General features: G+C 47.6%; 4 protein-coding genes across 5 annotated transcripts; 3 read left to right on the top strand and 1 right to left on the bottom strand.

The window, feature by feature from the left end:
* Nucleotides 1-16,783: 16,783 nt before the first annotated feature.
* Nucleotides 16,784-19,843, top strand: LOC134022776 (zinc-binding protein A33-like). Its single transcript, XM_062464525.1, has 6 exons — nucleotides 16,784-17,140; nucleotides 17,423-17,515; nucleotides 17,809-18,036; nucleotides 18,161-18,183; nucleotides 18,279-18,397; nucleotides 19,073-19,843. The coding sequence occupies exons 1-6, from the start codon at nucleotides 16,784-16,786 to the stop codon at nucleotides 19,660-19,662; spliced, it is 1,410 nt and encodes a 469-aa protein (XP_062320509.1). The 3' UTR covers nucleotides 19,663-19,843.
* Nucleotides 19,844-19,964: 121 nt separating this feature from the next.
* On the top strand, nucleotides 19,965-23,128 carry LOC134022369 (zinc-binding protein A33-like). Its single transcript, XM_062463842.1, has 6 exons — nucleotides 19,965-20,530; nucleotides 21,428-21,523; nucleotides 21,660-21,890; nucleotides 21,980-22,002; nucleotides 22,090-22,208; nucleotides 22,326-23,128. Exons 1-6 carry the CDS (start codon nucleotides 20,027-20,029, stop codon nucleotides 22,901-22,903), a joined length of 1,551 nt encoding a protein of 516 aa, XP_062319826.1. The 5' UTR covers nucleotides 19,965-20,026; the 3' UTR covers nucleotides 22,904-23,128.
* A 129-nt stretch (nucleotides 23,129-23,257) lies between these two features.
* wu:fj16a03 (uncharacterized protein LOC335475 homolog) lies at nucleotides 23,258-24,045 on the top strand. 2 transcript variants are annotated; one of them, XM_062463845.1, is made up of 3 exons: nucleotides 23,258-23,416; nucleotides 23,576-23,677; nucleotides 23,832-24,045. In XM_062463845.1, exons 1-3 carry the CDS (start codon nucleotides 23,368-23,370, stop codon nucleotides 23,915-23,917), a joined length of 237 nt encoding a protein of 78 aa, XP_062319829.1. In that variant the 5' UTR covers nucleotides 23,258-23,367; the 3' UTR covers nucleotides 23,918-24,045. The 2 variants fall into 2 exon arrangements, with proteins under 2 accessions (XP_062319829.1, XP_062319827.1); XM_062463843.1 differs by having other exon boundaries at nucleotides 23,301-23,416; nucleotides 23,528-23,677.
* A 269-nt stretch (nucleotides 24,046-24,314) lies between these two features.
* Nucleotides 24,315-55,304, bottom strand: LOC134022371 (echinoderm microtubule-associated protein-like 4). The gene is given in 32 exon segments (XM_062463846.1): nucleotides 24,315-28,538; nucleotides 28,706-28,836; nucleotides 29,995-30,040; nucleotides 30,042-30,094; nucleotides 30,197-30,284; nucleotides 32,165-32,218; nucleotides 32,220-32,278; nucleotides 32,377-32,474; nucleotides 32,581-32,624; nucleotides 32,626-32,651; nucleotides 32,915-32,984; nucleotides 32,986-33,015; nucleotides 33,017-33,046; nucleotides 33,165-33,200; nucleotides 33,202-33,291; nucleotides 33,410-33,561; nucleotides 35,871-35,943; nucleotides 35,945-36,049; nucleotides 36,134-36,181; nucleotides 36,183-36,232; nucleotides 36,235-36,256; nucleotides 36,368-36,462; nucleotides 37,692-37,806; nucleotides 38,452-38,521; nucleotides 39,164-39,313; nucleotides 39,506-39,629; nucleotides 41,761-41,786; nucleotides 41,904-42,044; nucleotides 44,239-44,436; nucleotides 45,079-45,214; nucleotides 48,760-48,942; nucleotides 54,927-55,304. Coding segments are annotated over 32 exon segments (3,120 nt in total). The 5' UTR covers nucleotides 54,997-55,304; the 3' UTR covers nucleotides 24,315-28,031.
* Between the last annotated feature and the right edge of the window lie 15,239 nt (nucleotides 55,305-70,543).

The following is a 70,543-nucleotide window of genomic DNA, read 5'->3' as shown; positions in this document are numbered from 1 at the left end:
AGAGGCAAGAGGAAAGAAGTCAGGAGAACAAAAAAAAAGTGTGATCTGTAGGGTGAGATAGGAGAGGGAGAGAAAATAACAGGAAGTAATAGAAGGAGGAGGTGATATATACGGAAAGAGGGGGAGAGAGCGAGAGAGAGAGAGAGAGAGAGAGAGAGAGAGAGAGAGAGAGAGAGAGAGAGAGAGAGAGAGAGAGAGAGAGAGAGAGAGAGAGAAGAGAGAGAGAGAGAGAGCTAGAGCTAAAGAGCCAGGCCAAGGGTTGTGAGAGGTGTGTATCTCCAGCTGATCTGATCCTACATGTGCATCTTACCAAAGTAGGTGCTGTCACAAAGATAGGTGCAGTATATCCGCCTGACATTTACCCAAACAATGAAACTATCATCAGTGGGAGCTGTAGGTGCACAGCAGCCTCTAAAACAGTTGGCAACAAACCCAGAGGACCAATCAGGGCAGCAGACCCATTTCTCTATTGTCCTATTAAATGTCATCTTTTCACTATCTATCTGGCTGCACTCAAACAGAGCTGCAGCGTCTTATTTAACGGGGGCACAGTGGACAAGCGATAACTGCTGTACAGACACAGCATTTGCCTGGCAAATGTCAAACTCAAGCTCTTTTATCATGACTGCCCTGTAGCCAGAAATGCAATCACAACAAGATATAGTTGGTGGGTGGAGGACACAGCTGTGGTGTGTTGACATTTCTAAGTACTCGTAATTAACATTTCACAACATGCGGAATACAGTAAGTGACACTGAGCTGTCAATCAAATATCTAGCCAAAGGTTCACAATCAATTTGATATACATTTTAAATGCTCGTAGCCTATAATCAGACAAGCAAACATTCTGGCACACACTCACACACACACACACACACACACAGAGACAACACATCCCACCCCTCTTAGTGTCAAAATTATTCACCAAACCGACGCAGATGATGATGATGATGATGGCATGCATGGCTCAAGCAGTGAACAAACCCGAGAGTGAGAAAATGGAGATGAGAGGATTTGAGAGGTGCGGAAAAAAGACAGATGGATGGCGCAGAGCACACCTGTCATTCTCTCTCTCTCCGTCCCCGTGTACCTCTCTCTCCCATCTCTCACTCTCCGTCCCCGTGTACCTCTCTCTCCCATCTCTCACTCTCCGTCCCCGTGTACCTCTCTCTCCCATCTCTCACTCTCCGTCCCCATGTACCTCTCTCTCCCATCTCTCTCTCTCCGTCCCCGTGTACCTCTCTCTCCCATCTCTCACTCTCCGTCCCCGTGTACCTCTCTCTCCCATCTCTCACTCTCCGTCCCCATGTACCTCTCTCTCCCATCTCTCTCTCTCCGTCCCCGTGTACCTCTCTCTCCCATCTCTCACTCTCCGTCCCCGTGTACCTCTCTCTCCCATCTCTCTCTCTCCGTCCCCGTGTACCTCTCTCTCCCATCTCCCCCTGAACGTCAATGTGTGCTGCGTTCCTACTGGATGGATCAGAGACAGTGAAGCGCCATCGCTAGCCTAGCTTCTGCTTTGCACCGTTTCGACGGCCCCCTCCGTGTCCTGAGGGTCGTGACCTTGTTTCAGCCGCCACCGAAGGTGGATGGGAGGGGCTGTCACCTAAGAGAGGGTTGTCGCAGCTCTGGAGAATAGATTCCATCTGCAATCTGAACCTCACCGCGAAGTGTCAATACAGTTAGAAGATGATGGAGGATTGACAATGAACACATGGATGTAAGGCTGCCTCCATCTCGACAAAGGCTGAGGGAGGGAAACGTGGCTTTCACTGCGTGCGTTCTTCAAATGCTTCCACCATGGCCATGTACAAGCATTGACTTCACCAGTCTTTCTGGAACCACTTGAAAAAGAAGAAATATCAGGGCCACATTTTTTCCACTTCTTTTCATACAGGCTTATTTGTATTTCGGAAGGCGTTTTATTTAATAATGGCTTGGTTAGAGTTTCCGTCAAGAGTGGAGGAAAGATAGAGAGGCATCAGACAAAGAAAATGGATTATAATCAAATCCCACTCTAAGTCACTGTATATGAAAAGGCTGTGCTGAGAGAGAAACAAACAGACCAAGGTCATTTCTGTGTATAACAAGTGATCTTGAATCAAACAATGCAATGCAGACTGACTAGAGCACAATCAATTTCAATGCTGTGATTACTTCATTCAGCATAGCCAGTAGGTAATACGGTATGATGCTTTATTTTCATTCCCTTATCTGGGTCCAAAACATCAAAAACAACACAATTATGAATGAATCCGCAGGCTGGGATGGCAGTAGTGGGATCTCCTCATGCTTTTTCATGGCAGGGAGGTATGAATAATTGAGAGAATAATAAAGGACAATATTGACAGAGATCTAATCTGCCTATAGGGACTGAAAAGCAGCTCAACAGAAACAGAGTTCCAACTCTGAGGTGATGGTAACGGTCTTTCGTTGTTATGGAGTTTCTGTTTATCTCCTCATTGATGGTCTCCACCACTGGCTTCTGTTTTCTTCTCTCTAGTTTCTGTTTGTCTTCGTTATCTTTCTTGTCCCTTTCCTGTTCTACCCTGTCCTGGATTTGTGTCTCTTCCTTATCTGTATTGTTCTGAGTGTTGGCCGTTACCGTCAGACATTACCTTCCCACCCCCAATGATTTGCATACATTTTTAAGATTTCTGCGACACAAGAAGGTTCCAGATTACTTTAGAGGTGATGACTCTCCTGGGGTATACCTTAAATGAGGTCAACATGAGCCATGACCATTCCTCCCATCACCAGTATTAGTTTAGCACCGGAAAGCTGTTGTGTCACAGCAGAAACACACGCTCTGGTAAGAGGGGAATAACATCTGTGAAATGAACATAAATTCTCAAATTATTGTTTTCATCCGCTACGTTGCTGTGTGTGCTCGTTGCCATGGAAAAGGTCACTTCCCCCCATAGACTTGATAATGAACTCAATTGGTTAGCGCAATACAACCTTACACACACACACAGACCGCTCACACACATACACACGCAAATAGATTTCCTCTGACTCTCACTATGACAATTCAATTTAGAGTGCTCAGTTGGCATGACAAGCAAACCATAATAATAATAACAACACAATAATACCAGCAGCTTGTAAAAACACATACAGTACAGAAATGGGAAAACCTGCATTTAATGTTGTCCTTTCTTCTTACTTATTGTGTTTGGTCCCAAACCAGACCAATGTTCAGCAATTTACTTAAGGCAAAAAACAACAGGACATTTTTATTTCATCACCAATGACATTGATTGTTTTATTTAATTCTTTTTCTGCTCTAATTCACCACAATGTCCGCTGTTTACCATCTGAGAGCATCCTGTGCTCTGTGCATCTGTGTTTCACATTTTCCACAGAGCTACATCAGGGGTGGCCTGTGTATTAAACCATCCACTAACATACTATACATGCGTGGGCACACACACACACACACATGCACACACCCACATTGTACTCATCAATACCATTCAGGACACATCCTTTGAAAGAAGAATCAATAGGCAAGTCAAGCAAAGACAACTTGAAAAACACAATAGAATAAAGCAGTGCCTAAAAAACGTATGTGATTCAGAGTCATTGCCTGCATTCACTGGAGCAGATATCTCTGCTCAAACGGCACAACACAGTAGCACATTAAATTCAATACACTTTATTCATCCTGAAGGAAAATCAACTGCACAGCATACTGCATGTCAATGTGTCATCAGAAAACACTGATACTCAATGCAGAGCACCCATGTCACCCTTTGGCGGATGAACAGATGAATCCTGGTACAGACCCGTCAGTGGAAGGTCACATGTTTTCACACGGACAGCCCTCTTGGTGTTGGCCAGGTCGGAGGTCCTGGGACAATACATGAAGGAAAGGCCTTCTGGAGACCCTGGCCCTCTCAGCACAGCCATCTTTATCTTCCCAGCTCCATGTTGACATGCTGTATTACTGTATTCATAGGTTAACACTCAGTGATGTTTGGACTTGCACGGTGGTGTCACAGCTTGGACAGGCTGTTATATATGGAAGTACAGGTTTATAGGGACACAAGCTATACTCGATACTACTGCATACTGTTTAGGTATACTGGCTCACTGAAACTCAGGTGCAGTTGCATGTTCATTCATACATGAACATGCAAGGATAATAAGGGCATACCATGACAACCTGCACAGTTTTAGACCTGTGCTTTTTACAAATCTCACGAACATACACTTCATATGTGTACATATGTAATAGCCTATAAGCCTATTCCCTGGAGAACTCATTTGGAAGTTGAAAATGAGTGTTGTGGTTATGTTTGTCAAGTTGTACTACTGTTGTGATTGTTGTGTAGAGCCTGACAGAGAGGAGTTCCCTGCACATGTTAAAGGAGACTACATAATCTCCCTAGTTACACATACTCGCACATACACAGAAACGCACACATATTGCTCCATTCACTTAACGCTGCTAACTCCTTGGATAGCAGTGGCGTCTTATTTTTTTTCTTAATTGGGACTGAACACTTTACTCTCTGTGCAATCCAATTGAAAGCACTCAAATCCGCTTATACACGAGAACAGCATTCATACTTTGTGTTGTAATTCAGTTTCATGCTGCTCATTGACTTTTAGTAACGGAGGCATCGACAATGGCTCATTCTATAAATGAGACACTGTTTGCACTGAAGCTTTGCACATGACAGAGATTAGGGAATCAGATGAATATTTTAAGGGGGTTTGGTGTGTTGCCTCTGCTCTTCAAAGGCAGCCCTATACACTGAGGGTGTTGTGAAGTGTTGACTGTTTGCCATGTACATATTTAAAACAAACAATGCTGGCATGCTGAAAACAATTAGCCTACAAGTGCTGTTGCATTGTCAGTCAAATGTTGTAGACAATGTGAAAGTGTTTCCTGTGAGTGAATACTTTGTGATTTTATCAGAAGCACAGCCATTACGGAGCACACAAGGAAGATGCTTGGAGCAAACCACCAGGAAGCTGTATCATCACCATGGTGACAGATCCCACACCCTGTTTCAAGCGATGTAGGAAGAGGGAAAAAATTTAACCAGTGCTAGCCAATGAGGAACCCCATATGAGTGGCCTTTTAGGAAATAAGTCAGACTGTCTTTACACAAGCACATATGCAACGTTCCCACACATTCATATTACTTATTTGTGTAAATAATTGATGTTCTTCTAAACACTAAATCTTTAAAACTCATCATTCAAAATGTATATTTTAATGAAAGCGAACTATGGAAGAAAATCAGTGACATCATGTTTTGAATTTTAAAAGGCATTGAATACTTAATATTGAAATTTAAACACTACTGAATTTGTTGGGTTTGAATTCACCTTTGGAAAATTGAGATCCAAATATTAAAGGTTCAGAAATTGAGGTTGCCAAAAAAAAAACATTGAGCCGAAAAAATTTGAGCCGACTTTTTGGGATCCAAATTTCCCCATTCGAATTTTAGCAGCCTGAATTTAGTTCGATTTTAATATCTGACGCTTGAATTTTTCAATGTTTTGGGGGGCTCAAGCCCCTGCTCAAGTCCAGCTCAAGATGAAAGCAAAGGTTAGAAAACAGGAGAGGAGGTAAGAAAGGCTTTCTGCGGCGTGAAGAGAATAATTTATCTTAAACATTTCCATTTCTCTGCCCCCAGCATAAACATCTTTCTTTTTCTTCACCTCTTACTCAGAGATTTATTCATTTTAGCAGACGCTATTATCCAGAGCGAGAGATACAAAGAGAGGGTGGTTGGGGGGCGAGAGAGTGTACAAAGGAAAATAAACACAGAGGAAAAGAGAGACAGAGGGGGAGAGTTGTTTCAAAGAGCAGGAGCCATGCTGTCTAGGAGTGTGTTGAGATATCCCCTTCCAATCAAAAGTCTATCAGTGAAGGTCTCTGGGCATATGCTACTGAGTTCTAAAAATCAATATATGCTCTCAAACCAGCTCAGTGTCAGAAATTAAGCAGGGCACATGCCTCCTCAAGCACACACATACACACACTTTTCTCATTTCCTAGGAGCAAATGCATGTGTGGTAACTACATGTATGTGTGCTGGGCTGCACTTTTGTTGTGTACTTGTTTACAGAGAGCCTGACAGAGTGGGGTTCCCTTCACGTGGAAAAGGAGACTCCCTACACGTGGCAGCGCACTCCTCCTTTGAATCCTTAACCCCCTCCCTCCCTCCCGCCCTTCCACCCGCTCCCTGCACACTCTACACTTCTCAGCACAGATCACAGAGGGGGAATATCCCCTCTCCAACACCTACGCTCATCCATAATAGATCAGATACACAGCTGGGGACCTGGAATGAGGGAGGGAGAGGAGAGAGAGAGAGAGAGAGAGAGAGAGAGAGAGAGAGAGAGAGAGAGAGAGAGAGAGAGAGAGAGAGAGAGAGAGAGAGAGAGAGAGAGAGAGAGAGAGAGGGGGAGAGAGAGAGAGAGAGAGAGAGAGAGAGAGAGAGAGAGAGAGAGAGAGAGAGAGAGAGAGAGAGAGAGAGAGAGAGAGAGGCCTCGGCCTCCAGCCCCCAGGGCCTCCAGGCCCTCCAGCCTCCAGCCCCCAGGGCCTCCAGGCCCTCCAGCCTCCAGCCCCCAGGGCCTCCAGGACCTCCAGCCTCCAGCCCCCAGGGCCTCTGAAGTACTGAACCACAACAGCAAGACACTGGAAAAATCAGGAGGTGTGATCGATTCCCAGCCAATGTGTCTGAGTGCACCTGTGATTGTGGGGGACAGTTGAACACCCTCCATTAGGGTCTCCATGACGTGTTAAAATACACCTCGCAATACAACAGGGGGCATTATTAAAGCAAAACAGACTCATTTCAAAACGCCCTGCCATTTGTGGCTTTGTATGTTTGATAGAATGACTGTGACAACAATGAAGGAATCATTTGAAAATCCATTTAGTTGAGACATGGTGGGATAAATGTCTCTGTATATATAAGGACCCACAATTGATATTATACCAAACATGACATGCAAAAATAAAGTGAGGCGGACATTTTTGTATTTAACAACCCGTCAATTTCTGTCATTGAAGCACAGTAAAAGAATTCATACATTTTCTGTTTTGCTAAGTTTTCTGCTTTAGTATACTATGTAGACACATTTTTCAAATTGTTATGGTATAATAGAAAACAATGAAAAGCATTTCATGAGTTTTAAAGGCTGGCAACAACATTCAATAGTCCCTCCTTTTATAGAAATCAGTCTGCTCTTGTACTCTGATGAAGAACGATAGAATGACTTCACCTGACTTCTACTCACACTCCCATGTGCTGATGATATTAGTGAAACGTTAATGTGGGTTTTGAGATTTTGGCCAATGAAGCTTTTATTTAAAATGCATCTGACCCAACCTACAGTACTGGGCTTCCTGAAGAACACCTCCTAAAGACAATTCCTGTGCTCAGTTCTTCAAAACCGTCTCAATGACTACCTCTAAACTGTCATGCAATACATTTGGTATGGATGTTACAGCAACATTCAGACAACGTTAAACAACATTCAACATCAGAACCATTATCAATTACCTCCAGCCAACTGTGAAAAATAACATCTCTGCGCCATAATCAGTGCCAGTGTGGCATGAGGCAGGGCGAGAGGGGGCGTGGGGGGTCACATGGATTGGCCACCTCCCTGTTGTCACCACGGGAGCTTAGTTTACACTGATGTGTTTGTGTGGCGTGCCTTCATTAACCCTGATATGGATGAGTGTAGCGGGGAGTCTTAGTTGATAGCAGAGGGGTGAGAGACATCAGCAGAATCAGGAATAGTGTGGCTCTGTGGGAGTCTGAGTGGAGCGGACGCCCTCACACACTTCCTCTCCCCGGCTCTGATGGCCAGGGAGGTAGTCAGCTACTGATGGGATCATGCAATCAGCCTGCCTGAACCTCTGTTGTTGCTCCACATCTCTGGTGATGAAGTGAGGGTGGTGGTGGATGACTGCCATCGTCTGAGGATAGTCTGATAGGGCCTGAAGCCACTGTGGCAATCAGGAGAGGTGCAAGAGAATGTTGTTGGAATCGAAATGAGTGACGAATGAGCAACCATGTCATCGGCGGGTATTTACTGTAAATAATCTACCAACCGTCCCCACAGCAATCTACATAATCAATTTGCATCTCCCCACTCCGATCCCCTCGGAGATCACACAAGACTCACTTCTTAGTCTAACGTGGGCCAGGAAGAGTCCATGTATGAACATGGCTTTCCCAGCCCCATCTCCATCCATATCCTTTATGCACCCAAAGCCACCGACTCACAACAGATGGTCCCACGATGATGATGTCATTCTGTCCAGGCGACTCCCTGTGTGTTAGCCATCTTAATTAGCATGGATGGCCATTTCTAGATAGACAAGTAACTTGATGAGCCATTAGCTCGGGTTGTTAAGCTTGGGACAAGACCCAATCCTCTGGGGGATTCCCCCCTGCCAACCGGCGCCTGAGTTACATCATTGTGGGATTGGTATCCTTGGTGACAGGGGTTGGTTGGAGACTGGCATTGACCATTTTAGTGACAGCAGGGGTGGATTACAGCCCTTAGTCAGCCTAGTCTTTTAACCCTGCCATATACAGCATTGGAGTCAGCACTATCATATTTAACACACACACACACTGTTGCATCCCCACGCATGTCTATGTGCTTTTCCTCCTTCTGTGTTTTACGACTCCTCCTCGCATCCCTTCAATTAGGTGTCCATCTGCTATTGGTTCCCTGAACATCATTCACCATTCAAGTCCGTTCCAGCACCTTACCGGAAACAGAGCGATGATTCAAAAACCCTTCCTTTCTCGGTTGCAGCAGATGCCGATTATGACCAATTGTGGCCTTTGTGTTTTCCTATGTGTGGGTTTGAAACTGTATTGTTTCATGTACCCTAGCTGGACAAGATGTCAGCCTTCGGGACACGGCCAATCATTTGATACTATATCTGGACACAATGTCACTGCACCTTTTTCTTTCCTTTCCAAAAAAAGTTGAGAAGGAACAGGAGGGTTCAACTTGCAGTGGCCTCCTAAATTGAACCCTTCTGTTCCTCACTGTTTTTGTCTGGGGAGAACTGAACAGGTCGAAAACAGCTCACACACACACAGATCATTTTTTCATTATTTATAAGCCATGCGATTAAGCCTCTGTTGTGGACAGGATAGCTGATGTTTGAGCCAAAGCAGTTTATCAAATACATCCCGGCTAACTTTATTAGGAACATAAACAACAACCCTTCCAAACACCCTCCTATTCACTTGCACTAATATTCATACTCAATCAACTGCACGACAGACACAGCCTGATTTGCAGTTGTGCCTATTATGAATAAAAGATAATAAGCGTAAGAATTGAATTGCTTTGAAGTAAATGTCAACAGGCAGGCTGTGACTTTGGTAATTGAATATTGAGTCTGCAACCGGTCCCAGGCACCCAATCTCTCCTATCCAAACCTCTGGATCCAACATTTCAAATATAATAGATTCATATTTAATAAATGGTCTGGCTGTCTCACCCCTGTGTCTCCCTCTCCCACCCTCATGGTCACCCACTGGAACTTGGAGGTGCTGCTTGATGAGCAACTCTCTTTCTTATTCTTTGTACTATGGAGGGGTGGGAGGGTTTTGGTGGTGGGGGTTCCCTCCCTTTGCAATTACAGATGTTGTTTTCGTTCACAAGAGCTTCTCGACAGGGTGCACCCCCCCCCCCCCCCCCCGACCCAATTATGTTGTTGTGACCAGCTAATGAGGGCGTAGCAGGGTTTAACCCTCCATTTGCATAATGTGTGAAAACCACACAATTGGACGTGAATGAGACATGCATAATTTCCAACCTGTGTTGATAATGTGTAGGTTGTTATTGTGGAGTGGCAGCGATGGGGTCAGAGGATGAGAGCATGGGGATAGATGTTATTAGTGACAGAGACAGAGAGAAAAGATGGTAAAGAAAGTCAATATTCAGACGGACAAACTACTGTTCATCAACTGATACATTAACATATGGCCTTCTTCATATCAATAAAACATGATAAATTACTTATAAAATAATCTTTGTAAGCAGCAATGTAATGACAGACTTAATGAGCCCCCTTTCTGTATAAAATTAAAAACAGGCTTCAGGTTGCTTTCATGCAACCACTGTTAAACCCCTCATTCACATTATCAGCAGAAATCCCATCCCCTCAACCCATTCTGTCTCTGTAAATTGAAATGAGGTGTGGATAAAGTCATTGTGAAGCTGGTCACGTCCTGGCACAGGGTGTACCACAGCGATCAGCCATCCCACCAGGAGGACTCCCAGAGGCCCATCATGCTAACAGCTCCTTGAATACCACGTCGGACGGCTTCGTTCAGGCGACTATCGATTACCCATAATGCCACAGGTGCTTGGCCATGAGTCAACATCCTCCACCTCTGACTCCTTGTGAAATATTGCCTTGTCTAATGCGTTGACCTTGAACACCAGGTAAACACATAAATCCCAGTGTGTTTGGCTCCTGCATTATATCAGCCAGACTGGGTCCCCTGGTTTTAAGGTGAATGAGAATGCAATGCGGTTTTATGCTTTATTTATCTTTTTTCCCCCGCAGACCATCATCTGAAATTCCGCTAATATGATGAAATACAGTAATAGGCCTGGCAGTTTGAAAAGGCCAGCATCCCCGTGGAGTTGAAAGCACAGGACAGGATATGTTACAGTAATAGTTCTTGAAACCATGTGAACAGCAGTGGAGTTAGTACTGGATGACCTGCTGGGGGGGAGGCAGTGCAAGTGATTTCTCTGTGTTGATAATTGCCTAGTCCTTTACCTGTATTATATAAATTACGTGAGGGACCAAAATAGAAGGTTGGATCCCCTCCACCTCTGTGTGACAGCCAGGGTGATGACCTCCCAGGGACATGGTGTGGCGACATGGCCTGGAGGGTACACCGCAAAGAGACACATGGATGAGTCTAACAAGGATGAGTCTCGCAGGGATGAGTTTTGCCAGGTGATGGGATGAGCTTTCAGTGAGACTTAATGTCATCACAACACAGGGATGACTCTCTCAGGGATTAGTTTTAGCAGGTGATGGGATGAGCTTTCAGTGAGTCTTGATGTCATCACAACACAGGGATGACTCTCACAGGGATGAGTCTCACTATCTCTAAAAGAAAAAAGCTGTCTGGAACCATGTCTTGAACTGCATATTGCATATGGCCACCTAAATGTTCAAATGTAACTCTTATTGGAAAAAAGCATAATAAATACGTGCAATTTTTTTACAATGCATGTAGAGCTTTACTGAGCTAAAAGCCAAGTAAATGAATCGTTCAAAAAATAAACAAGTAACTTCCCACAGTATACTACACCTTAGTTAAGAAAGTGTTCTGTGGTGTTATGGGTTTGAAACACACACACACGCACACACACACACACACACACACACACACACACACACACACACACACACACAGTACACTGTTCTGACAAGCGTCCTCTGAACCAGAATCACAATGGATCAATAAGAGTGACTCAGGGAAGACGGACTTCAGAGGCTGAGAAAGAGAAGAGACAGGCTTCCAATCTAAATGCAAATCCCCTTTGTCCCGCGGTGCTGTCCTCTGGTTGGAGAGGTGAGGGGTCAACATACTGCTGGCAGTATGCATGAGCCAGGAGTCATCACCTGACCACACCCATTGTGCCCGCCAGGTCTCGTCACCCATCAACAGCCATGTGTAATGCATCATTCACAACAGTCTGGAAGAAGGGAGGGAGAGAGGAGAGAGTCAGGTAGGTGTAAGTGACAAAAGCATTTCCAGTCAAAAGTTTCTGAGAAGACGGAAGGCTTTTTTTTCTCAAATCCTAGGTTGGTTGATGGAATGAGGAAATTATGTTGAAAGAATATGGAAGCCTCTTAAAATTCCAAGGTACTCTCTCATGCAAATCTGCTTTGAATGACGGAATGAATAACCTCTTTTAATACAAATAAAGTTTGTATTAAAGTTTTCAACAACAAAACACAGCAGGGCAAGAATAGACACAGGAAAAATAGTCCTGTCATCCCACAACAAGCCCTTTTTCTACCATTTGTCTTTCTTCATTAACTATGGAACGTTTATTGTTTGACTATTTTCATTTAGTACTGCTCCAGCAGGAGAAAGTTAGGCTTGATAAGACATTCTGACTCCAATCAGATGTGGATGTCTCCTCTCTGCCTATTGGTCCTGAGATCACATGATCAAAATAAAGCAGCCTTATCCAAAACTCCAGACAACCCTCCAGTTTCCTCTACACAATCTCTAATACAAGTCAAAGCATGCTTTGGTGTGTCTGTGCAAGCTTTCCGCCTTACAGATTTCTATTTCTGTACTTTCTAACTTCTAAGTTAAATGAAAAAGTCACTGCAACACACTAGTATGTCCCTGTTTCTATTCAACGTCAAGAAGGGCAACTCATTTCCATTTCAGTATTTTACATCTGAGACAAGGGACTGGAAAAACAATTAACAGGCAGATTCTTATTCCTGTTCAAACCTCTTGCTCACCCCCCCTCCCTTTGTGTTTTTTTTCTCTCACTCCCTCTCTTTCTCTTTCTCTTTTTCTCTCTCACTCCCTCTCTTTCTCTCTCACTCCCTCTCTTTCTCTCTCACTCCCTCTCTCTCTCTCTCTCTCTCTCTCTCTCTCTCTCTCTCTCTCTCTCTCTCTCTCTCTCTCTCTCTCTTTCTCTCTCTCTCTCTCTCTCTCTCTCTCTCTCTCTCTCTCTCTCTCTCACAAACACACACAGTCCCCTTACACATGTGACCACTTTATTACCACAGGCAGCTCCCATTGAAACACAACAGCACAGCTTTATCCCACAGTATCAAAGAAGCTCGGCTCCATGTTCCAACTCTCTGTGGGTTGATACATAGCCTTTTCTAAACTTAAAGCTTTTTAATAAAATATGACCTCATATTCTATTATTAATTATTCATTGAACTGTCCTCATAAGATCTAGGGGCTTGCGGTTCTGACCAGGGCCAGCTATTTCTCTCCATTGTTTTCTCCCTCCGTCAGACCTGGAAATCTCCATCTGCTGGCCTCCAGCCAGCCCTACATTCACAGAATCTGAACATGTTAATTACGATGACATGGACACTGGGCTACGAGAAAGAAACCTCGCCTTACATAATGTCAGCACCATTACTTGCCTGCTGAGGTTCCAAATGAATTGCCACTGGGATCAGTATTTTACTGAAAAGCATATTAATCAAGAATCATGCTGAAGCACATTTTAGCAGTTGGCATCGGCCCAGATGGAAATGATGTTTTTACTGCTTGTGGATGTGCCGTTCTGTGTTTTGTGTGAGTCCTATGAAATGTATGTATGAAATGGTTAGTCAGTGGAGTGGCCAGAAACCCGAAAATGTGATCCAGAGAGTGTGAGACTATGACAGCAGTGTTGTGTGCTCGTTGGCCAATAGATATATGTGCTCCCGATGTGTACTCTGCTGCTTGGCTGCATCCTTTCCAACAGAGACGCTTCAGTTATTGAGAAGGTTGTCAAGGTGATTGTGCAGTGACACTAGGAACTCAGCCCCTCATCTCAAGGCACAGTGTGTGTACAGGTAAATGTGTTTGTGTATGCTAGGGTCCTCATCTTAAGGTATACAGTCCAGTAAGATTATGTTGTATTTGAAAAAGTAACTTCTAACAACTAACAAGGAACCAACACACATTGTTACAGAACTGTACATGTATATCATGACAATGCAAGACATAAGCATCCTATCAGGACCATTATGGTAGTACCATACTGTATTTATTAACACAGTTGTATTGCTCTTTCAAGTTATGATGAATAATGAATAATGTACTTTAAGTATTCAGACACACCCGACTAAAGAACATTTAATAAGTGTGTTAATGCAATGTCTACACAGCACCCCATTATTCTTTTGTTTACTCTCCCAGTATCCCAGACTTCAATTTCAAATGCAGACTGGATTATATTTCTTCTTGAAAGCTAAAACCACACTTCATTGAGAAACCCAGGGGAGTCTAAACACCAACACAAAACTAATAAAGAATCGTTGAGAAACAGATTGCTCTGAAAGAACTGGCCCTGCCACCCAGATGCTGCCACACTGCTGCAGGTAACCTCAAGGGGCCAGTCAGTTATGGATTTAGGGCAGTCGAAGACACATTAAATGTCCAGTTCAGTAGCTGCATCCTGCTACACTCTGTCCTAAACAGCATGAGCTAGCTTGATGACCTGGCAGTGAAGCCAACAGTAATGCCTCTCTCCCAGAGTTTGGTCGTGGTAGATATGGCTCACTGATTCAAAAGGGCCAACGGGTGATTCTGACAAGGCACAAACAAGCCGCGTCCCATCCGCCTCATTCTCGACATCCCTGTGTTCACGATTTTTGGGCCAGTCATTTCTGTGAGCGCCCATTGGTACTTTAGTCCCGCCCCCTTTCTGCCTTCTCTCTCATGAGTAATGTTTCTGTCTCCTGCCCTCAGCACATAAGAAATCACCACTCCATCATGCGACACTTGCTTTCATTTCCAAGCACATGCACACACAAATACACACACACACACACACACACAAAAACACAAAGACGGACAGACGTGCACACACACACACACACACACAAACTAAAACACTGAAGTCGTTTTACACATACACCGACACATCCCAATCCCCTTCCACGCCTCCACAGTTTTACTCTGCTGCTGTCATGTACCCCTCTCCAACAGTGACACAGAGCCTGTTTCAGATTTAGCATTGCGCCGGCGGCGCCCGCTGATTAGCTGGGCGGAGCCACGCAATCTAATGCTACCGTGTGCCTGCAGTGGAGCCCATCACTCAAATCATGCAGTGTCGGTTCTAACCTCACATCTGAGTGAGAGAGAAAGTAAAAAAAAAAATAAGGAACAGAGAGGGCAACATCCACTTAAAATGTTCCCCTGGTCAGATCTCTCACACTTAGCTACGCATATCCCGTATCACAGCTCCTCGTCATCCAATCGACTCCTATCGGTGACCATCAGGAAGTGGTAATGAAACGAGACCCCAGTTCAGGTGTTAACCACCACCTCCAATTATAATAAATAGCAGGAACACAGGCTACCATTCTCCAGTGAAACTCTGCTCAGAGCTGGGAGCTGGTATGAGTAATACGGTCATGATCACAGTAAGGAAGGAGAATGTGAGGAGATGTGTTTAAAACGCTGTCAGGTTCACATTGTGCTTCGGGGAAGAGAGAGACGTCTAACAGTGCTTGTAATACTCTATAAGAGGGGTTCTACATTAGCTGCTATGGCCCAATTGGTCTCCTTTCAATGCCTTATTAAGGCTGAGACACAGATGTTGGTTGCCCATATAAGGATTTACATTACCGTCTCCTGGGCTCAACATAAAGATGATGTCAGAATGAATACCCTCAATACACATAAACTTTACTCTAACAACTCTAGACAACAACACACGGCAACAACAATGCCAAATAAGGGTCCCTGGTCAATCAATGCGTTTCTCAAATGAACATGGAACCCCTTTCTCTTCAAGGAGCATTAACCCTCGTGCTGCCTTCGGGTCACATGACCCAAAGGTTCATAACGAACCATCGTTGTGTTTACCCAATTTTACCCAATACAAAAACAAATTAAAATAATTTTCTTTTAACCTTTGCAATGTGGGGGGTCTGAGACAGCCCAACGGTTAAAAGAAAATGCTTCACTTTGTCTTTGTATGCGGTAAATCTGTCGCAATACGACGGTGGGTCACAATGACTGATGGGTCAGAATGACCCGAAGATAACACAAGGGTTAAGAAGAAATGGCTACTTGAAAGGACTGGAGGAGGGAACATCTGACGTGAGAACAAGATAACAAGTTTGAATTACAGTTGAGTTACACAAAAAGAAGAAAGCAGGTGATAGAATTAATCAAAAACTTTGAAGAGCCTTGTTTAAAAACGATTATGTTGCAGCAAGGTGTTAAACTGTGATTTGATTAGATTCTCTCTCCCCAGGAAAGCACAATGGGGCTGAATCTGGCAAATAATCAATATAAACTCAATAGCCTCTTAAATATTGCCCTTGTTTTCACCCCCTTCTGAGTCACACAACAGTTACAACTGTTTGAAACGTAAAAGTACTTTACTGCCACCTGTAGGCAGCAGTGCCAACTGCGTTTCACAAAACCTCAAATAAGTTGCCTTCAAGTTGCTCAAAACCTCATGTAAAAAGACTGCCTGCTTCACTAGAACCATGTTTCTGTACCTCTGCGAGCAATAGGTGTCAGTTGGCGTATCTTAGACACTGCTGTTGTAAATCAATTCAGCTGTGTCATGATGGCGTGCAAGAATCATGCTGACCCGGCGAAGACCTGAGGCTCTCTCCTGGCTCCCTGCCCAGTGACCAGAGTCCAGGTGGAAACAAATACACTGTCTGCTTCTCCACGGGAAATAGACACCTGATGGACAAGCAGTACAAATCTGAACGTAAACAAATCACTTCCAATCATCATGGAGTAAAATGTGTTGCAACAAATGTCTTTAGTAACATTGTACTCTAGTGTAATTGCAGTACCTTTATAACACATGCAGTGTACAGCTATTGGGACGGACTTATCAATCATTAATTAAAACGTGTTAAGTATGGCGGCCGAATAGGCCAAAGTCATGACTTCATGCATTGTAGGAATTGTCGAAGCGGGGGAAACTTTGATCACACGTTAACACTTTACCCTCTCAGAATCATAAAACAGACCAGAAGAGATACCGACGACACAGCTGTTGACATCAAGTCTTAAAGAAGATGACCTACCAAGACCCTGTGAGTCTGAGCTGCCGGCACAGCTTCTGCCGCTGCTGTCTGAAGGCAGCCTGGGAGCAGGGGAAGAAGCGGCAGTGCTCCGTCTGTAAACGCAAGTCCTCCAATGAGATTAATCAGCCCGACCTGAAGCTGGCCAACATCGTGGAGGCTTTCCTGCAGAAGGAAGGAGCGAAGGGAGGGGGCGAGGGTCACGCAGAGGGTCCCGGAGTGTGTGTGACCCATAGGAAGAAGCTCAAGGGGTTCTGTGGGGAGTGCGAGGTGCTTCTGTGTGCAGTGTGTGTGGAGGCGCATTCCAAGCACACTCACCAGACAATTGAAGTGGCTGCAGAAGTGTGTAAGGTAACGTACTGGCTGGACAACAGACCATGATGCAACTCTGGGTTGTACTGGTTATGATTTTGTAAAGACTACACAACAACACAGGGGAGGCAATAGCTCAGTGATTTGGAAACTTGAAAATAGATACTGTACTTTGATTTAGATACAAGCTTTCACAAGATCCCAAAGTGTTGTTCCTATTTGTCCTATTACGTTACAATAATCTCGGCAACACTCACTGCATTCTAGATTGAAACCCTCTTTCACTCATACAAATCTCTTCCCTTTCATCTCTCGCTCCAGAGTAAACTCGATTCGCTGCTGAAAGCTCTTGGCGCTCGGGCAGACTTGAATCTGGTGAGAGATGCTAGCAACAATGCCGCACTGTTCATCAAGGTATGGTATACTGCAGGGCATTGCAAAGACTGGCTTGAGGACTTGCCTCTCTTACAATATTGAATATATCCCTCCACCACCATCTACCCTTTAATCTCATCCCTTCTTTCCCCTCCCCCGACCGTCTCGCCACCTTCTCTCGCTCTGTTTCTGCTGCCCCATTCCTCTCTTCATCTTTAATTGATCTCTCTCTGTCTTTCTCTGTGTCTTTGTCTCTCTCTCTGTCTCTCTCTCTAACACACACACTTTCTCTTTCTCTCTCTGCCTCCTCCAACCCCTCCTTCCTGCCCCAGAACCAGGCCCAGGAGACGGCAGGCCAGATTCGAGAGTTTACCCAGCTGCACCAGTACCTGAAGGAGGAGGAGGAGACCAGGCTGGCGGCCCTGAAGCAGGAGGAGGGGAGGAAGACAGCATCACTGGCTGAGAGGACGGCCCGTCTGATCAGCGAGATGGCCTCGCTCTCTGAGAAGATCACTGACATAGAGAACAGGATGGAGACTGATGCACTCTTTTTCCTAAAGGTCTATCTCTCTGTCACACACAGTCTCTACTTTCAACAACTTTGAATGATCCAGATATATCTGGAGTTTTGTGGTTTAAAAAACACATACATTTTCAATAATGTTCTTTAATACTGCGTTTCAGATCTACAAAGACATTAAACTCAGGTAAGGGATATTCCAGTGATAGGTAATTCGTTCATTTCCTATTTAATTAGGTCTTGCAGCAGTCTTATAATAACTTGGGCTATCTGTTCTTTTAGGGCCCAGCAGAGCATTACAGACCTGGAGCCTGTCTCTGGGTCTCTGATTGATGTGGCCCAACACCTGGGCAATCTAAGGTTTAAGGTGTGGAAGAAGATTCAGGATAAAGTGACATACAGTGAGTACCAATTGACTATCAGTATCCTATTCAGTAAAGCATTGATAAAGTCATGGCACAATAGCTAGTAGTTATATATTACCATTCCAGGCCGAACTCTCAATCCGACCTTCGGTCCATAGTAAACAAACGTCACTTGTTCAGATCCGATTCCGTAATCCGTGTTCAGAAATACATTACCTACTGCTTGTTCTGCTTAATTATGGAGTGATTGAAATGGGTCACTGGCGTAGACTTTCACTATGGACAGGAGATGTATGACATTTATAAATGATTCGCTATTACATTTGAAATTAGGGTGGTATGTGATGGGGAGGTGTGCACTGCAAGGCCATAAGGAAATAAGTAGCGACTGCTGGCCACTTGAAGTTGACATTCAAATCAACGAAATGACTGACGAGTGGTCCTTAACCCTGAACATTACCCTAACCCCATGTTTTTTCACCTTTAAAAGCAAACATACACAACTGAAACTGATGATTCATGGTTTGAACGATCCAACGTTCTGATTACCTACTTATTTGTCGTCTTGTGTAATACCTGAGTTTGTAGAATGTGCTGAATCATTTTCTGTCGCTGACGAAAGGTGCCCAGTCACCGGAATCTGTGTAAATAGCCAGTCGTGTTATACAGCCAGCTGGTGCATCTAACTGTCACCTCACCTCTCTCTACCAGCGCCTGTGACCTTGGACGTGAACACAGCTCACGCCGACCTGCTCATCTCTGGGGGCCTTTTGGAAGTTAAAGATGGACGGGTGTCCCGGGAGGTGCCTGATAACGCTGAGCGCTTTGACAGTTCAGTCAGTGTGCTCGGTTCCCAAAGCTTCAGCTCTGGCACACACAGCTGGGAGGTGGAGGTGGGGCCTAAGAAGGCGTGGACTCTGGGTGTGGCCAAAGGGGGCGTGACCAGGAAGGGCAGTGTAACCGTCAGCCCGAATGGTGGGATTTGGGCGGTGGGCCTGTGGAACGGGACAGAGTTCAGTGCTGGGACAGCCCCTCTGGGAACCCCTTTGACCTTGAACAGAAAACCCCAGAAGGTCAGGGTTCAGCTAGACTATGAGGGAGGCAAGGTGTCATTCCACGATTCCAGTGACATGTCCCTAATTTACACGTTTAAGGACAGCTTCAAGGAGAGGCTGTTCCCCTACTTTTCTCCCTGTCTGAACTCTGATGGCAGCAACCCTGGTTCTCTGAAGATCTGCCCTGAGAACGTGTGTGTCACTGTCACTCAAACAGCCCTCTCGAAGAAGACTATTCAACCGTGAAGTGCACAGTACAGAGTGTACAGTCACACACATCCCTATGGTTTCTTCAGTGGTTAAGTGTTTGGCTGTCGTTTTGTTACACTACTTTGTGCGCAATGTTATGTTCCGTAATTTCAACGTGATTTTCATCGACCCTCCCGATTACCTTTCAATAAAAATGTGACGTTTTGTAAATCCTCTGTCTCTGAGAGCAGTATTTGAGCTATCAACGTCAACGCCAACTCACTCAACCAGAACCAGTCCAACGGCATCCACCCTCGATTGTATCTGTGTGGTGAATCAACATGAGAAAGTGAAACTATTCGGCAGCCATTTGTTTGTACCTCACACAACCGTGGGCACTCACAGACACTCTATCCCCGCGATGGCCGCCAACCCGTGGGTCCTGGAGGATGACATGTCCTGCCCGGTGTGCTTTCAGACGTTCTCAGACCCTGTGGTACTGGAATGTAGCCACAGCTTCTGCAGGCGCTGCCTGGACACCTACTGGACGGGCCGGGTCATCAAACTATGCCCCGTGTGCAGACAGACTTCCTTGACCAGATCCCCGACTAGCAACCTGGTTCTGAGAAACATAGTGGAGACCTGCGCCAAGGAGAAGATCAAAACCGAGGAGGAGAGGAAGGAATGGAGGGAGAAAGGAAGGAGTATGTCGACAGTAGAGGGAGAGAGAGATGGAAATGGGGAACGTGGCGAGAGGAGGGTGTCACTGAATGAGGAGGGGGAGGCTCGGTGTGCCAAGCACGGAGAGAAGCTGCTGCTCTTCTGTATGGCGGACAATGAGCCTCTGTGTGTGGTGTGTCAGACATCCAGGAAACACAGACAACATCAGCTGTGCCCTGTGGACGAGGCTGCCCAGGACCTCAAGGTACAGACAGACACTTCATGCCATTACCACTGCGCCAGTTGTCAGTTACTGTGTTTGTCTGATAGGATTCTTACCAGTTTGATCAGAGACACTACACAATGCCTGAACCAGTCTGACAGGAATGGCCAGGTTGCTAGCACAAATCCAGTCGCTGTAGAATACATATTCTTTAACCCCTTAGGCTGATGTTCGTGTTTTTATTATTCGCCCAATGTTTGTGGGTCTGAAGGAGCTACAATGTCGTTGGGTTTTTAAATCTATACAGTCAGAACAATGTCTGTAAACTAACCCCCAATTTGAATCAGGTTGAGGTAAAGTTGGGGAAAAAACTGTTTATTCAATGTTTTACGATGTTTCAAAATAATGTATTCTAATAACCTTTTGCAGGTTTCTGCAAGCCAATGTTTCGTTTCACACAAAGGGCAGTGAGTGTGACAAAAGCAGGAGGCAGGCTGATAGACAGGGAGACAGACAGGTTCTTGGTGCTATATTTAACAGCAGTGAGGTGTGAAGGCTCACATCTTATTTATTGTTTTACCAGTTTTCACCGACACACCTTTTTTACCCTTGGGTCCAGAGCAAACATGTACACCTGTAACAGAAATGTGTAGGCGTGGTGCAGTGTGCACTCAATTTTTAAAAATAATAAATACAAGTTAATTAAGTGTTTCTGAACAGAAAATGAGTCAAATTAGTTCAGGATCAGGTCAAATTAGTTTGAAAGTATTCTTTGTTTTTTCATGAATAATTATTCTCTTAGTGAACACTGAAAACCACACCACAGAAAGTAAAGTGTTACTCGTCTTGATGTGACTGTCAGCTCAGTTTTTTAGCTCAGCTGTCAGCTGTCAGCTCAACTATATGAACTTCATTGTCTATATATTTTTTGTGTGACAGGATGAATTTAGAGCCAGTCTTCCCCCTTTGAAGAAAAAGTTGGAGACTTTCCAAAAAGTAAAGAAGGAGTGTGAGAAAACAGTACAGCATATCAAGGTTAGAACACAAACCTTTTGGAAAACCAACTACAAAGTAGAGTGCTACTTTGGTATTGAGACTTTGAGGACTGTTAGTGTCTAGTAAGCCATTTTCAGACAGTAAACATTTCCTTTTTGACATTTTGAACTCCTAGAACCAAGGCAGTCAAACAGAGAAGAAGATCAAACAGGATTTTGAGGACCTTCATCACTTCCTGCTGATGGAGGAAGTGTGTAGTCTGTCAGCCCTCGCAGAGGATGTGGACATCAAGTCAGTGATCATGAAGGAGAAGATTGAGCACCTGAGCAAGAAGGTGGCATCGCTCTCCAGCACCATTAAAGAGATAGAGCAGAAGATAGACTCCAGAGATCTCCTTTTCCTGCAGGTAATACACCTTCGCTTTACCAGCACTCCTAGAATACAATATGTATATTTCTTTCATTGAAAATCGTATTTTATTTGTTATTTCCCAAGGATTACAAGACCACCAAAGAAAGGTATGACAAACCAGTCATATCATTGTGTTTGTGGCTACTGTAGGTGTTTATCATTAGGAATGTTTAATACATGCTCCACATCTTCAGGTCCAAATACCCTCAGCCTGACCCGGAGCCTGTCTTAGGGTCTCTGGTAGACGTGGCCAAACACCTGGGCAACCTGAAGTTCTCAGTCTGGGAGAAAATGCAGCAGAAAGTCCAGTATTGTTAGTATGAGTACCAGAAAAATACATATATAGTGCAACACAAGATTAAAGTGACTTTGTTTACTCATTTCTGTTGAGATATGTGTTCCTCTTTCTGTCTGTCTCAATATCCTCCAGTCCCAGTGACCCTTGACCCCAACACAGCTGCCCCCTGGGTCTCTCTGTCTGATGACCTCACCAGCGCTTGTCACTGTGACGTGACTTCCCTCCCCGACAACCCGGAGCGATTTGACCAGTGTGTGTGTGTCCTGGGAGCCGAGCCTTTCTCGTCCGGCCGCCACTGCTGGGAGGTGAACGTGGGGTCCAAGACCCGCTGGGACCTGGGGGTCCTGAACGAGAGCGTGTACAGGAAGGGCATCCTGACTGTGAACCCGGCCCACGCGTTCTGGGCCCTGGCCCTGAGGGACGGAGGTCAGTACAGTGCCTGCACCATGCCATGGACCCGGCTCACCCTGAAGAGCAAGCCCAGCAGGGTGAAAGTGTGTCTGGATTACGACAAAGGAGAGGTGTCCTTCTACGACTCAGCCGACATGTCCCTCATGTACACGTTTGAAGGCAAGTTCACAGAGAGGCTGCTGCCCTACTTCTCTCCCTGTGTGAGCGATGCCGGTCGCAATGCCGAGCCCCTGAAAATTTGCCCTGCCAAAGTGTCTGTGGTTATTGACATTGGGGAGGATGACCAAAACAAAGAATGAAGAAAAGAAAAGTAAAAAAAAAAATGTGTCAGCTTATTCCTGTCTCCTCTATTTTTGGTTTCTGTCTTTCAATTAACTGTGTATTAAACAAACAGGATTTTCTATTGAAACAATGTTATACTGTGTATGTATTCGGAAATATTGCTTTGCATACTCATGGACTTCTGATTATGTCCGACTAATAAAGACTTCATGAAATAAAGTAAACATGACTCATGACGTTGCCTAGGGATAAAAGACACAAAAGAACACTGTCTGCTTCAGGCCTTGATCATATCTGACTAATAAAGAGACAGTAAACATGACAGTTGGAAAAACATCACAATACTTGCCAATAAACTTACATAACCCTGTGACTGTGTGTGTGTAAACACAACAGAGTATAAAAGCAAGGGTTGTCTCAGTGAACATCAGTCTCTCTGAATCTCACACAGCCAAGTCTACCTTCTACCAAGTGAAGAACGATGAAAGCTTGCCTGGTCTTAGTACTGCTGCTGCCTCTGCTGTGCACAGGTATGACAAACACATACACCCACGCACAAACACACTTATATACACTACCTACAGACACACATGCACACACACACACACACACACAAAACATGTGCCGTCATATCTAAAAAGCAGGCAGGAGCATGACCCCGGAGATCTGCTCTCCTTCCTGTGCTGCAGCTCAACAGTTTACCATCGAGTGCTATGGTGAGGACTTCCTCATGGTGAGGAACCAGGTTCTCCAGTGCTCTAGTAAAGTAGTGCAAGCATGCTACACCAGGGGTAAGTAACACACTTTCATTTCAAAAGTCGCCGGGATAACACACTGTGACATAAGCACACATCTTTGGAATATTTGTGGATTATGAGGAATAGACTAATAACAGAAGTCAATGGTTTCACATGCCCTCTAACCTCCTGTGTATTTTCCTCCTAGAAACGGGTGAGAAAGGGTGTGCCAGGCTGGAGTTCTGCGATCGGCCTGGCTGGTCATGTTGCTTCAAGAACAGATGTAATGCCTAGAATCAACACCAGGGGGTACCTGACCGTCACAACTGTTGATCAATGTATTTGAAAAAAAAATGCCTATGTTAGTAAATTCAACTTTATGTCAAGTGTCATCTCACAATAAAGTTGAGAAATGTATTTAGTATGAGAGTGTCATGTCCAGTCATTCTTGAAAGGGATGTGCATTTGTACGTCCTGTAGAGGTTCTTTTCCTCCCCTGAAGCACGCACGCACACACACATGTCCAGTGTGGTTCTGTATACTTTGGAGACACATTGATTTATCTGTTCTAGTGAGTCAATAGTGCAGGATCTAGACAAACACACTTTTAGTGACTCTCTCTGTCTCTGGGGGAAAGTCCAACTGCATGGTATCAGAACGACATGGAACTTCTTTCACACAAAAACATTCCTTTTCTTTTTAAAATGTCACCTTTATTTTAACATTTGACCATCACCAATGTGTGGCAGTAAAACATTGTCGTCTAAAACAGTTTTAAAATGTTAAAGTTTTTTTTAAATCTTTTTATTTTTGTAATCTTCAGTATTTTTCTGTCATTTGACAGGAATGCATGAGAGACAAATTGGCTCAAACATTGTTACGTGAAACAACTTTTTTCTTCTTCTATTTTTCTTCCATTTTTTTTTTCTCCCATCATTCATATCAACGTCATTACTTTTCGACATCACTGTCATCATCAACATCATCATCATTAACATGACCACATATTCTCTGGATATCACAAAATGTTTGTCATGTCTAACCCCCCCCCCCCCCTCCCCTCCCCTAGCCCCAACGGTGTTCCATGACTTGATGAACACAAAAGTGGCCCACCTGTGCACTCTTGGATAGTGGACATGGCCCAACGAGTGCCAACCGTTCTGCTCCTGGAGAACCCCCTCCACCCCCGCCCTCCCCAGCCCCTTCTTTAGGACACATGAGTGTACATTCACAGGACTGAGAGGAAGAATTTTTCAAGCCATCCAAAAGAAACATTTGATATTTAACCCTCTCTCCTGCCCCTCTATATCTCTCTTTTGTGTGTTTTGGATACTAGCCCAACTGAAATCGGGCACATGCTTCTGTACAAAACCTTCACGACAAAAAGACAACCCTTAAAAACAGAGATGGATGGACGCATTGACAGACACGGAGGGCAGACTTCGAACACTCTGAAGGACCCTAACGCTCACAATCCAACTCAAGGCCCCCCACAAAAGACACTAGTGTTCCTGTTAGCTTAACTTTCCAAACACCTATTCCTATCAAATATAACCTTAACTGACCCAGACAAGACCACCCCTCCCACCCCCTTTGACCGATCCCTCTTTTGTGGATATTTCATATGGCAAGGCAATGCATCAGAGAAACATTCAAAAGGACGTTATTTGCTGTAGGCCTCTCATATGTAGACCACCACCAATACCCACTCACAGGCTGAATGGCTGTGGACACACTGTAGTTATACAAATTCCCCATTTACAAAAACAGTGGGTGGAGGCACTCTGAGAGCCAGTTCACAGTCCCACACTATGACAACCTGCCCTGGAAAGACCACATTGAAGATAATTATTCATGACACCACCTGGTCAAAGTACATGAAGACTCCCTTCGAGAGCGACTCTGCCTGTGGTTGAGCTTGAGGAGTAGATCCCCCCCCCCTAGTGGTGAAAACAGAGAATGATTCAATTGTGGAAGCTGCAAGGCAGAGGACGGCATGGACATGAAATATAAACACAGGCATACCATTATATACATAAAGTAGCCACACCTGAATGTACAAAAGGGATGGGTGTGGTAAATGAGCCCCAGGACACCAACTTCTATCTTGAGAAAACTAGAGAGGCAGGAGGAGAGCTCTGAAAGAAAACGATCTCTGCCACTTTAGAAATAACGTAATGAGGCCTTTGGAGTTACTATAAGGAGTTAAAAATTGTTTCACGTCTTTCAACTTTGACTTTCATGCACTCACACACAGGGCATTCTGGGAAAGCAAGTCCCACTGACACTAAAGCTACACAACAGAATCACAGGAAGAAACTACAGGACATAACCTATTAAAATGTGTTCTGCAACCTAAAGCATTCGAAAAAGGAGAAAACACAAGCAGTTAATTTGAAGAAGAAAAAAAAAGTCTGAACATGACAAAGCATATAAAGGTAAAGAAGATTTTTGTGGACCAGTTGAAAGTCTGACAGAGGCAAACAGTGGTAAAGCATGTCAACAACTTTGGGCCCCTCTTGCTGTGTCTAAGTTACACTACATCTTTACTTCAACGTCAATACCCGGTCACTGTCACCTAACCCATCACATAACCCAATCATGAATTTCCCTGTACCTACAGTCCCTTATTCCAGCCCCCTCGCTCTGTGTGAGATCTGTGTGAGACCAAACATGCTCCTTCTAACTTCAATGACCATGCCTTTTTTACAAGATCCTTTCCTCTCTGACCAAACCCAACCCATGGTAAAACATGACCTCGCTGAAGACATTCTTGACTTGACAAATCATCCCATCATGATATCCTGGGCAAGTAACAAAGCCATTGTTTTGCATTTACAGATATAATTTTTTTTACGATAAAAAAGATTCTATTGGATGTAGAAAGGGTGTACTGTTATGATAAGTAGAACACTCCTTCCTCATCCACATGAAGAACAGAGGAGCCCCTTCCAGCCAGGCAGCCAGAGAAGGAGAGACGGCTGCAGCAGAGAAGCCCACTCCCCCCCCCCCCCCCTCTCTCTCTCTCTCTCTCTCTCTCTCTGTCTATCTCTCTCTTCCGTGTGCCCTGCTGGCTGTGTACTCTGTGAGCATTAGTCAGTCCTGAGTTTCAGCGGGGGGGGGGGGGAGGAAAGGGGTGGGTGGGGGTTGGGTGGGTGGGGGTTGGGGAGGGAGTTGGGGGTAGCTGGCCACGCCCTCCTCCGGAATGACACAAACGTGTAAACGGCGGCTCACACACCATTAAGACTTCTCTTCTTTTAACGTTGCAGTCCGTCGAATGGAGTGATGACACAGTCCCAAGAAAAAGCTTATTTTAAGAGAAAGCAGTCCAATATGAAGGTGGCAGGGGAAACCAAAAATGCAGGTCTTATTGATGCGTGTAATGCAGGTGTCGAGAGAATTTCGCCGTGCAGCATTATGGGCCCTCAGACACAGGAAGTCTTTCAGGACAGTTTTTTAGTTTTTGTTTGTTTTTTTGCTGTAACTGCAGAAAGGCTAGAGTGATGAGCAACATGCAACCTCTACCAGAGAGAACTGCTTATTGCCTAGGAGAAGCAGTCTGCAGGGGTTTCTTACTTGCGCACACACGCATGCATGCACCCACACACACACACATAACATACACACACATACCTGATTGAAACTGCAGGCTGATAGGAAAACGTGTGTGTGGTCCTACCTTTGTCTATGAAATGCTGATTTATTGCAGGTGCGTGTACAACTTGGTCAGAAAGACTGTAGCTAAAGTATCTGTTTCCATGGCAACACCAGAGCCTAGAGACAGCAGCCTGATGGTAGGATAGGAGAGAGTGGTACTGAGGAGAGTGGTTGCCAGGGGTTGCCTGGCTGTCCCCTAGCTCAGCTCCTAAAGCACAATTGCTAGAGACAGACAAAGACGGGATCATCTTCCTGTCTGCTTGTAGGACCAGTCTATCTGTGATAAACCCACCCCAGGGTATAATCTACTGAAGGTCCCGCCATAGAAACAAATGTGACCATGAGTGTGTGTGTTATGGATTAGTGTCCGATTGAGTGCTAGTGTTTGTGTCTCTGTATCAGATGTGTCGTCTAACTGTGAACGTCTAACTCTCCAAGAGATTCCATACTCTCTAATCAACCGCATGACCCAAAATAACCACAACATTCTCTCCTCACAAACTACCACACAAAAAAAAAGTATCTAAAACATTGATCAATACAAGAGCCAAACGTACAGCTTCCTCTCCCTGACACCCTCCATGCTTGTCCAATAAACACAAAAGAGAAGAGAGCACGAAAAGGAGCTAAAAAAGAACAACAGAAACCTGAACACATGCTGAGGCCAGCTGCGCTCCACCTGAGAGACGCAGTTACAACCAGGGACCACCAGGGAGAGTGCTGAGCAAGAGAGCGCTCTGAGACGCCTCTCTTAGGAGGGAGGGGTGAAAGGGCGGCCCTCGTCGCTAGGCGTGGCCGTGTCGTCGCTGGGGTCCAGGCTGTCCTTCGCGCTCAGCGTGCTATCGGAGGGGGGAGGGGTGGACTCGGAGCGGGGCGGGGTCAAGTCGGAGGGGGACGGGGTTTCCAGGGAGTTCTCCTGCTGTCCGTTGGCCGTGGGCACGGGGAGCTCGGTGGGCGTCGGGGGAGGCGTGGCCACGCTGCACGGAGGAGGGGCATTGGGAGTCAGAGTGAAGGGGGGTAGGGACAGCTCTGTGGGCGTCTGGGGCACCAGTGGGACGCCGCGGGGGGTGGAGTTATGGAGCCCCTCTCCCAGAGAGAGGGAGGAGTCACTGGGGACCAACGAGGGCGTCTTCTCCACCAGGCGCCACTGCATGATGCTGGTGTCCTTCCCTCCGGTCGACACCAGGTGGCTGTCGTTGTGCATGAAGGTCACGTTGGTCACGTGACTGCTGTGGGCGCTGTACTTGTGGCTGGGGGCCTGGGGGAGAGGACGAGAGGGGTGGAGGTCAGGTGGGTGGGTAAGATAGGGTTAACACTCGCCCAACACATGGCGTTGGGAAATCGGAGACTAGAGAGTGAGATAGTAATTCTAGTTGAGCAAAAAGGATAACATATGGTCATGAGGTCCCAGGTTGCAGGTCTGACCTTGGGTCTGGAGCAGGGGTAGGCAAACAGGTGCACTTTGCAGAAGTCGTCAGCCAGGGCGATCACCTTCCTGTTGTGGGATCTGATCAGGGCGTTGATGTCTGTGCCGTCTGAACCCTCAGGCCACACCCCTGGAGGAGAGTCCCCACACACACACAGACACACAGGCACACAAACACACACACAAGATGTTGGAGGACACACAAGCGAAGACACCCCTATACTCCAAATGAAATGCAAGGGTCCATGTCACATATATACCACAAGGGGGCACACCAACTCTAGAAACACACACGGGACATGAGACCCTACAATTCTTTGCCCTCACGTTCACAAATGCACACACACACACACACGTACAAATAAATAGTGATCACTTCACACACACATACAATCTTAGTTCTCGGGGGTCCTATCAGTTCCAGTCAGTGGCTGGCCGATTTGCTACTGGCTGAGAACTGTGGAATCTGAAAGTCGAGAGTGAATTCTTTTTCCAGCCTCATAAAGAGCTGAGCTATGTGGAGTAGGGGGCTGCCGTAGCAACTCCATTATTGAAGACTAGGGGCTGCACTGACAGGAGAAGAGAAGTAAAGAAAGAAGGAGACAAAGAGAGAGAGAGAGAGCGAGAGAGAGAGAGGTGGATGTGTGAGAGGCAAAGAGGGAGACACAGTAGCATATGACACACCAGAGAGACTAGAAACATAGTCATGTGCTCTCTTCTAGAATCAGAGAGCTAAAAGAAAGGACACTACTAATTAGAACCATTATGTTCCCAAATGTGTATGGCTGCTCAAAATCAGAGGGAGAGAGAGAGAAGAGGATGGAGGAACAGAGAGAGAAACCAGGACGGAGTCACAGGGAGACACAAAGAGAGAGAGAGCGAGAGAGAGGAAGCGAGAGAGAGACAGAGAGAGAGAGAGAGAGAGAGAGAGAGAGAGAGAGAGAGAGAGAGAGAGAGAGAGAGAGAGAGAGAGAGAGAGAGAGAGAGAGAGAGAGAGAGAGAGAGAGAGAGAGAAACTCGAAAGACGAGCCTGAGGGAGTGCGTGTGATTGAGAACCACAGGATTTGTGCAGTAGGAGCAGGCCACACAGAACCATCGTCAGGGACCGGCCATGCACTCAACAGCCATGTACTCAACAATTTATATGGCCACATCAAAGACAACACACGCCAAAACCAGAACAGTATGAAGCTGTGTAGGGTGAGGCTTCAAGGAGAGACATTCTGTATCAGGAATCCTATAGGACAAGAAAACGCACGCACGCACACACACACACACAGGTACTGACCAAAGACGTGGAAGCCCAGGACGCAGGTGTAGGTGGCCCACTCGATTGTCCTTACACTCGGAGCGGTTTCGGATCAGCTTGCACCCGTTTGGAATGTCCCCTGAACACAGCACAGCCTCGTGAGCTCACCGGGGACACACACAGGCACGGCCAAACGATGGGCAGAAACATGGATGGACTGCTAGCAGACGCCAACACTTACAGTAGAGGATTTCATAGTCTCCCGAGTTGGACATGATGAACTTGTTGTCGGGGGAGAAGTCAAGGTGTGTGATGTAGCTGGAATGTCCCTGGAAACGACACAGGAGAAGAGAGGAAAGAAAGGGGGAGGGAGGGAAAGGAGAGGCAGGAGAGAAAGGCGAGGGAGGCAAGAGAGAGAAGAGAGGAGGAAGAGGAGAAAGGCGAGGTAGAGGAGAGAGAGAGGGGGGAGAGGAGAAACAGGTTGGAGGAGAAATGAGGACATGGTCAGTTGATGACAGTGGGTCAGACCTGTAATCAGGGGCCGTCAGACTGCACGGGAGGAGAAGCTGCTTTGAAAAGCCTCCATCTGCACAGAGGCCTTGCATGCAGGGAGGCAACCTGTGCATCCCAAACGTGGAATGTTAGATTGTGTGTGTGTCTGTGTGTGTGTGTGTCCTCCCCCATACTCAAGGTCAGGGAGGATGTTTTGTTGGCCTCTTTCGGTACTTTGTTTGGTTTCTTATGAGTCTACAGGCTTCCTTCCAACACACTAGGCTCTGGCACACACACACACACAAGCGACGCTACTCGCACAGACAGACACAGAAAGGAATGCCGTTGATTTACGGCGAGACACCCAACAGCTGCTGAAATCACTTTCCCACACAAACAGTAACAAATGTGAATCACGCTTACCTCACACACACACACACACACACACACAGGGTTTTGAAATCAGATTCATGCGTATGGTAGAACATTAGGAATATTGTGTGGTAGAACGTGTGGTAGAGGACATATGGTCGTACCTGAGGTACAATGTGTTGGAGAGCAACACTGTGGCTGCACAGCAAGGCAGCATGGGAGCTATCCAAGTCATTGTGACCTGGCACCACAGACAACCTACAGGACAGCAAGACAGACCACCGTGGTCGCGTCCATCCTGAGGAGGGACTGATGTCTGAGACACATGAACCACAACTGGACCACCTGTCACAGGCACGGGCTTGATGTTAACACCAAGCACACACATGACCATACACCTACTATGGCAGAGAGGAGAGAGAGGAAGAGGGAGAAGGAGAAGGAGAAGGAGAGAAAGAGAGAGAGAGAGAGAGAGAGAGAGAGAGAGAGAGAGAGAGAGAGAGAGAGAGAGAGAGAGAGAGAGAGAGAGAGAGAAGAGAGAGGAGAGAGAGAGAGAGAGTGGAAGAGAAGACAAAGACCGCAGACTGAGCAGCAGCCAAGTGGAGACCAGGGTGGGCTTAAGACAACTGTGTGTGTGTGTGTGTGTCTGTGTCTGTGTGTGCGCAGCGTGTATGTGTCAGTGTAGTGATTCACACAGCCTTGTGGAGTCTGGGCCTGTTGGGGTCAGCTCTAGTCCTGGTCATGCTCTACTAACCTTTACCTCTAGCCTGCTGGGAACACACATACATACACACACACACACACACACACACACAAAAATATGACTGTTACAACTCTCTCCTTTTATCTGCTGGGCCTGTGGCTGCCTCGATGATTAACAGTCTGTGAAGGCATCGCTTATGGAGAAATCCAGCTGGGAGGCACAAGCACTCCCCAAGGCCACACGCCAACTAACACACACACACGCCACACACACACACACACGCACGCCACACACACGCGCGCCACACACACACGCCACACACATAGCAGAATATCCTGTGTAAGTCAGTTTGATGGGGGCATGTTTCATAAGGCTCCAGTTGTAATGTAAAGACCTCTGTCTCTGCTGCATACTACACCACTCCCTCTGCTCTCCTCTCAGATACAACCCAGACCAAGACACTGTGTCCTTAAAGGAACACAACACAGCTCAAATAAACATATACACACACACACACAAAGTGACCAAGCCATAAAATGTACAGATACACGAAACACACAAAGACACAGAAAAAGAGACACATACACACACACACACACACACCAAGGAAGGAACACAAACACACACACACTGTGGACTCACAGAGCACTTTCCGTATCGGCTGTACTTGCGTCCCTTCTCCGCCACGGTATAGAGGGTAAATGAAGTTGTCATGTGATCCCACTGCCAACAGGGTTGCCGTCTGAGGACAACAACCTAGGAAAAACAATCTTCATCATCATGAGCTTCTCTCATTGGCTGAGCCTACAGTACATCAACCCCATCCAATGGAAAGGAGGGCAAACGTCTGGGACTCCACCCACCTAGGGAGAAGCGCATGACGGACAGCTGCTCGTTGCCGTCTGTGTGGATGCCGACCAGGTCCCTCGTCTCTGCGTCCAGAGCATACCATCTGGGAGAAGAGAATAGGGGCGGGGATTGTGAAAATGGTCTCATCCACATGCGGACAAAGATGGGGATAGAGACGAGAGGGTATAGGGGGAGGCAGCGGAACTTACTTTCCTGAGTGGGTGCCGATGGCAACCACAGCCCCACTGGGATTGGAAGTCTGCACAGTGACCATGCTCCTGAGAAAGGAGAAAGAGAGAGACAGAGAGAGAGAGAAGGAGGAGAGAGATGAGAGAGAGAGAGAGAGAGAGAGAGAGAGAGAGAGAGAGAGAGAGAAATGCAGAGAACAGAGAGAGCAAGAGAAAGCAACAAAGATTATGAGCGAGTGGAGAACACATTCAAACTCATGATAATAATGTGAGCATGTGCCAGAGAGGTGTGTGCAGTCAGGAGGGGGGGGGGGGGGGGGGGGGGTCAGGGGTCAGGGGTGCGGAGGCTTACATCCAGGGAGCCGGCTCCATTCCAGGGAGTGGTCTACAGAGTTCCAGAGGCACACCTGTCTGTCCTGGGCACAGGGTGAGGAACAGGTCCCTGTAGGGGTGCGAGGGCCAGACCCCAAAGCTCATCTGTGTGACCCTGAGAGTGACAGAGAGTTCCAAAGGTGAGGGGTCACCAATATGTGACACAGGATGTGGTCCTCTCTTTATCTAAACGGATTTGCAGGAGCAAGAAGACTGAAGCAGATGTCTCCTACCTGCACCTCCACCTGGAACCCATCGTTGAACGTCCCCCCTCAGGATGAAGTTGCGGGAGGTGCCCACCAGAAACTGCTCCCCCTTGCCCTCGGCCACAGCACGGATGGTTCCATATTGATCTGGGACCTACATTGGTGAACAATTACAGTCAAAACTGTGCTGTTTTATGAGACCGGGGGACCGTGAGAGTGTGTGTGCGCGCACGTGTGTGTGCGCGTACATCCGTGTGTGTGTGCGTGTGTACCTCGATGTCCCTCTCGGGGTTGAGGTCGTGGTCCCAGAGGATGATCTTGTGGTCCTTGCCCCCGCCAGTCAGCAGGGTGCCATTCCTCATCTGACACAGCGTGAACACGCTGCCGTCGTGGGCCTTGATCTGACGACTGATCTGGAACGCACCTGCGTGACAGGAGGAGGGGGAGGGGGAGGGGAGAAGAGAAGGGGTGGGGGATGAGCGGGGAGGGGAGGAGGTGGGGATAGGAGAGGAAGAGAGGAGAGGTGGGGATAGGAGAGGAAGAGGGGGAGAGGAGAGGTGGGGATAGGTGGACAGAAGCAGAGAGAATGAGAGAAGGAGATGGGGGGGTGGGTGCAAAAGGAGAGAGGATGATGGATGTGTAAAGAGAGTGAGTGACAAAGCGGCAAAGACAGAGGGAGAGGGTAGGGGGAGGGGGGAGGAGGAGGTGAAGGGAAGAATAGAAAGGGAAAAAAAAAAGTGTGTGAGGGAGAGAGAGAGAGAGAAAGAGAGAGAGAGAGAGAGAGAGAGAGAGAGGGAAAGGGAGAAAAAGAGGGAGAAAGGGTGAGCGAGGGAGACTGTAAAACAGCTCACAGAGGAGATTTCTGGGAATAGGATACCACAAATACTTAACATTCACAATGTGGTTTATGTGCTGAGCTACAGGCCAGCTCTTGTTGCTGTCAGAGGAGAAATGTGTGTGTGTGTGTGTCAGCATCTACGTATCTGAATGTGGTTCAGGAGGGCAGTGGGTGTGTGGTGTGTGTGCATACCTCAGCGTGTAACTGAAATTGTGTCCACCACTCTGCGTTTCCCACATTCCTGCTTTTTCCCCCCCCTGCTATGCTAAGAGAGTTATCTACTAATAAAACCCCGGTCACCCCTTGAGACAGACACGCAGAAGGGTGAGGAGGGAGTGTGTGTGTGTGTGTGTGGGGGGGGGGGGCTGTGTCTGACAAGGCCCTCTCTGAAGCTAGCTAATGCAGCATGGGAGAGCCAGGGCAGATGCTGCAGATACGAGATTGTGGGAGTGAGGGAGCCTGCAAAATAAACATGACCTTCATCTCTGCAAGGCGTGCACACACACACACACACACATACACACACCTGGGCGCTGCAGCCTCCAGGAGGCGTAGCGGTAGCAGTAGCAGCAATGGAGCAGAACAGGTAAATAAAGAGAGATTAACAGTTTAGCTTTGGCACCAAGCCCCAAGCTCTGCCTGTCCTGTTCCACCACATGCCAGTGTAAAGTGTATCTCACCCCAGCCACTTCCAGAGCCATCCCAGCCTGCTCAGCGCTCACCTCCTCCCTCCTCTCTAACCTACTTTCTTTGTCCTCCCACTCTTTTCTTTCTGTCTCACTCTCCTTTAATGCTGTTTCGTTTCTCTCTTGTCTGTCGCCTGAGCTTAGTAAATTCTAGGTATACCTTCAGGTCCCTTACTTGAGACAGTAGTGTATAGTTCTAGGTTCTAGGATGTGATGTACCTTTGGGTCCCTTCTTTGAGACAGTAGTGTATAGTTCTAGGTTCTAGGATGGATGTACCTTCGGGTCCTTCTTTGAGACAGTAGTGTATAGTTTTCTAGGTTCTAGGATGTACCTTCGGGGTCCCTTCTTTGAGACAGTAGTGTATAGTTTCTAGGTTCTAGGATGTACCTTCGGGTCCCTTCTTTGAGACAGTAGTGTATAGTTCTAGGTTCTAGGATGGGATGTACCTTCGGGTCCCTTCTTTGAGACAGTAGTGTATAGTTCTAGGTTCTAGGATGGGATGTACCTTCGGGTCCCTTCTTTGAGACAGTAGTGTATAGTACTAGGTTCTAGGATGGGATGTACCTTCGGGTCCCTTCTTTGAGACAGTAGTGTATAGTTCTAGGTTCTAGGATGGGATGTACCTTCGGGTCCCTTCTTTGAGACAGTAGTGTATAGTTCTAGGTTCTAGGATGGGATGTACCTTCGGGTCCCTTCTTTGAGACAGTAGTGTATAGTTCTAGGTTCTAGGATGGGATGTACCTTCGGGTCCCTTCTTTGAGACAGTAGTGTATAGTTCTAGGTTCTAGGATGGGATGTACCTTCGGGTCCCTTCTTTGAGACAGTAGTGTATAGTTCTAGGTTCTAGGATGTACCTTCGGGTCCCTTCTTTGAGACAGTAGTGTATAGTTCTAGGTTCTAGGATGGGATGTACCTTCGGGTCCCTTCTTTGAGACAGTAGTGTATAGTACTAGGTTCTAGGATGGGATGTACCTTCGGGTCCCTTCTTTGAGACAGTAGTGTATAGTTCTAGGTTCTAGGATGGGATGTACCTTCGGGTCCCTTCTTTGAGACAGTAGTGTATAGTTCTAGGTTCTAGGATGGGATGTACCTTCGGGTCCCTTCTTTGAGACAGTAGTGTATAGTTTTAGGTTCTAGGATGGGATGTACCTTCGGGTCCCTTCTTTGAGACAGTAGTGTATAGTTCTAGGTTCTAGGATGGGATGTACCTTTGGGTCCCTTCCCTGGTGCCGGCTCCACGGTGCTCCTGCTCCAGATCAGCATGATGCCTCCAGAGTCTCCGGGTCAGGATGTCTCCGTTGTTGAGGAAGGCCAGGCACTGCACAAACTTGGGCTTCTCATATTTCTTGAAGAGATGGAGACGAGAGAGGAGAATGAGACCGCGCCCCTAGCCTAGCCTGTTTAGATGGTCCCTGTGTGTGTGTGTGTGTGTGTATGTGTGCGTGTGTCTCCTTCCTCACCCCGAAGATGCCTGCTTGCGCGCCAGCGAGGTGCCGCTCCACGTCAGAAGAAGATTGTGGGGACTTGCCACAGGTCACTATGGTGTTGGCATCTGTTGGGTGAAACTCACTGAGAGCACCACCTCGTTGGTCGACTGGAAGGGAACAAAGACAGTATGAAGTCGGAAGAGGACCATACCCAGTTGGATACGTACACAGGAAGTGGCCTGTGAGGCATGGCCTGTGGCGGGAACCAGGTGACTGACCTTGATCTCTGCAATCTTGGATTTCTTCTGCCAGTCCCACACGGTGAGCATGTGGTCGTTACAATCATCTATGACACTCAGTGCTGTCCCGAGTCCTACACAGAGACAAGCAAACATGGAGAGGACATGAGAACACGTCAATACACCGGAGAGGACTCTGATGTGGCGTTAGGCTTACTTCACATAATACATTTAACTCACGTGAAATATGTATTAATTCAGTTCCATTAGTTCAACACTAAAGCTGTCAGCATTACCAAGAAGCCAGCTGGCCCAAACATTTGTCAATCTGTGATATCAATGCAATAAAATCCTAATAGGCTTCATTCATATTTCTGTCTCCATAATACCCATCACTGCAGCAGTAAAAGCCTCGGTGCGGCTAGATCTGTGATAGCATAATAGGCTAATGATTAAGCCAGCGCTGAAGATTGTTTGCATGATGGTTGGTGTGGGGAATGTAACAATGCCTGTGTGTGCCTAAATGGGTCATAGTGTGGATGGGTGTTTCGTGTGAAGGGAACGAGACAGTAAAAGCAACTGGAATGTGCCAACTGCCGGTGAGAGAGAAAGAGAGAGAGAGAGAGAGAGAGAGAGAGAGGGAGTGAGAGAGAGAGAGAGAGAGAGTGAGAGAGAGAGAGAGAGAGAGAAAGAGAGGGAGTGAGAGAGAGAGAGCGAGAGAGAGCGAGAGAGAGAGAGAGAGAGAGAGAGAGAGAGAGAGAGAGAGAGAGAGAGAGAGAGAGAGAGAGAGAGAGAGAGAGAGAGAGAGAGAGAGAGAGAGAGAGAGAGAGAGAGAGGGAGTGATAGAGAAAAAGAGAAAGAGAAGGAGTGAGAGTACAAAGTATGCTTTGAAGACTAAGATTAAAGAGATAAAGAATAATTATACTACATTCTACCGTATTACTGATCTAGAGAACGGAAATGAAGGCAAATCAATTATAACAGATTCATGAGTTGTCATCACGCAATAATGAGGACTTTACTAAGATGGAGGGAGACAGAGAAAGGGAATATGAGAGGAATAGAGAGACTGCAAATGACTCCTGAATAGAGAGGTTATGAGGTATTCAGCACCACAACGACATCACACTGACCCACTAGCTTACTCACAAAGAAGGCTGTTCAGAATAAAGCATACAGAACCGACCCAGACCAAGGTCTCGACACAGCGTGGGTGTACTGCTGCATGTCTGGGCAATATGTTAGGGTTGTGTTCACCATTTACAGTGCGGGGGGGTTGGAGAGTGGAGTGTTCCGGACTCCAGTACCCATAATTCAGTGTGTTAAATACCTGAAATGCTGCTGATTCAGTGTGTAGGGTTACTTACTGCTTTGGAGAAGGCCAGGGAGCCCACCCCTCTCTCGAAGGTGCCCTGGCCAATGATCTGCAGGGTGGACAGACTGACAGAGTCCCATACCCTCACATGGGGCTGCAGTGCCTGCAAAACACACCAGGCAAACACACACAAACCATTAAGGAATCTCAAACGATCAAGATAGTCATTCAACAGGCTCTCACTGGGCCACAGCAGGATGTGCCTGACTGACAGACAAGCAGGCAGACAGCCATAGATCTTCGCCTCCAGACGTTCCAAGAAGGTGAAATCCAGTCAGGCTTGTTTAGACCAAACAGTACTTAGAAATAATGATGTGGATTAAGGCAAATCATTTTGCATGAATGAATACAGAGCACCTGTGTATTGTACGTGTATGTTTGTGTGTGTGTGTGGCAGGTGGTGTCAACATCAAGGACAACAGTGAGGCTGATTGTGCAAGGCAAGATACTTGATAAGCCAACAAGGATCATGTTGTTGAACAACAGGGGTTGTACATTATCTGTAGATCAGTCCAACTGGGTCTATACAATGAAACTAAGGAAGTATCAGTATCTTAGCTATGGGAATTTCGATGTCAGATTATTTGTGTAAGAGAGGGAAGCCACGAACCAGTTTACTGTACAACATGTTGAGGTAAGGAACCAATCATTAGAGGATTTGGATGAGGGCATAGATGAAGGCGGGGATTAGGGTAGGGATGAGGGCAAGGATGAGGGCAGAGATGATGGTTGCTACTGTTCTGCTTACCCGTCCATCTTTATCCACTCCTGCAATCTGTCCTGTGGCAATGCGGATCTTATCAGGGTGCACAGCAAGGCTGTGGAGGAAGAGACAGGAAGAGAGAGAGAGATGAGAGGAGCGTCTGACAATATTTTGTGTAAATTTATAAATAAGTCCAACAATGTGTAGTACCAACACAGTTCCATCTGTTTGCACTTTCTTAATGGTGGACACTGGTGATTCTGCCCCTCGGCATCATGGGAACACTTCAGGCTTCTGTGGTCAAACTCACTCATTTGCCTCTCCTAACGGTGGACTAGAGGCTGTTTTGCATAAAGTATTTATCCTAGGGCCAAAGAGGCTTGAACCAGGAAGTATAGTCTAACTGAATGTGTCATGTAAACAATGGTTAGAGTAGGAACCATTGTGTGTGTGTGTGTGTATAAAAGCTTGTGCTGCAGTTTTTCCTAATCACCCTTGATGATTTCGTGTGAGTTGTTTTCGATAGTATCCCCAGTCACTACAGCCAATCCCTTGGCAATATCCATAATTAACCATCAATATTCCTTGGAAATCATTGCCTCAGGTAAGTCTTCAGGGAGCTAATAAAGCAATCAAAAACAACAACTCAGTTTCCACATGACGTCAGGTGCTGTGTTTCTATGGCTCCAGTTGCCATGCACTACATTCTCCCTCACACCCTTCACCAGCTCCCATATGTCTGTTTAGGACAGCTCACCATTTGACGCAGTCTGTGTGTCCCAAGTAGTGGCGTTGTGTCCTCTCCTCGTAGTTGAAGAGCACCACCACGGAGGCGATGAAGTACACTATCTCCCCTGTAGGCAGCAAGTACACATTGGCTCGACAGTCTCTGCCTCGATAGCCATACCTGAAGCAGGAAGTCAAGGTGCCAGTACATACAGTATAGAGACAGGTAGGGGACTAGGTAGTAGGGAAACACTCTGGACAAAGGATTATATTACTTCTTTCTTTGAAACAATAATATATGTATACGCAAGGTAGGCTGTTTATTTCGAGTATTAGGACTCAGGGGAAGTCTGAAGCTTGCAGGGAAGGATACACCCATTCCAGCTTGAGTCTCTCGGGGGGCAGCTCTATGCGCACATCATCGTAGTTCTCTACGTCTGAGGGAATGAACATGGTGATGGGACGACCGCGCATGAACATCTTGATGTAGTCTCCCTCTGTGGAGAGCGAGCAGAGAAGGAATCGTGTTAGGCGGAGGAGAGGCGTGAAGGAGAGATGTTAGAACACCTCAGAAAACTCACGTGTGGAGACAACGCAGAACTTGGCGGAAGCAAAAAGAGACTGCCCCCGTCAATTGTTTTCACAATTCCAAGCAAAGACGTTGACTCAAAACAACATGCTTTTGAACCCAACCGCACAGCCATTAAAGATATAATCTCACCATCCCAAAACCCACATGAAAATAAGATACTGCTCAAAAATAACTAGGGTCAGGCCAACAGCGCTCCTTTTCACATTAGGTGAGTCAGAAAGGGTGAGTCAGAGAGCATGACATGAGTTTAGTCCATTAAGCCAACCGGTGGTATTTAGCAGCAGAAGACAGACTTTTCACCGCCCTCCTGGCTGACACAGGAGACACACGCAGTGAGTGTGAATTACTTTATTTTTTAATTCAAAGCAGTTTGTTTTTTTAGTCAGTGGACCATGCATGCTTTTCAGATAGACTGAGGGCACTTTGGGACAAACAGGCAGACATTCAAAGAGAGAGAGAGAGACAGAGAGAGAGGGAGAGAGAAGGCCATAGACGGAAAGCGAGAGGCGGAGAGCGAGAGACTGAGAGAAAAGAAGACGAGAAGACAGGAGAAACCGAGAGAAGCGTTGGGTGTCGTGCAGGAGAGTGAAGCAGTGAGTCAGCAACCCCCAACCCCAAGCTGAAAGACAAGTAGAAGACAGAGAGAGAGGACAGAGAGAGAGGACAGACAGAGAGAGAGAGAGAGAGAGAGAGAGAGAGAGAGAGAGAGAGAGAGAGAGAGAGAGAGAGAGAGAGAGAGAGAGAGAGAGAGAGAGAGAGAGAGAGAGAGAGAGAGAGAGAGAGAGAGAGAGAGAGAGAGAGGAGGGAGGGATATAGGGTCAATTTGCAGTGGACTGGGATTCAAAGAATGTGTTTCCCTTGTCTGCCTTCCAGCCCTGTGGGGAACAGCTCCACTCTCCATAGTGAGCCCATGATGGGGAGCGAGGGATGGGGGAGGCCGACTAGAGGTGGAGAAGGAGGAATAGATTTCCAGAATCCCTGCTCATAAAAGAACACCTGGGATCTAGCTATTCTCCACAGTTCTGGGGCCCGGACTGCATCCCCTTGTGAGGAAAATCGACCGTCCCTGCATGTGATGCACTAGGCACAGATGCTTGCTCAAGTCGTGATCACAACCATAAGAACTGTGGTCTGCAATCATCCTAACTGAATGCCTTCCCGGATTCCCGGACTCTGTCAGTGGTCAGTCATGCCAGGAACAGACTATTCGATTTAGCTAATTAGAGTCCCTCAGCATGGGTCTCTGGAGCAAACACATTCTTCGCCTGACCACAGATAACCCGGTAAAGCCAGGCACAAGACACTGCGACGCGCCCACAGAACAGGGCAAGGCCGGGCACAGCCATGTTCTTCATCTGGGCTGGGCATTGCCTGAGGGCAATCATATCCGAAGTGAGAGAGAGAGGGCAAGAGTGCGGAAGGAGCAGAAGGGGGGGGAGGGAGAATGTGTGTGGCGTGTTAGATAGATGGAATGATCTACCAGAAGGAGTGAGAGAAATCATAAGGTGTTGGAGATGCCAGACCAGCCATCAAGCAGACGGAGATAAAGGCAAGCGCTGGCTGGTTCATGTGCTGCCTGCTGACTGGCTGTCTTGAGAACCACTCACCTGCTTGGCTGTTTTTCTCACGGGTTGACATTTTGGCTGGTCATGAGACAGAAACAATGTCACTCGACAACACGCACACACGCAAACACACACAATGGTACTAGACAAAAGGAGAACAGCTACAGTACAATGGTTCTACCACCTACATGGACACACTAGGGGGAATGGTAAAAGGTAGGATACAGTGAGGAACAACAGGAGTAGTGTCAATTACACCAGCTCTAATGCCTCTTGCCCAATGGACAGCCTGGTTGACATCACTGAGTTAAGAGACCTTAGTGGTGTGGTTAGCTAGTACTTGCACTACCTTAGTAGAGTGATTAGCTAGCTATGGTCAATTCCCACATACTCTAGTCATTCGATTTTGTCAAAATGATGGCGTACACATAGGATAGTCGTTCAACCACAGTACATATGCATAGTGCTTACCTTGGCTAATCACTGTGTCCTTGTGTCTGCAAGAAAACACAGAACAACCAGGTCAGGTGTGACTGAAAATGTTGAAAGCAGCTATAACTTTAACTAAACCTACTGACTACCAGTGCCATTGTTGTTGTGTGCGTCAGACTCACTTCTCGGCGTTCTTCACCACCTTGGCCAGCAGCTTGGAGGTGGAGGCAGCCTTCACCAGCTTGTTCCTGCTCTCCTCCCCACTGTCCCACGTGCTGCTCTGAGATCTCTCCATCCCCGTCCCTCGCTTCGCACTGTGGCCCCTAGACCCAAACGCAAACACATACAATCGATTGAACGTCTCCCAAAGGTGGAAAGAGAGATAGAGAGAAAGACCAGGACAGACAGAAAACAGGAGTATGATGGGGTGCCACTGTTATGATAATGGGAGTATTGCCACTGGCTATTGCGCATAATATGCAGGCCACAATGCCTCTGAACTGAACGTGAGATGAGAACCACATTCATTGAAAGACAAAAAAAAAAAAAAAAAGTGTCTCTCCTGTCATTCACAAATGGCACCCCCCATTTTGGGTTAATCTGGACCTGAAACACCAGAGACAGACAGAGAGAGAGAGAGAGAGAGAACCAGGGCCTCCTACAGTCAAGTGAGGCCCTGGGGGCGGGACCCAGGCATGCTGCAGCAGGGCACACAGGGGAGATCACACCCCTAGTCACAGGTTAGTACACACAAGCTGGCAGAGTAAATCCAGCCCCAGGCTTCAGGAGACAGATAGGCCAAAGAGTTAAGACGCCCCACTGCAAAGGAAAGAGTAGAGAGGGGTTTAAACAACGAGAGAGAGAGAGAGAGAGAGAGAGACGTAAGTGAATACAAGAGAAAAGCCAATCCTCATGCGATGCTGTGAGAAGAAGACAAGGTTAACAATAGCCCAACCACACACTAGCCTAGACACACACTGTCCCATCTGGATCCCTTCCGCACAGTCTACCCATCTCTCACTAGGGGGCAGTAGAGGCACTCGGGGGGCAGAAAGGGATGTTTCATTTAATTAAGGGGGGTTGGGGGTAGTTTAGCAGTGTGTTATACAACTCAGTATGCTGCAGCAGTGGTAGGGCCGGCCCTGTATCTGTGGACACCACCACACACAGAGGACCAGACCCAGACGACCAACCGGACAAGAATTTGGCGGGAAATGAGGATGCTAGCCTGAACAGAAGTGATCCAGAACGTTATACACGCTTGTGTGTCCATGCATTCACACACGCAGGTCAGGAATGGGCAGGGACACACACAGGGAACACACACACACACACAGAGCAGCTGTGGGGCCCCTGGGAGAGAAGGGTGGAGGGAGAGAACAAAATAACAGTCCCACTGACAGTCTCGACAGTACACTGAGGGCAGAACTGGGATACTTCACTGGATGACTGGGAGAGAGAGTTCGGGAAGGTCTGTATGTGCGTTTGAAATGGAGGGAAAGATAAGTATGACCTAAAAATATTAGGTGATACGATAAATGGATCGAGAGGTTGAGTGATGTTCTACAGCTGACATGTAGTTTGTGTGCTGGTTAAAAGCCCTCTAAATGGGGGACTATGCCCCAACTAAGTGGGTGCCGAAGATGGACCACTTTAGCCTGAGTATAGAGTCTTCTAGAAGTCAGCCATCACTATCACCACAATGCTGAAGAGGCAGACGTAGCCAGCATAAATAACTCCAATGCCAGAAAGAGCCTTGGTCCATTCATATTGGGCGGACACACACACACACACACACACAGTCAATTGCTAGCAGATGAGTTAGTAGCCTAATGTGCTTGGCATGGCCCTGGCCCGGACGAGCAGTGAATGGTGCCAGTGAAACAGGCGGCATGGATTCAGAGGGGCATCTATTGTACAAGATAATTGCTGCTCGTGCTTCGACAGCCTAATTGAGACTGATCTGTGTTATGGGTCAGTAGGAGTGGGAAGACTGACTGGGAGAGTCCAGTGTGTGTGTGTGTGTGTGTGTGTGTGTGTGTGTGTGTGTGTGTGTGTGTGTGTGTGTGTGGGTGACCTGCCTGGTGGAGTGCACAGCTGATGTATGACAGATAGGACCACCCTGATTCCTAATGATATAGTGAGAGAGCTCACAGTGCCATGGATGAGAGAGACATCTGCAAACCATTCCTCTCTCCTCTCCTTGGATCCCTCTTTTCTATTCGGCCTGCTCTCCTATCTGAACCCCAACAAAAATGCTTGTTGAGGGCAACTACGAATGAGGAAAAGCTAAACCGTAGGTAAGGTTGAGAGGTCTGTACAGAGGTTAAATGTTATATTAGTAGTTACAGCAGCAGTATCAGTAGTAGCCATGGTAATGCATTGTGAGGTGAGTGATGTAGCTAGCAGAGCAGCATGCCAACTGGCCCCAGAAGTAGAGTCAGGGCAGAGGGACTGGGGCCGGGGGGGAGGGGGGGGGGGGGGGGGGGGGGGTTGGGGAGAGGAGTGGGTGGGAACCTTTTGACTGGGGAGGGGCCTTTGCTCTCCGGGGTGTGCCTCTGGGACTGGGGGGGGTGGGGGGAGGGGGGGTGACTGGTGGCCGGGGAAGGTGCCGTCTGGGGGCTGGCGGGGGCGGGGCCCTTATCGTTAGGCTCCTCCTTCTCCTTGATGCCCTCCATCTGAGGCTTGGAGTCCTTTTTCCGCTCAGGTGGTCCGCTGCAGAGAAAACAACCGGGGGGAGGTTAAAGACACACACACACACACACAACAGGTCGATACTTACACACCTGTGGCAGGTAAGTGGGTGAGGAAAGACTAAATGGGGTTAGGGGGTGATAGATATGGATGATGTAAATAAACAAAGACTGCCCCCCTTACTTACAATGGCAAGGAGCACAGCCAAGTCAAACACCTGCTTTATTCTCATCAATGGTCAAAGCTAGAATCTATTTAGCCAGCAAGGCTAAGCAGCATAAACCGTTTTTTTTTTACATTCAACTAAGACATTGGTGAACATAGCCGACTCAGCTACAAGCCCTGACAGGGACTCAGTCCTCTCACAACCCAGGGCTCCCCAGTCTGCTGAGTCACTGCAAGCTGTGAGGAAGAATGTGAACATGTTGACATATTAGACTTTCTTTCAAAAAGACTGGGAGGGAAAGACCAGAGTTTGTCAATGGTTTAAGTGAGGCGTTTGTAGTTAATTAGAGTGACATTAGACATTTTTGGGAAGTGTGTTGTTTAGGTGTGTGTGTGTTTACCTATACACTGCATATTGAATATAAGTGTCAATTTGTGTATGTATTTGTGTGCATCTCAGCGTTTGTGGATTTGTGTGTGTGAGAGAGTGTGTGGTACCTCTTGGCTGCTGAGGAGAAGGTCTCCTTCCTGGTGACTGACACAGTGGAGGTGTCTCTGTGGCCGGGCTTGCGGTTGCTGGAGCCACCGTTGGCGATGCAGGACATGGAGTAGGCCTCGCGCAGGGAGGCTTGGCCTGCAGGCAGGAGAAGAGAGCAGGGCTTAGAACAGGCCCAGAGTGACAAGCTCTGGACACCATGAGATGGTGTGAAAGGGTGAGCGAAAGTGACAGACAGACAAAGACAGACAGACAGACACATACCAACACAAACAGACACAGACAGACACAGACAGACACAGACAGACACAGACAGACAGACACACATACAGATAGACAGATAGACAGATAGAAAGAGAGAGAGAGAAAGTGAACAGTAGATCAAATCTGCTAATTAACTAAAAGCCTATTCAGGGGAACACTGTTCAGGGATTGGAGGGACAAATGGGGACACCTCAGGGACAGGGTCAGCCAAGGGATTGGCAGAGGAAGTCTGGATAGAGGGATTAAGTCACAGGACATGGAGGTGGGGAGTGATGGACGAGGGTTAACCGTCTGATCCACAAGGGCAAAAGATGGATTAGCCAGGGCAGATTCCCGCTCCCCCCCCCCCCAAACTCCCCATCCTCCTCCTCCTCACCCCATCCTCCAGCCAGATGGCCTAATTGGATAAGGATGGAGCAGGCAGCTCAAACTGCATGGGGGCAGTTGTGTCGGACTGAGCTCAAGCATTGATTAACTACCGACCTAAGGCTGAGACAGGAAACGCCATTCTCACACACACACACACACACACACACACTCACATGTTGTGCTATGTGTAAAGACCCTCTGAGACATCATACTGGAGTTCTGTGGGCATTCGAAGGGTGAGGGGTGTGTGCATACAGCACAGCATTTGAGTCCACACATACGTAGCCACTAGCCACTGACATAACCTGCAGTTATCTCTTTATCTAATGTGTGTGTGTGTGTCTGTGTGTGTGTGTGTGTGTGTCTGTATGTATGTAGAAGAGGTTGCGTGGCATTCCCAGGGGTGCGCTGATCTTGTATCACTTGACACATGGCTCAGTTTCACGCTCCATTGCTCCCCAGTACAAACACACACACACACACACACACACAGCAGGGGCCTGTGTGTACCCCCCTTCCACCAGCCCCCCCCCCCCAAAAAAAAAAACAACCAGACAAAACAATGGCAGGTGCTTGTCAGGCAGGATAGGAGGCAAAACAAAGGCTAAGGGGGGAAACTTAGAGTGTGTATTGGATGATCCCTACAGTGGATCAATAGAGCTCCATATATACCAGATCAATGGCATTCAGTTAAGAGCATCTGATCACCAGCTTGTGTCAAGTGATTGATTGATAATAATGAGTTACAGAGATGTATAGACCTGAATCCTTACCTTCACTTCCTCCACACACACCTAGCCACTGACATAACCTGGAGTTGGGTGTGTGGATGTATGTGGGTGTGGGTGTGTGTGTGCCAGAGATACAATGGCCTAGTGTCTCAAAGGAAGTCCTCACGTAACCTTTAACTATACCCACAGGAAACATAGATCCCTGTCTTTAATCACAGAGCAAACACACATAAACACATACACACACACACACACACACACACATACATCTTCTCTCTGTCCAGGCTTCTTGATATGGAATATCTGGAAAGAGAAAGACAGATCTGGGGGGGGGGGGAAGAGTGGAAAACATGAGGGCTGGAAAGAGAAAGATGGGGGGAAGTGAGCAAGATTTAGACTGAGGATGAGGGAGGTGGATAGAAAGTTGTGGACTGAAAAAAATGAAAGATAGACAAAGAATGGGGAAGTGAGTTGTACTCGAGGGGCGTTGAGAGTGGGAGGAAGAGGCCTGTGTGGGGGTGAGGTGTGTTTGTACATTTGTGTTTTTTTCTACTGGATGGCCCACTGTCTCTGCAGAGATACAAAACATAAGATGTAATCTCCCTAAGTCTTAATCATCTGTACTGTCATTCAGATAAAAAACAAACACACTGTGATCCATTTGTCAAAACGATTTTAAACAAACATTGGTTTGACCGTGAAATAACTTCTGCTGGATACTTCCCAAATGTGGCAGAAGTGCTGACTAACAGTGTGGTTACACACATGCATACACACCGCAGGGGGGGGGGGGGGGGGGGGGGGTTATCACCAAGGGGATTATGCTAAGCAGGGAGTGACATCATAACATAATCAGCTAAAGGGGTGAGTTACGGGAAGGCTGAGTGGAACGGGGGATGACAGAGGATGGATGGAAGTGGTAGGATCAGAGGGATAGAGGGAGGAAGAGAAGTTGAAATCAGGTCAGGGCCACTAACCAAGGCTGTCATTACACACGATCTCAGTATGACTAGTCTACCCCGGTCAGACAGCAGTCTTGATCCTGCAGTCACACACACACACGCGGTCCTTTTCCACTTTTCAAACAAGCCGTTTCCTTGGTGAATATTTTTCAGGGAATAACTTTGCATGGCTCTCTGCTAATTTCTTCTAATTATGGATATCTCCAGGGAGGAAGGGAGAGAGGGAGGGAGGGAGTAAGGGCGGGAGGATGAAGGAAGGACAAGGGAAGGAAGGGATAGATAAAAAAAGAATGCACTTCCACACTATTTGAACAGGCCACAGTCACCCTTTGTCAAGGACCAATGGCTGAGTTTTGCAGCCAGGACATTACCCAGAGAGGCCCTCTCTATGATTCTGGAGGAGAGGGCTGCTTTAGCCAGAGATGTCAAGGCTGCACAGTCACCAGACACTCTGATAATGGTTCACTAACCACACTGAGGGTCTGCAGACAGACTGCCAGTCTCAACCAGCACCCCCCCCCCCCTTTCACACACACACACACACACACACGGGACAGAGGGTCTGTGTGTAGATTACTTTTATTGAGGCACCCAGACAGACCCTGGCTGAGAGGGTGAGGGTGAGGGTGAGGTTCTTACTGATCACACACCACAGGCCCAGGGCAAGAGACACACACTTTACTTCTCCTTTGCATTCTCTTCGTTCCTATGTGCCTCATTATATCTCAATGATTCTGTTCCTTTTTCTCGGTCAATCTGTCTTTCCTTTCCTTCCTTCTTTCTCTGTCTCTCCGTTTCCTCTTCTGAACAGACAGAGCCTTTCATAGTATACACACACACACCCACCCACAAAAAAGCAAAGACGCACACATATGCACACGCACACAGACAAAGAGACACATATGAACACACACACACACAGAGGACACACACTGTGGACACAAAGCTGTGTTCTGGGTGGAAACATTCTGCGCCGGGGGTCAAGGTCGGAGTGAAACTGTTAACAGATCCAAGTTCTGGTCTCAGCTACCTCTGTGTAAACACACAGTCTCTCTCTTTCTCCTCCTCTCTCCTTGTCTCTCCCTCCCCCTCTCTCTCTCTATCTCCCTGTCTCTCCCTCCCCCTCTCTCTCTCTATCTCCCTGTCTCTCCCTCTCCCTCTCTCTCTATCTGCCTGGCTCTCCCCTACGTCTACACGTCTATCTCTACCTTTCATTTCTTACCATTCCTAACCAACCAGTGAGGGCAGGACCAGGGCCTCGAGTTTGACCACAGACCTAGCAAAGGGGTACAGCGCCGATGGGTGGGGGTTCAGATGGGCAGCTCAGGTGGCTCAAGGGGTCAAGGCGAAGGTCTACCTTTGCCGCTTTGCTGCTTCTTGGCGGAGGCGGCCGTGTCCTCGGAGAGCGCCAGGCGCCGCAGCACGTCGGCCAGCGCCGCCTTCATCACGGTGATCTCATCCTCCTGCTGCTGCACGCGCAGCTCCAGGGACGACAGGCGGTCCTGCACGTCGGACGCGCTGGCCGCTGAGATGCTGTCATCTGGGAGAGGGGCGGGAGGGGAGGAGAGGGTGAGCAACGCTACGCAACGCACACATAACCGGTCCAGTGCATGTTTTCTTATTACAGTTGACATTAGCAGACGCTTTTTTTTTGTCCAGAGCATTTAGAACTCGTGCATGTGGAAAGTATAACATAAACTAACCCTAAAAGAGGCTATACTAGGCAAAGGTAACACAAATAATCACCTCACCAGGCACAGTGGATAACATACATTCAGAATAACATTCAGAATAGAATAACTAACATTCAGAATAGAAGAAGAACATCTTAACTGCAATAGTGCATAAACACACACATACACACACACTCCAACTCTCACACACTCCAGTCAGTTCCATTCAGTGTGTACCCTGGGTCATCAGTGAGCTTGTGTGTGGGAGGGGGGGGGTTCCCCCCGGCCTATTGTGAAACTACATAGGAAGCAAGAAGACGTGGAAAACTCAGGAATGATCCTGTAATCAAGTAACGGAACACACACGGCTCTGATTTCCTGTGTGTGTGTGCATGTGTGTGTGTGTATGTGCATTCATTTGTATGCCTCTATGGTAAAGGCATACTGTGCATATGTGTGTGCGTGTGTGTGCATGCATGTGTTTTATGCCTCTACAAAAAGAGCATACTGTGTGTGTGTGTTTGCAAGTGTGTGTGTGGACTGGGGGATATGTGCTCTTGCCAAGCCTAGCTGTGGTTTAGGTCCTGATTGCTGGATGGGATAAGGGGGGCAAATGGGGCAATAGGGGGGGTGGTAATGTGCCTTCATCGCTGAGGTTAGTCTTTAAGAGGGGCAGCCATGAACCTTCTTACCTCCACATTAAGTCAGAGGACGGACAATATAAATCCACACAACTACCCTTCCACACGAGCACACTGGCTGAGCTCAACTGAGTTGTGGGAAAATATACATGTATCTGTGACACAGATGTAAATCAAGTACACACACACACAGTTCCACAGAGTCAAGGGACGATATTTCCTCTGGCCACACAGTAGGTGAGGGCAGAGTGGACAGTGCCAGTTAGCCAGTCCTGGATAGCCGAGCAGTGTTAACCACGGTAACAGGAAGGACAACCCATTCTTACTGGGCACATACACACACAAAAACCGCTAAACAAAAATGGGATATTAGAGAACAATGGACTCCTCTGTACACTGGTTCGACCTGAGCCAGGGAAGCTAGCCAAGTGCACAGCCATCAATCTAAAGAACAACCAATCCAGCTCAGATCCACTTCTACTGCTTTTACAGCTCTAACTGTAAATCAATTCCCACTCAGAGAGAGAGCCAATGAAAATAGCTGAGAATGGAGTCGTCAATCAACCAACTCTTAAACAGCTCAAGCCAGGAAACATAAGCCAACGCAGAGTTATCAAACAGCTTCATGTCTGAGAGACAGGAATACAAGCAGAGCACAGAGACACCTTCTCGAGGACAGATAAAGTAGAGAGTCTGAGAGGGCCTGAGAGCTAAAGTGCTGAGGCAGCTCTTCTTCACCGATAAAGATGAGAGAGAGAGACAGACAGACAGAGAGAGTATCCTGGACAAAGGGGACCTTTGTCTGACTCTCTCTCTTTTGGTATCTCCTAATGCTGAAGCATGTGTTCTGTCTCTACGAGTCGGTTTCACACACACACAAACACGCACACACACACACACCCCCGACGACCCACCCACCCACGCACACACACGCACCCTGGAATGGGCTCAGACAGAGAGCAGTGTTGCAGGGATAATTGGCTGCCTGCAGTGTGAAGCCTCTCAGTAGAACACCATAGAACCAGTCTGTTAGCATCAGAGTTACTGAAGCCCTGCTAAGATGAGACTGAGGAATGCTTGAGGTTTCCAGAGGGCGTGTGTGTATGTGTGTCACTGAGCGTGTACATGTGTGTATAGTGGGTGTGTATGGGTGTCACTGTGTGTGTGTGTGTGTGTGTGTGCGTGTTGACGTATTCTTTAGCTGTCCCTTGATGCAGACATAGAAGTATCAAATCAAATGTATTTGTATAGCTCTTTTAACAAGCAACGTCAGAGAGGGCTTCGCATACACCCATCGAACTGCACATAAACCAAGCTAAACCTTCAAGGAAGACCCTGGAGAAAAAGCTCCAGGCGGGATGTAACAAATGCATGAAGTAACAGAGAGCAGAGTGATGCTCCAGCTCTGAACATGACGTGGCAGTATCAGGAGAGGGGGCAGAGAACAGACATCCGGCAGCCCACGAGGGTGACACGACACACGAGAGACACACACACACACACACATCCATTGCGCATACTGCCTACCCACACACCCAACAGTCACCTCAACCGCCGTCACCATGGTTACGGTAGCAGAACGGACGCAGGTCTTGCGTGTGGTGTTCTGCGGCGCTCCACAAGTGCTACCATGCCGAGGCCATTTCTGCTTTCCTGTCTCAAGTCCTTTTGTTTCTTTCTCCTCAGTTTCCTTTCAGTGAAGCCTAACTTCAGTAATGCTTATCTTATCTTGACTCCACTCCATCAAAGGCTCCCCAGGGAACACAAACTGCAGTACGCTAGACTCAGCGAATCTTAATGCCATGTCAGTCTGGACTGGGTAGCCTATACAGTACTGTAGATTAGAGTGGGTTAGTGGGTGAAAGTGAACTTAGATTAGAAGAGTTACATATTTTGGCCTAATGTTTTCGCAGGTTTCTGTACTATAAGAGAGCTACTTGTCATCCCACTTGCTAGTTTGAGTTGTGTGTGGTAAACCTCAAGGATGGCTCCTTCTGAGCTCTCCAGAGCTGATAGCTCCTTGTCTCTGTCTGAGAGGAAGGAAGGCTTCTTCACTTGTCACATTTCACAATGAACTGTCACATTCCTGAGCTCTCCTCTCCACCCCCTGCTCACACACACACACACACACACACACACACACACATGCATACATGCACATACAATATTCTGGCCTAATATTCCTGGAAGTGAAAGCTGTATATTCTGGTTGACTGTTAGGGGGCTGTGCTGGTCTGACAGACCTCAGGACAGAGGATCTACTGATACAGCAGTACCATTGGACCAGAGCAAAGGCTGTCCTTGCTCCCCGTTGGACAAGTTGTGATCTACAGGTCTGGTCAGCTTCTTTTGAATACTTTAGTCACCAGGTAACATTGAGGATGCACCCATCTCCAGTGGGAGTGAAAAGTGACTTCTACCGCAACCTGCGTCATTCTTGGAGGTGAGATCACACAGGAAGAGATGTTATGTACGCCTTACGGCTACAGCGCTGCAGAGGGAGAGGGGTGAAATCCTCCAAAACTTCGTCATGATTTGGCAAATCATTGCAAGGAAGCGTGCTAACAAGTGCATCCTGTCAAACAGGAAACAAGACTTTGTAGATGCAAAGTGAGTGAGCTCAATTGTTATGTTGACTGTTGACACAAAAGGCCCTGGGGAAAGACACAGTAACTATATCATTATTATCATTATCCACAGCATGAAGATAAAGGCTGTTCAGACCATTCATCTCTTCACCTTCCTTTCTCTTTCTTTATTTCCATCCCTCCTCTTTCTGTTCACATCACACACACTCTTTCTCTCGTTATGCAGACATGTATTTTTTATGAAGGAAGGACTTGTCTGATTTGCATATGGTAATATCCTGCTTTACGCTTGTTCCTTGAGAGAGGTCTCCTGTAAACACGGACAAACACACACGCACACACTACAGACACACACTAACACACACTGCAGACGCATAGACAGACTGCAGACAAACACAGATCTGGGAGTCAGTGTGATCTCCAGCAATGCCTGGAGCTCTTCTCATTAACATTTCCTGGTCACACTTGGACGGAGGTGCATCAGACACACCCCGCACACACACACTGCAAACACACACTCTCAACAAACACATTTTGCACGCACACTGTGCCCACACACACTCCATAAAAACTCCACCCACACACACACACACACACCACATACACACACACACACACTCACTGAGAACACTTGAATTCCCACTGGCCAGAAGAGGGATGAACCGAGGCAGGAACACACACACACACACACACACTTCACGCTCATTTCCGCCTCACACACAGTATGTAAGCCTGGTAATCAGATTTAGTACAGACATTCCCTCCATCAATACTTAATCAGCATTACACATGCTCCCTGCGACCCCAGTCCTGTTAATGAACAAAGACACCTGCATGAATAATGAAGTCAGCCTGAGGAAGCAGACTGCATTATAAAGCCTGCAACACTGATACATAAACAACTGATTATGGTACAAGACCGGATTCTTGTGCATTTCTCGCTTTAAATTATTTTTTGGGCATGTAGGGACATGTTTGTTTTAAAGAGTAGACTGCACAGTTGGACAAAGTATGTGTGTGCAGGAAATGTGTCCGTTAAGGTGGTAGGGTGGGTTTTGCCTTCAGACCGGGGGGGGGGGGGGGGGGGGGGGTTTGGGACAACGTAAGGCAACAGGCGTTTGTTGCTTAGGTGGCCGCCTTCGCTGCAAAGTGCTGCGGGAAACCCTGGCGTGTGTGTCTGTGTGTCGGAGAGAGAGAGATGGAGAGAAATGGAGCAAAAGAGAGCAAGAGAGAAAAAGTGAGTGTGAGATGTGATGATGGATGAGCAGGGATTATCAGAGAAGCTGCAGCCGTGTCTAGATCTCCACCGCACAACCACATCACTGGGTAATACTGTTACACTGCACACACACACACACACTTTACTTTATCATTGAGTAACGCACACAGACCCACAATACAGCACTGTCAGCAAATCATTCACAATTAGCACACACATACTTGTGGTACACAGTGTGGACACACACACTCGTAGTAAACAGTGTGGATACATTAAAGCAGTACAGCACACACACTATACTTATATGTGTTATGTTATTGATTAACAACTCACACACATTGCACATTACACAGTCACAGACACACTGGCTACAAACACAAACACACAGTGAGAATGAGACCATCTGTGGATATTGTCAGAATGGGGAATCTCCCTGCTGGCAGACATCTGAACACACTGCACCTCCTCTTACACTAAACACTTAGTTACTCCTAACAGACACACATATGCCAATTGTGCAAATAAACCTGTGTGTGCGTACCTACATTTACCTGTAAGCACTTTGTGTATATTTAACCATCTGAAAGTATGTCCTTCTATAAACGTTTATGAGAGAGAGGTGAGAACATGAGTACAGAGAAAGAGAAGAGAGAGAGAGAGAGGAGAAAGAGGGGAGGAGAGAGGAAAAATAGCCTCAAAAGGCAGACTCGAATAGCTTTGAACTTTATCGCTTTCTCTCTATCATAACCCTCTTTTTTTTCTATTTGTCTTAATTTGTGTTGGGTGTGTACTCTGGCAGAGGAGCAAGGTACCTTGGTGTACAAACAGACAGCGACAGACAGAGACAGACAGAGAGAGAGAGAACTACACAAAGACAGGATGTAACACCGTAACCGGTCCTTGCCCAGACCTAGCCCCGGCCTAAGTTCCCCTCTACTGAGACCATGAAGTCTGCTAAAGGCCAAGGCGGCACACACTCTCTCTCTCTCTCTCTCTCTCTCTCTCTCTCTCTCTCTCTCTCTCTCTCTCTCTCTCTCTCTCTCTCTCTCTCTCTCTCTCTCTCTCTCTCTCTCTCTCTCTCTCTCTCTCTCTCTCTCTCTCTCTCTCTCTCTCTCTCTCTCTCTCTCTCTCTCTCTCATACATTACACTGACATAATCAAACTCTCCCCATTCAACACACGCACGCCATTTCTAGTAAAAACCACACACTCGCCCAGGTAAAGTGCAAGCGTGCTTGAACCTCAGTCCATTTACGCATTTCCGCAGACGGGAACTCCCCCGAGAATGCACAGACATGCGCACGCAGCCACACACACACAACAACAAATGGAACACCACCTGGCCACTAAACTCCATAGCCTGGTGTCCTCAGCTCTACGGTGAAGCAAGGTGAGGTACGTTACCGGGACAATGGTTGTTGAGCAGGGGGGCGCCAGTGGAGTTGCATACTGGCGACTCTGTAACCTCCTCCATTCTGCTCTCGCTGCAGACACACACACACACTCGGGGATAGATACACAAGCTCTCTCCACTGACAAGATCCAGGCCGCTTCCTCTTCTACCGAGGGTGCGAGCGAGAGCGTGTGTGTGCAGATTTCGCCACGGCAGTGTGCGTGTCAGAGCAAGGGGCTGCTCTTCTCCTTCTCTGGGCAGGGTGCCTTTTCTCTTTCTCCCTCGTTCGCTTTTATTGCGTCTCGCGCCTCCCTTCCATCCAGTCTCTCTCTCCTCCTTTCCTTCCTTCCCCTTCTCTCTTTCAATCTCCTCTGTCTTCGTTCTCCGCTCTCTCTCTCTCTCTCTCAGACGCACTGACACACTGCTGCCGCGCTCACACAAAGCCGGAGAGAGTGAGCGAGCGAGTAAGAAGGAGGAGGAGATTAAGATTTTTTTTTTTTTTATCTTGGCTGACTGAGGGAGGGGCTAAAGCCTAGATATTTAACCTCTGCAGTTCCAGCAGACTTCTGTCAATAGACTCCTGTCAACACACACAGAGACAGAGACAGAGAGAGAGAGACAGAGAGAGAGAGAGAGAGACAGAGAGAGAGAGAGAGAGAGAGAGAGAGAGAGAGAGAGAGAGAGAGAGAGAGAGAGAGAGAGAGAAGAGAGAGAGAGAGAGAGAGAGAGAGAGAGAGAGAGAGAGAGAGGAGGGAGGAGAGAGAAGGGGGAGGGGGGTAATGGTGTAACGGAGAGGGGGATGGTAGACTGAGAAAAAGGTGTCAAACTCCAGGAGCCTTGTTAGAAAGGTACCAACTCTCCCTCCTCCTCCCTTCTGTTATTCCTTCCTTGCTTCCTTCCTTCCTTCCTTATACGCCTCTTTCCTTACCAAACTTTGCTTTCTCACACCTCTCAATTTCAGTGGAATCCCCTACAGAAATGGAACGCCCTCTGCAACAGGACTGTACCCTGCATCTCATCAGACAACTATTATAATAGTATGACCTATAAACCATTCTGGAACATTCATCGAACAATCATTAAATGCCTGGCACAGCACTGCAATAGTGATGAGGCCCACAGTCTGAATCTTATGATTCCCATTTCTGCCACAGGTTCCTCTAGTCTATGTCAACCAACAATGAAGCTCCTATGAGGAAAATTGGAAACATATCTGACTTCGTTGAGAATGACCTGAGCGCTCCTTGTTAACATTTTGCTATATTAAGACATTTTTTCCGCTCTAATTTGAGTGGCCTGAGGTGGATCATGAGTACCTGGCTGGGTCAGAATGCAGCCCAGCATGGTTCCCATGACGATGCCCGGTCAAAGCCCGTGACACTGGCAAACAGACAGGCCTGCGACTGATGGGAAAAGTTATCTATCCCCTATCTCTGTTGTTGCCTTTAGCCTGGTATGTGTGTGAATGTCTGCCTTTCATATTCTTGTGACTTTTTTTTGTCACTGTGAAAGTGTGCGTTCATCTATCTTCCAGAATTCTCCCAACACACACCCAGTCTGGAGCGAGAAGTCTCCATTTAGCTTTGTAACCAGAGCTGAGCCCTGTGTCTTAGTGGGCCAGCGCTCAAAAACGGCTCAGAGAGAGAGAGAGAGGGGGGGAGGGAGGGATAGAGAGAGCGGAGTGAGAGAGCAAAAGAGAAAGAGAATTATTTCAATGCAGCTTGCCGCCAAGTTGGAAGGAAAAAGGAAAACAAAGAAAGCCTGGTGACTAGCCTGGAGGAAGAGAGAGAGAGAGGGGGGAGGAAGGAGAGGAAGGAGAGACAAGGACACCACTCCCACCCAGGCTCTGGAAATTCTCAGAGGATGCTGGTGATGTAGGATACAGAATGACGGAGGGATGGATAGAGGGATGGAAAGATGGACGGATGGTTGGGTCAAAAGATGGATAGATGGATGGGCACAATCGATACAAGAAAGTTGGCAGTGGCAGCATCAGACCGTGGCAGAATGTGATTTCCTTTGAGAAAGTGACACGTGGGGGTGACACGTGACAAACAGTAAGGATCATCCAATTGCCACACACAAAGCGGAAGTTACTGCTGGAAGGAAATCAATAGGCCAGGATCAATATTGTGGCTACACTGGTAAGTGTCATGCTGTGAAAAAGAAACCAAGATGGTGCGCCTTGTTGATGGGAACTACACAGAGCCAGGAAGGAAGGAAATTGGCGGGACACACCACTGGGCATGAGTCTCCTGTACTGTAAATACACACACACCGACGCACGCACGCAGACAATATTTCATGAACTCCAAAAAGCTACTGCACCCACACCCAGACCATACTGTGGAGAAACTGCAGCAAAGAGGAAACTCTAAGTAGAGTCTGCTGGCATCAGATACTGTAAGCGTTAACCCAGTAACCCAGTCAGCTATCTCCAACCCAAATGTGCGTGTGTGTTTGTGTTAATGCTGTGTGCACAGACGCACGAGAGAACACCTGACTAGAGCGAATGTAGCGATACATTCTCACACTGTTTCTCTGCTGACTGGAGGTAGGGGACAGGGGGGGGTAAGGAACTGGCACTCACTCGTGTTGGGGAAATGATGGTGCGAGGCATGAGACTGATTAGGTACTGTAACAAACAAGAAACAAACGACACCTTCTCCCTGTCAATCCCTGTACCACACAGATTGTTCATCTCTGCACGTTTCCCCTCTCTCCTCCCCTGCTCTGTCACTCCTTCTCCCCGTCTTTCCCCCTCGCCTGTGCCCTAATCTGGCTAATGGTTTTCAGATCGGGCATGTCGGGGCGGCCCGCTGTTAGGAATGAAACATTATCTGCTAATCTTGATGCCTGGCTAACATTGTTGCTTAAGTGGAAATGGCTGCCTGTCTGTGCCAGCCTGATGACTTGGTTACCCAACAACAGCTCCCTGTGGCCTCCTTCCCTTGTCGTGGCTCCCTTCTGGGTCCCTGTGGAACCCCGGCAGCAGTCCAATATCGCAGTGTATGGCTGCCACGCCCTCCACCCACGAGACATTAGCGTTAGCATGAGAAACAGAGAGCAGCGAGCGCCTCGGGGGGACTGAAGTGTCAGGGTGCCCTTTCAAGTGACATACTGGAGGTCACGGAAGGAGAGCCCCGCCCGGCCCGGCGGACACGGCACTCCTAACAATCCGCACTGTGCGCACACATGCGTGTGTGTGTTTCAGAGATTAACGGCAATAGACCCAACCCAGCAGAACACGTATAACCCTGGGAGTGAGAGCGAGATGAAGAGATAGAGACATATCTAGCCAGACGGGAAGAGAGGCCAAGGGCTCCCATGGGAAGGAGGGGGTCGAGAGAGATATGGAGGTGGTGGTTGGGCGGGAGGGTCAGGGGTTAAAGTTCAGACAGATGGAAATGCCAACACTGCAGCCGCTAAAAGAGAGAGGGGTGAGGGAGGCGAGAGGAGAGGGGAGGAATGTGAGGCGCTAACCACAGAGGGACGTGGAGGACAGACCGAGACATGTTCTGGAGGAGGAGAAGGAGGCTCTCTGGAATCACGACAGCACCCTGACAGTGCGCTAACGCTAATGCTAACGCTAACAACATGGTGCACTTGTGCTTAGCAGACAGCGCCACACGCTCCTGCCGTGCTCACTGTGAGACTGGCTTAGCAGGGCTTTTTTTCCAAAGATCCATTCTGCAGATCGGGATTTGTTCTAGGCTTGGCTGTCAAAAATCTTCCTCCGGTCGTTCCTCAAAACTCTTCCTCCGGTCGTTCCTCAAAACTCTTCCTCCGGTTGTTCCTCAAAACTCTTCCTCCGGTCGTTCCTCAAAACTCTTCCTCCGGTCGTTCCTCAAAACTCTTCCTTCAGTCGTTCCTCTCTCCTTCCCTCGCTCCCTCCATCACTCAGTCTGGGTTAACTGAGTGTTCGGATCATAGTGCCTTGGTGTGACAGCCCTGAGAGGAGAGGGGGTGTGCAGTCCACACTGGGGACAACTGAGTCCAAGTGACGTGTGTGCATGTGCAAGTAAGGACATGTGACAGTTGTACGAGTTGTTCCAGGGAATTCGCAAATGTACAGTGGATTGTTTGAGTGTGTTAGTGTGGGACGGAGTGGTTGAGTGTTAGTGAGTATGTGTGTGTGTGTGTGATGCATGGGCAATAAATAGAGGAGGCATATATAGCAGATAATATGTGTTATTCTAAGACCCTGCTCAGTAGTCGAGTGTTAAACCCAAACTCTGTAACCCCATGGAGTAGCCTAACAGATGTGTGTATGCATGTGTGTGTGTGTGTGTGTGTGTGTGGTTGTGTGCGGTTGTGTAGGGGGGCCCTCGCCCCTCGCCATGCTACGCCCACCACTCCTGCCCCTTGGCAGAGTGGCCCACATTCCTCAGTGCCCTGTTTCCAATTAGACTGGCACCATGCCACCACACTGCAGGAGCGATGTGACCGGCGAGCTAACGCAACCCAACACACACTCCAACCATACCCAGTACACAATAACCATACCCAGTACACACTAACCATACCCGGTACACACTAACCATACCCAGAACTTACTACACACCACCCATACCCAGTACACATTACACACCACCCATACCCAGTACACACTAACCATACCCCGTACATGACAAACTTAACATACCCAGTATATACTACACACCAACCATACCCATTACACACTAACCATGCCCAGTATATACTATACACCAACCATACCCAGTGGTAGGTAGGTATATTTCTTATAACATGCCATGACAAATTAAACCTGAGTGGACCATAATGTTTCTCTATTCTATTCTACCCGGTCCATTCTACAGCCAGTTACCTGGAAGCAGAACTAGTTCTGTCTGAGTCTGAACATGCTTCTTCAGCTGTTGGGAATCCATCTGGGCTGTGTAATATGTGCTTTAAGATACAATACGGACATACAGTACTCCATTCATGCATAGAGCACAGCCTCATGCCGATCTGGTGTATGGGCTTTAGGGCTTAGTTCTATCTCTGCAGTTTCCTTTAAAGATGTATCCGGCACACACATACACAAAACACACACTCACTCACACACACACACACACACAAATACTAGCAAGGACTTAAACACTTACACACACGAAGGCGAAATGCGAAAGTGGCAGGTTGCCAGTTACAACCACAGCTTTGTTCTTCTACAGTAAAACTCCTACACACTATCCCCCTCCCCTGACCTCCTCTCAGCTCCAAGCCAAATTACAGGTGTGCTGACGCAGCCATTTTGTCTCCATGAGTCAGGAGGAAACAGACCGCGGGTCATCCTGACACCCCAATCACAGTCTCCAGACTACCAGGCAGATTGATTGCTCTTTACACTGACCGGCTCCATCAAAGGAAAACATTGTAAACCCTGTTGAGTCCTGTATCCAATATGAGTCCCAACACATTTTCTGAGAAGGCAAGAGACAATAATGATTACCTAGATGTGATCGTGAAACAAGCCCAGTCCAGAGCTGCACAGCATACGCAGGAGATAAGGGATCATTTCCTCTCCAGATGTATTTGCAGTGTACAGGGAAGTTAATCATCCACTTCAAAACAAGGGTATTAAAAGTCCTCCTTAAGTAAAAGTCGCTTATCAGTCGGCCCGACTGATAAGGTGGTTTCATCATCTCTCGCTGAGATAGGTTCGCTTTCACTGTGGCACATACACACACAGTACGAGGAACCCTAATCACGCCACGGCACCATTATATTGAAATATACACGTGTGCACACACACTCATGGACAGACACACACGTGAATGTATCCGAACAAACTTTTGCAAAAACACATACAAAAGCCAAGCCTCCAAGCCAGAATGTAACGGTAGTTTGCGAGGGGCTGAAGAAGGTATAAATGTGAACCGTATGTGAATGTGAGGTTCTGATCCAATCCCACAGTTCAGGTTCCTAGCACAACTTCAGACCACCCTGTAGCTAAAGGACACATGCATTCTACTGTTGTGTGTGTGTGTGTGTGTGTGTGTGTGTGTGTGTGTGTGTGTGTGTGTGTTTGCGTGTGTGAGTGGAGAGGTTGAACCAGTACCGTGTGTGTGCACGGATGTGTATCCACGTTGCATGGGTGAGTCGGTATACCTGGTGTGGGTCAAAGATTCTGTTGTGTGTTTTACGCAAGTGCGTGTGCATATGTGAGGGGGAGCCTTCCTGCATGTCTAACCCTGTGCTGTACAACAGAGGGACTACAGGAGCTACAGGAGAGTTAAATATCACAACTGACACAAGCTGACAAGCTGACACTTGTCTTACTGACTGACAAACTAATGAATGCCAACACACAATTATTCACCTACTTTTAACTGCCGGAATACCAAGCCTTGGTGTCTTTCCAACTGCAGTAAAAACGGAAGGAAAAAAGCAACAATTATGCTTAGCGCAAATGAGATAAAATGTTGAGAACGGACGAGACAGAAGGAGAGATCCGGAAACCCTGTGTGTGTGTGTGTGTGTGTGTGTGTGTGTGTGTGTGTGTGTGTTTGTATGTCCCGTTCTCTGAAAAGAAGCATCTGGACCTGAGAGCTGGAGGAAAGCGGGATGAAGGAGGGAGAGAAGGAGGGAGAGGGGTGGTTGAGGTTGCAAGGACGACTGAACATCAGAAAAACATCTAAAGTAAGACCAGAACTTCACAGAGAGAGAAAGAGAGAGAGAGAGAGAGAGAGAGAGAGAGAGAGAGAGAGAGAGAGAGAGCAACAGAGAGGATTTTGTATTTGCCTGAGGAGACATACAGTATGTCCAGTATGTGTGTAAGTCCATGTTCTTCACATTCACATTCCTCCAGCAGAATTCCACCTATGCTCACCTAAAGTGCAATCTGTCAATACTTCTTAAATATAAAGTCAACATATTATAACAAACAAAACTGATAGTATTGCAGTCATTATCTAAACCCCAATAAAGGTTCATGGCTATAAACTGAATGAACAATATGGCCAATGTATTCAAAACCTTTCGATTTGAATATGATATATCCCCACTTGCACACCCCTGCATCATGGCCACGGTCCTACAGTTTCACCCTACTCTACAGGGCATCACTCTAAGTATATGTAGCCTTTTGAGTCACCTTTTGTTCTGTGACAGCTCCAAGCAATGAGCCTGGAAGACAGCACCCCCTATCTGGCCAGCTACAGTACAACACTTCACAGATCACTGGAGCAGACATCCACCGAGTGTATGGTTGTGAGAACACACACACACATACGCACCTCCCCCAATTGCTTACCTGGTCATAATGTAAATACCTCTTGTCCTCCAGTCTGGCTGCCCAGTTGCCATGGAAAAGTACCAGAGGAAAGTTGGCGGGCAGTAAAGAGGCCTCTCTACCCCCCTCTCCCTCTACACTTCCCTCCCTTTCTCTCCCTCTACCCTTCCCTCTCTTTCTCTCCCTCTACCCTTCCCTCTCTTTCTCTCCCTCTACCCTTCCCTCCCTTTCTCTCCCTCTACCCTTCCCTCCCTTTACCTCCCTTTCTCTCCCTCTACCCTTCCCTCTCTTTCTCTCCCTTTATTTTTTCCACCCTACCCCCTTCTCTCTCCTTCTTCCCCTCCCTCTCGACCCACTCCTTTTCTCTCTCTTTCTCCCCCCCTCTCTCTCTAACCTCTCTCTCTACCCCTCTCTCTCTCTCTCTCTCTCTCTCCCCTCTCTCCCTCTACATCTCAATCCCACTTCTCTCCCCCTACCCAAGCTCTCTCTACCTCTCCCTATCTCTCTCCCTGTTTCTCACTAACACCTCTACTTTGCTCTCTCCCTCTCTACATGTCCCCTCTCCATCCCTCCAGTTCCCTCCTTCACTCACTCCCTTCCTCCTCTTCTGAGCACCCTTCTGACTCAGCAGTGCCTGCAATGAGCAGCGTGACAGATCCAGGTCATCAGCCTGCGCCCACACACCCCAGGACAGAATGAGGTCATCTTCCTGCACCAGTGTGGTGCAGGGCACTGCTACAGGAAGTTCACACACAGCTGTGGCACACATAGAACAGCACCAGATAGGGTACACACCGGTTGACCAATGGACGTGCACTACCTTTTCTTGGCTTGAAACTTTCCATGACCAATATTGCAAATTCCAATTTATTCTCTGCATGTAGGCTACATAAAAAAACACATCAAATATTGTATTAACATACAGCTGGCCTTAAAACAATTGGACGTTTAAATGCCTGTGCAAGTTAGACATTCAATATTTATTCACTACTTTCAAAGACTTTTGATTGGTTTCCATGACTAGATTCAAAGGCCAAGATACCACCTTCAACACTTAAATTCCCTCCCTTCACCAGGTTTAGAGTGTGGGGGTTCTGCTGTCACACTGAGACCTGCTGACTAGACGCTGTCATAGGCGTTGCCCTGTCAGCTCTGCAGGGACACACAAGGAGCAACAGAGGCTTGTGTGTGTGTGTGTGTGTATAGGCCTAACTCTGGGGGGGAGGGCTGGCGGGGTGCAGAAGGCAGTAAAGGTTAGCTGGTCAGGAGCAGAGTGGGGGTCGTTAGAGGGAAAATGCCCGACACAGCACATTCATGATTTGTAGGTGACAAACAGCTAAAAATAAGCATGTGCAACAGACTCCCAGCAACAGACACAGAGCAGAGAACTTAACACTGACACACAAGCATCTTATGGAGTCAAAGTGGACACTCATATCCAGGTAGGTTTTAATTGACTCCTATATCGAAATGCTTGCCTATCTCTGCCAGGGTTAGCCAGACTGGTGGGCCCACACTGTGCTGTCGCCTGCTAGCCCTCGCTGTAAGAATGACCTTCCCATACACACCCAGACACTTTATCAAAACTAGTGCACACAAATAGTTTGAGTGACACACACATACACACCCCACTCATCAAACCTCCAACCCCACCCCCACACACTGCTAATCCCCCCCACTCACTAGAGCGTCACTGACACACTAATAAAGCCCAGCCCTCCCTGCCGCCCATCCCTGTGCCAGGCGGGTCTCCACTGGCCCATAAACTGCTGTCTAATCCTGGCCTGATGGCATTTAGCAGCGCTTGTTTTGTTTCCCTGTATTACGCCTATAAACACCAGCACAGGGCAAGCAGGCCTTTCCAGCAGTTAGACTGGTGAAACTAGTGAAGTTCCACCTGTGTAGTCTCGGGAACTCAGGAGGTTATACACTAGACACACACACAGTTGACAGATTCAAAAACAAACTCAAATCATCATCTAATTCATCTATTAAAACAGATCATCATGTTACTGATACTGTTTGTGTTAACTGGTCAAAAGGAAGCAAACCCCGCCTCCCCCTTTCTTTGCCCCTCCCCCGGCTCCTCCTAATCCCAGCATGTTTGTGTGACCCGAAGCCCTGACCCTCATCTAACACACCATCCTGCCCCCCGACCCTCCGAGAGACGAATCCAAGAGAGGATTAGAGCTACACACTACATACACACACACACACGCAATGCCTAATCCTGATTAGAGCCCCGCTGTGGAGAGACATGCGCCCCAAAAAACACAACCTGCTCCCTCTGTTCCCCAACCCCCAATCCCCCTCCCAATGATCCACCTTGTCCTACTTCCTTATCCAACACACCCATCCATGGATCCATCCTAAAGGGTTATGTGGGCCCTGATCCAGCTAGGCTTCATCTCCTAATGCCTGGAGGCCCTGCCAGGTAGGAACAGGAAACCTCATGCCAGACACATACACGGCCTGACTAATAGGGATAATTAGTATAGCGTGTGTGTGTGCACGTGTGTGTGTCACCTCTCAGGTGACCTGCGTTCAGGAAGTCAACACCTGACACCATTCAGGCCTGATCCCTGCACTTCCTGGTTCCAGTAAGTGATCACTAGAGAATAGCAGCATTAATGAGCACCAAGTTCTACCTTGAACACACACACAGAGACACACACACACATTCACGCACAGGATGCCTGAAATGCCCAGCAGTCGATCTCTGGGAAGAGCTCCAACTTGTCCCTCCTTCCTCTATGCCTCCCTCTCCCTCCCTCCCTCCCTCCCTCCCTCCCTCTTCCTCCTCTTCCTCCTTCCCTCCCTCCCTCCCTCCCTCCTCCTCTCCCTCCCTCTCTCCCTCTTCCTCCTTCCCTCCCTCCCTCTTCCTCCTCTTCCTCCTTCCCTCCCTCCCTCCCTCCTCCTCTTCCTTCCCTCCCTCCCTCCCTCCCTCCCTCTTCCTCCCTCTTCCTCCTCTTCCTCCTCTTCCTCCTTCCCTCCCTCCCTCCTCCTCTTCCCTCCCTCCCTCCCTCCTCCCTGCCTCCCTCCCTCCTCCTCCTCCTTCCCTCCTTCCCTCCTCCTCTTCCTCCCTCCTTCCCTCCCTCCTCCTCCTCCTCTTCCTCCTCCCTCCCTCATCTGTCAGTGGACTGCAGACACAGCCAGGCTCTTTCATCAGGGAGTGTTTACAAACACCAGGTCTCCCCCATCCCCTCCCACACACAGTAACAAGACCTGTACCACATGTGCACGCCACTTAAATAAACAAAGAATTTAACACAAGGCGGCCTGCCTGCCTGCCTGCCTGTCTCCCTGCCTGCTTGCCTGCCTGTCTCCCTGCCTGCTTGCCTGCTCTTTGTGGTGAACTCCATGTCTCTCTCAGTCTGTCACAAATAGTGTCATGCTGTCTGTCTCCACAGCTCCTAGACTCTTTTTAGATCAGAGTGGAGAAAGAAAGCAAGGCAGAGAAAGAGTCAGGGAGAGAGTCAGAGAAAGAGTCAGGGAGAGAGTCAGAGAAAGAGGAAGAGAGAAATAGAGACAGAGACAGAAAGAGACATTATTTATTTTCATTCCAGCTGTAATGTAATACATTGTTATGGGGTGGAGGGGGGGGGGGGGAGGTTTGGAGGCAACATTCCTGCATCTGGAACTGCTCTGACGCACGTGCTGTATGATCCCTGCTCTCCCTCTCTCTGGCTGGTCTCTCCCTCTCTCTCTCACTGGTCTCTCCTTGGTCTCTCGCTCTCTCGGGCTGGTCTCTCCATCATCTCTCCCCATCTGGCTGGTCTCTCCTCATCTCTCCCTCTCTCCGGCTGCTCTCTCCCCCTCTCTGGCAGGTCTCTCCCTCGTCAAGCCCCTTCTCTGGCGGGTCTCTCCCTCACTCTGGCTTGTATTTCCCTCCTCGTCTCTCCCTCTCTGCCTGGTCTCTCCATTGCTCTACCTGGTGTCTTTCTCAACCTGGACGTTTGTCGACCTCTTTCCCTCCCCCCGCCTGCAGTCTCTTCCCCTCTGTCGCTTGCTCTTGTTCTCGAAATCTCTCCCCGTCTCTCACTCACTCACCCTCTTTCTTTCCCTTGCTCTCCTCCTCTTTCACAGGGAAGGAATTCTGTAACCTGATCCTCCGCTTGTCTTTCCTGCAATGACCACAACTCACATAGGCAAGCAGTACACACACACACACTCACTCACTCTCTCACCATCTTACACACACACACACACACACACATCAAATCAGTCTGCAATCACAGGACACAGGGCACACCAAAAAACAGCAATACAATCACACAACCACCGTTCTCACTGCATCACATACGAACACGTGTACACACAGACACACACACACACACACACACATCAGTAGCAGCAGCAGGGGTGTGTACACTAGCACCTGGCTCCAGGGGGGGCTATTTTTAACCTCTTATTTGACAGTGTGAATGCTGATATGGTGTAGAAGGGGCACTCGGACGCCACCGGGCCTCCTCTCCCAGACAGGCCCAACTTCAGTCGTTAACAGCTCCTGCATCGCCCTGGCAATGCACACCACGCAGTATTCAACCAGAGACAAACACATCGACTGGCATCTCCTACCACAGGTCTGTGCCCTGTAGCACACCCAGACACTTCTACTGCTCGTCACACAGGCTGGTCCTTCAGTGTGTACAGGCAGACCAACTGGGACTTCAAAGCGGTTAACGTGCGTCTGAACTCTTTCGGATCTCTTCCAAAGGATAAGCTAATCATTCATCCCAAATGAACTGTTTCCAGTTGGCCGAACACACTAACCACACACTGCAGCGGTGTTATGAAATGGAGCTGACCCACGTTCATTTGGAATGAACGTGGACGCTGTCACAGTGCTGTATGCCCCCCGAGGGCTGTCTGCTCAGGAAGATACAGTGCAACCTATCTGTGTTACACGGTGATAAGAGTCTTACAGCACGACCATGCACAGAGAGTTCTAGACAGCTAGAATAACACCCCCTTCACCCTCTCCTAATCTACAGTCCCATGTTATGCCCCAAAGATCCCAGAGTGGACAAGGACTGGCAGCAGTGGCACACTGCAGACTTCTCCCTGTCCTCCACCTTCCCCTTGTTTGTGGCACTGAATCAGCAGTTAGTGTTGAGTGGAGAAGGGCACTCTGGCATGAAAAGTGGACACGACTGCAGAGCTGGTGTGTTTGTGCATTCTACTGCATGGGCTCTCTACCTTTACCTCTCTCTCTCTCTCTCTCTCTCTCTCTCTGCAGTGCAGTGCTGTATACTATCTGTGCCCTCTAACTTTCACTGCAGAAATATAGGAACAACTAGGGAGGAAGGAGGAATACAAAACTAAAACATATTCTCTCTTTCTCTCTCTCAGCAAATCAGAAGGCCAGGCGCCAACTTTTACAGCATGTAAATAATCATCACACCGACTTGTACACACAAGCAGAGGCTGACACGTGAGCACACACGAGGCCTCCAACTAAAATCTTGCCAAGGGCATCACCAAGGAAACTCAATAAAATGCTATGCTCATGCACCCCAGCAACAACATGGAGAGAATTGATTCGGAGCCATTGATGGCACATCTGCTTTAAAGAAAGCTCAATAGGCTACACTTTTCTGCTAAAAGTCAATCAATCTTAGACATGTTCTTAGTGTGTATTACTTGAATTTTAGGGTGTAAAGATAAGTCAATGTATCATATTGTTGAGTGTGAGGTTAGCAGGTTTTCTTCTTGTTGTAGTTTTTATTGCATTGACGTACATCCTATTGCTTCAGGGACGACATCTGTCTTACTTCATTCACACGCACAGACACACACACCTAGCATCTCTTCAAATCTTCATGCTCTGGCACCTCATCTTGCGCTCACCAGCATTGACAAACAAACCACAGCCTAATTCAATAATGTCCTGTCCGATTCTTTGTTTTAGGTGGTTTAATTACAAACTGTCATAATAAACACCAACTGATAGAGATAGACGAGGAACTCAGTGGTAGCCTACTCGCCCATATCCGACGCATTGTTACAGTAACCAATTGATGTACGTGGTGTGTAAGATCAAAGGACAGGATGCTTGTGATATCGAGAACAGCAAAACAAAGCAATAAAATACTGGAACTAGACTGTTGGCTACTGCGCCCATTGACACATTGAAGCCAAACAAGGTTCAAATGTAAGCTGACTGACCGGGATGACAAATGAATACAGCATTGACACGTGTATGCGGATACCTTATATTACAGCCTACTATGATAAATCGCAATGCTAAATTAGCCTTGACCACGTTAACGGTTAACCAGACGGAGACGTTCTATTAATAGTGATCGAGTCCAACTCACCCAAACTGCCTGCAAAACCGTCCATTTCTAAGTGAAATATCCAAGCAGACACTGCTAAATATTCCTGCTATGAAGACTTCAAATGTACTGTCGGTTTCAGTCTTGTAGTCGAAGGGATATGGAAGAATGTCGGCCTCTAGACAGGCTTCCCAGACAGTGAAGGCAGATAATGGGCTAGGCTGCTCAAGCCGCTGTTTTAGCAGTGGTGTCCCTCTTCAATGGCAAGTTAACCGGGGGTCTGCCGAGTCACAGTAAATTCACTGTCAGTACAACACCGTGGTTCGCCGGGGCTGTTGATCACGCTCTCTCGCTTGACTCAACAATCGCACTCCTCCGCCGGGGGAGGGATGGTAGGCAACGCTCTGGCTTTCGCGTTTCCGACTCCGCCTGGTTTGGCACGTATAGCTTCCCCCCAAACCGGTGAGCTGACTGGCTCGTCAGAGTGCGGCTTAATTTGACCCACAGTTGAATATTTCTTTGTAGATTCCCTTTGTTTGCGGCAACGCAATGCCATACAGTAGCGCATAGATCTCAGCTGTGTTGAATGCTAACATATTCAAAGACAAAAAATGCGACTGAAGCTGATTAGTAGTAGTCTAGACATAGCTAATTATGATACCCATTGCCAGTTATTGCCAGAATATGTAATGGCAAACAGCCAATGTACACTAATTATAACATGAATGAATCTGTTGATGAACGCTGACCCACCTGACAAAGCACAACACTCCCATCAACTTTACCAATAGGGATACCAGAGTAAACCAGAAGTCTTTTCAAATTACCATTACTTGTCAGATTATTAGGGTTATTGTGTGGTCCTCGATGACTATGTCAGGGCCTTCTCTCCCCTTGGCTGTTTTGGTGTTTGTCACAAAAGACAGTCAAATTGTGGGTCAGTGTCTGTATCTGTGTGTGTGTGTGTGTGTGTGTGTGTGTGGGGTGGGGGGGGGGGGGGGGGGTCGTTGTGAGGGATGAGAGAGCTAATCTGCCAGCACAGAGAGAAGACTGTTTCTGTGGGCTGATAAAGAATTAGTGCTAGCAGCAGCAGTGTGTATTTGTGTGTGTGAGAGAGTGTGTGTGTTCAGGCAAGCATGTGTCTTACCAGCACTGCCAGTAAAGACTCACATTGCCAGCTTGTCTCCATGTGGACTAAATGACCCACCCTCCTCCCTCTAACCTCACCCTCTAATTTCCTGGCAGTGTCTGACCCTCCTCTAACCAGACACCCCTAACACTGAACATATCCACCACAAAGCCTTCTTTTATGCTGCGCTCTTGAAGGATGGAAGGAGCAAAGAGAAAGGGACAGGCCCAATCTTTCATCCTCCTTCTCCAGGCTTGAGGGGATTGACACATGGGGCCCGTTGACGGCGTTTTTGGTGCAGAAGAAGAAGAAGCGGGGAACGGATTTTTCATCTTGCTTTGAAGGGCGTTGATGAGTCACCATCCTGCCAGCCTGTCAAGCTGTGCAGCCAGCCTCACTCCCTCTGTTGAAACCGACAGGCCACCATGCTCTATGTTACTCGCTCATCATTGTTGATGAGTCACTCAGTGTATTGTACAACTGCTGGCATCCCACCCCGTTATTTTTGCTGAACTGTATTAACCTATCGCCTGCATGAAAATAAAACACCACACATGTCCATGACAGTGTCGTGGAACTGCAACTGGAGGTCATTTAGACTGCTCCCTGCAAGCCCTAATGGCCGAACTGTGAATGTGTCTTTTTGTTGTGGTGCAGATGGGGTTCACCCTTTCCGTGCTCCCAGTTTCCTGCCAGGGCCAGATGTTACGAAGAGAAAGAGAGGGAGAGAGAGGGAGAGAGAGAGAGAGAGACAGAGAGAGAGAGAGACAGAGAGAGAGAGAGACAGAGAGAGAGAGAGAGAGAGAGGAAGAAGAGAGAGAGAGAGAGAGAGAGAGAGAGAGAGAGAGAGAGAGAGAGAGAGAGAGAGAGAGAGAGAGAGGAAGAGAGAGAGACAGAGAGAGAGAGAGAGAGAGAGAGAGAGAGGAAGAGAGAGAGAGAGCAGGGGCCTCCAGAAAGGGAGATCTCCCTTAGAGAGAGTCATTTGGC

Source organism: Osmerus eperlanus, chromosome 6 (assembly GCF_963692335.1).
Source record: "Osmerus eperlanus chromosome 6, fOsmEpe2.1, whole genome shotgun sequence".
NCBI classification, from domain to species: Eukaryota; Metazoa; Chordata; class Actinopteri; order Osmeriformes; family Osmeridae; genus Osmerus; species Osmerus eperlanus.
The sequence above is the reverse complement of the archived record's forward strand: the minus strand, read 5'-3'. Positions and strand labels throughout refer to the sequence as shown.

Coding starts and splice junctions, on each gene's coding strand:
- LOC134022776 (XM_062464525.1), top strand. CDS start 16,784: ATGACCTACCAAGACCCTGTGAGTCTGAGCTGCCGGCACAGCTTCTGC. Junction 18,037..18,160: donor ATGCACTCTTTTTCCTAAAG/GTCTATCTCTCT, acceptor ACTGCGTTTCAG/ATCTACAAAGACATTAAACT. Junction 18,398..19,072: donor TCAGGATAAAGTGACATACA/GTGAGTACCAAT, acceptor TCTCTCTACCAG/CGCCTGTGACCTTGGACGTG.
- LOC134022369 (XM_062463842.1), top strand. CDS start 20,027: ATGGCCGCCAACCCGTGGGTCCTGGAGGATGACATGTCCTGCCCGGTG. Junction 20,531..21,427: donor AGGCTGCCCAGGACCTCAAG/GTACAGACAGAC, acceptor TTTGTGTGACAG/GATGAATTTAGAGCCAGTCT. Junction 22,209..22,325: donor GCAGCAGAAAGTCCAGTATT/GTTAGTATGAGT, acceptor AATATCCTCCAG/TCCCAGTGACCCTTGACCCC.
- wu:fj16a03 (XM_062463843.1), top strand. CDS start 23,368: ATGAAAGCTTGCCTGGTCTTAGTACTGCTGCTGCCTCTGCTGTGCACA. Junction 23,417..23,527: donor GCTGCCTCTGCTGTGCACAG/GTATGACAAACA, acceptor ATATCTAAAAAG/CAGGCAGGAGCATGACCCCG. Junction 23,678..23,831: donor GCAAGCATGCTACACCAGGG/GTAAGTAACACA, acceptor TTTTCCTCCTAG/AAACGGGTGAGAAAGGGTGT.